Consider the following 72,089-nt stretch of genomic DNA (forward strand, 5'->3'; position numbering starts at 1 on the left):
CCCAACATGGCACACAAAAGCCTCAACCTTTCTAGGAACAAGGGCACCAGCTACTGTCAAGATGAGGCTTCACGAAGCTTTGTCAGACCTCACTGCTGACGGAAAATGCTGAAGGACAAACAAGTCACCACAGACCTGCGACCTCTGATGAAAGGGAGCCAGCTGCCCAAGTTTGAACACATTTTGCCAATTGTCTGTATGAAAGGATGAAAATGAAAGGCGCCACATTTTAAACATACCTGTAAGCCAAGTCAGAAAAGCTGCAAATCCAGGATTAAACTGAGCTGTGTGGAAATACAACACGCTGCTGGTTAGATTCCGGGACTGCTGCGGCAACAGCAAAATAACCAGACGTGAGAACATTACAATGTACAAGTTTATTTTTAATGAACTCTTCAGTGGTTGTAGTCACAGCACAGCTTGCATGTCATTAAGCCACACACCTATTTTACAAGATGACGGGGAAAGAGAAAGAAAAGAAAAAAAACAAAACAAAAAAATAAACCAGAGTAGATAGATCTGTGTGACTTTTCTTTCCTCTCTGACTAAAACATCCTTTAAAAGGCCACTGAAATGCATAAAAGGTTCAGGTGGAATATTGAACGGTGGCATTTACTTTCAACCTCCTCACATGGCGTCGACAGTGCATGTAGACATTTGGGTTAACTCTTTCAAGTGACTTGGCTTCAACACTTAAAAAAAACTGGAAAGAAACAGCACTCTTCTGAGACACTGAGTGTGACGACGGTGAAATGTAGTGATCGCTCCGGTCAGATTAAAGGGACTATAAAAGGAAGAATGATTAAAAACTCTTTTTGTTGGCTGGAATTTTGGATACTTTTAATAGTAACAGACGGGAAACCATAAATGCATGCCATGTGCTGGTCTCAACAAACAAATACATACAGGTATATACAGTATCACTCAGTACCTGCTAAAACAATGTGAGAGTATAAACTGACTACACTACAAACAGAAAAAAAAGGGGGGGAGAGGAGGAGGAAGCGGTGGAAGAGTGAAAAAAAAATCCTACTGGTGATGGGACTCATCATTAAAGCATTAAAAAAATGCATATTGCACATACAGTGAAAGCTTAAACTCCACCAGGTCCGCCTCAGGTCGCTAAAGCCAGAATTTACCTCTTGGAGGAACAAACGAAGGAGGGGCGAGAGTGTGTGTGCACGGTGGTGTCTGTGTGTGTGTGTGTGTGTGTGTGTGAGAGAGGAGGGTGTCTTGTACGACCAGCGGCAGTTGAGGGGCTTTTTTTTTTTTCACTTCCAGGTGGGATCAAGAAAAACCGCACAGCACACAACACTTACATGGAAGGTCGAATAAAAAGGGGGGGGGGGACAAAAAAAACTTGTGGCACAAATAAAATCAGGTGATAAATCTGTGAGAGCCGAGTGTGGGGTTTTTTTTTTATGTACATCTAAGGCTTATTGGTTATATAGTTTTCAGGCTTCCCCGCCCACAACACTTCTGTAAACTCAGTGGATCTACGAGGACAGCAGCTGCAGAATTTAGGAAGAGGTGGGACGCTGCTGCGGTGGCGGGAAACAAGGAGGCTTGTCTCTGATGTCTCTTGCAATTAATATCTAAATGTGCAATTCCATTAGTCACTGCCACAGGGCGCTAGAGGGAAGCAGACGGCGGCGGGGCACGGAGGAAGAGTGAGGAGGGGGTTGGCTGTTCTACTTGGAAAGCTTGCTAATGACTCGAATGAGAGCTCCATTCTCATCCTTTAGTCTCTGGTTGTCGGCTTTCAAGTCCGGGAGCATCTGGAAGAGACGAGACAGGAGACGGAAGCTTAGACGGGTCTGTGCGCCGGACCTGGCTGGCCGCGTCGGTTAACTGGCGAGAGGCGAATCACACTGCACCATTTTTCTCCTCCTTTTTAGATTGGAGAGGAAAAATAAGCGGGAACACCACAGACCAGTCGCGACAAAGCCATGCAGAACCTTCAGCACGGCTCAAGGTCAACAGCAGGTTTGGACAAACCTGCTGACAAGGGCCACCTCTCCATTATGACACCACATCATGCCATACAGTTTGACTAAATTAGGAAACTAGCTCAACATTTGAATAATGAAAAAGTCCAAGCCTTCTTTGTAAAAATATGAGCAATATCTGAGTCAAAGACTGAGGCATATAACACCACTCACTCACACCACTCTGACTAATGAAGGCCTAATATAATCTTATCGCCATGTGTGAAATCAAAATGTCATCAGTGGTGGATATCACTTTTTCTCTCGGCAGAAAATAAAAATGTTGTCATTGTGTCACATACAAACAATAAATGAGGAGCAACATGTAGCTTTAGAGAAATGTCAGCATCCGTCTGAAAGTAAACGCAATGAAACAGTTTTTCGTCTTATAGTAATGATTTATGACTGAAAGAGAATATACGAATGGTGATATAAAGCCTTTAACTGCCAGCTCAACTCACTAGTACATAAATAAAAAAAAGAGTATCATAAAGCATTAAGAAGCCAGTATCAACTCATGCCTCCGACAGCCACTGCATTTCAGGCTTGAGAAGAAGGCTGATGTGACAAAAATAGGCAAGAACACGCCCTAGTCTGCAGCCAGTTGGAATCAAAGACGACCAGACGACATCAAAGGTTTGGACAGACACAAGTGTCTCTTCCTGTTGGAGTGTAGATGACCCGCTTTGATTTAGATGTGGCTCGCGTCATGATTCTGGCCCGGGGGTAATAAGCGCTCATCCTCTCAGTCCCATAATGCATTGCCACAACTGAAGCTCATGTGAGAGTAAATGTTGACAACACTGATTTAGTAGCTAGCGTCAACATCTTTGACTGTAGTTTTTAGTTTCAGCGCCTCTGAGTTCGACAAAGCGACTGTGGGGTAAAAATAAAAAGCCACTTCATGCACAGAAGCCAAGACAAGCCAAACTGAGATCTGAAACACCAAAATGGGGACACTTTTCTTTTACAGCCGAATCGCATTGAGGAGCAGATGAATTATCTGCTGTGGTTTGACGTGGGAGGGTCTTTTAAACGGCTGGTAAAGGAAAGTGTCCTGTCGTAGAAAGAAAAGACACCCTCCCCAATCTGAAAACCAAAAAAGGTCTGGGGAGTCGGGTGAGGTTAGAAAGACTGCGGTGGTTGGTCGGCTGGACACCTGCCTGTCTACGTGAGCGGGTCAGAGCACGAATGGAGCATGAGAAGAATGGAATTTGGGGGAGGGGAAGTGAAGGTGGCGGACAGACGGACGTGGATCAGAGATCAACGGTGGGTAGCTGGCTGCAGGCGGACTGCGAGAGCTTCGCCACCACTCGGGCCAGGGCCCGGTTCTCAGCCTGCAGCCGCTCCTTCACCTGCCGCAGGGCCTGAACCTGCTTTACCTGGGGGAGGTTCTGCAAGGGGGAGGAGGGGTCGGACATGAACCAAAAGAAAAGAGGGAAAAAGAAGAGAGATATAGGAAGGTGGGACAGAGAAAAAAAAATGTTACAGACAGAGAGATTAATGGAACACGGGACAACAGATGAAGGAAGGAGAAAAGGGGGGAAACAGGAAGAAGACTGTTAGAAAATGAGGAGAGATTTTTGGAAGAGATTAGATCAGACTTTTGATGCAGCGTGATGCTTGTAGGTAGAATGGAAACATGACACTGATAAGATCGTAGGCACAAACACCACTTGTTATCTCAGTCAGAAGAGGAACGCTTGCTAGCCACTCTTTCAGGAAGTTCTCAGGAAACGAGAGAAGTTTAACAAGTCTGTCGACGCGGATTTTCAAGTGCTGACCTGAGAAGTAACACTGGCGCGCGTGGACTACTTTCGCATGTAATAAATTAAGTATCGCATTCTATACTGTATAAGAGCAAAGGCTTTTTCCGCCCCTAGAACGTAGTAACACTTGAACCAAATAGCATCACACACAATGAAGTCGCAGCCATCCATGAAACAGATCAACAGAGAAGGCAGATCGCAAGGAAAGACACAAGTCAGCTCTTTGCAGGTGACTCCAAATCAGACCTGAGCAAAGTCCAACCTCGTGATGCTCCTTTCCTGCATTTGTCAGCCCTAATATGGTCAGAGTGAAACTGAACGACTGGTCATGAAGAAATATAGCTTCAATGTAATGTTCAAATATTACACCATTCCTGATGTTAAGAATAGACTCCATCAATCAGACCCCATCAACACTGTATGTAAAATGATACATATTCAAGCATCCTTCTGTTATCTTATTTATGAACTCTTTCTATACCCCAAATGAATAGAATAACGAAAGAAAAGTGAAGTCATTTGGACGAAACGTCTGGAGGCAAAGTAAAGGTTAATTGCAAATATAATTTCAGCTTCAAGGTCTTTGCTGCTTTGCCAAAAGTATAACACTATCCAGACTAGGATTAAATTGTAACAACTTTAATTGTCCGGTTCATGAAGATAATTATCATCATTCACAGAAGGAAAGAAGAAATAACTTAATTACAGCAAGATTGAATCTGAAACTACACCTAAATTTGACAGATTTGGTTATTTACTGGAAACCGGTCTTGGCAGCAGTGAAGTTTCACAGCAAAAGTTTTCTCCTCCATGAATGACCTGTCTAAGTATAAGGCTTGATGTCACAGCTCTAAGACAGTTATAAAATAACACATGCACTGCTGTAAGAAGGAACCACAGTCTGAGAAGATTCATGATGATCCAGATTGATACAGCCGATGAACTGGCAAGGAAGTACGCAACCATCAAAGAAAAAATAAAATCTAAAACGTGATCTAAAAGGATGCTTTCAGTGAGGCGTGTGTCTGTGGGTAAATACCTTGAGTTCCTCCTCCATTTCAGAAATCTTCCTTTCTAGAGCCCTTCTTTCCTGCAGAACAAGGGAAAAACAGGTCAACTTTGGGTGCCACGATAAATTGGTATGTTTTCCCAAAATAGAGGACAGTAAGGATGTAAGAATGAAACACACACGCGCGCTCACAAGGACACACACACATATTTTCAGTGAGGTGTCCGCAAGCATCAGCCACTTCTGACCTACATATGCAGTGACGGATGTTTTCAATTTTTAAAGTTCTATTCAGTGAGTCTGCATCGAAACTGTAGTTTTAAACAATGACACACACTGAGGGAGCTTCCAAACAAACATGCACGCCGATAAACAGTTCACTTAAACACTAACAGCAGTGACCACTCTGAAGTTGGAACACAAGTGAAAGAGAAGGTGGCAGTGACTCGGTGGCAAGTTGTCTTCGACTGCAGCTACATGTGAAACGGCAGCCAGCAGCAGAGAGACACAAAATACAAACTCAAGGCGGGTTCATACCACCACCCAGATGATATTGGGGCCTGCTTGTTACCTTAAGACATAAACCCGTTGATGCTGTTACACTTCATCAGCTAAGATGAACAAGTACATTATTGAGGAGTAGGCTGTTATTGGGGGACAGGGGAGTGTACTCGAGTCATTACCCTTTTCTCCATCTCAAGCTGCGACCTGTCTGCATAGCGTTCCTGCCTCTGAAACGAAAGAAAGAGGCACGTATATTGAGCAAACCTTATTCTCTTCTGACAAGGAGCTTTATAAAGCCAGAGTACCTGGGTTGCCTTTTCTAGTTGTAGCTTCAAGTCGGCCAGCTCCAGGTCCGTGTCACGTAACTGAGCCTTCAACTTCTCGTTCTCCGCTAAGATCTGCTCATAGAGCTGCAGAGAAATCCAATCAGAAGATGGAGACATTAGCAGGAAGAAAAGGCACACACATACATATGGTACGGTGCTTGAGAAATAATCATTTATATCAAGAGTCAAACCAAAGGCCAAAAGCTTAAAGCACATATAGTTGAAATCAAAGCATCAACAACTGGAGCACCAACAAAGCATGATGATATCATGACCTAAGATGGTTAGTGTTCAAACTTTGCCCCTTGACAATAAAGTGAACATAACAAACATTAAGGATTGATCAGGAAAACAAAAAAATTCTGTAACATTGAATGGCAAATTAATGTTTGTTCGTCACAAAGAAAAGCAGACTTTCTCCTGTGTCATGAGTTTGTGGTGAAGGAGGACAATAGACATGTTTTTAAGCAAACACATACAAGCCTTCCTCGAAAATTTGCCTTCAGTTAGTAAAAGAAATACTAATAACAGATTCAGTTTAACAGTCTGCGATCAAAATTCTGGCATGTCACATGAATGAGATGGATTTACATGGAAACCGACTACTAAACTGACCTTCTTGTAGTCGGTGGTGTCATCTCGATCCAATCGGCTTGAGTAAGGCCTCCGACTCTCACCGTAACTCCTGGTATACAGAGAGTCATTGCGATCTAAGGATGACATGCTGCTCTCGTTCCTGGAACAGTGAACAACGTGTCTGTCAGGCATCTTGTTTCAGATGGAAGAACAAAGGTGGTGGTGGTGATACTCACCTTGATAATCTGTCACTCTGGAAGAGAGGAAGGAGTAGAAGAATCAGTAAACTCTCAACAAGCAAACTAAAATTTACACAGCAGCACATCAGTTATCCGGCAACACGCAACGCCTTGACAGTGGCCCTGATTATACAACCTGACTTCAGATTCCGATATCTGTAGGACCTTCCAGGCAATAAAAACATCAACACAGGACAGCAGCCATGACGATGCAAGATGCAGAGAGAATTATCTACTTATGTAATTACATTCAAGCTGAGTGTGAGAAGCACAGGGAACAGTCACTTTCAGCAGCATCAGAAAACCTGCAAGACATTTGACTTAAAATATTTGTAGGCAGGAGCCGTAGGCTATTCAAAAGAAACAAACTAAAATCTCCAAAATTAATTCGCTTTTACCTACAACTTAAACAGCTTCAATGTTACAGCAGTGAAATAGATAGAACAATGCAGTGTGATCTGTGTTTGCGACCTTTCCTTGGAGAGGCAACAGTGTAAAAGTCACCATGAAGGAAACTTCATATACTTAATGTTGGTGATGTAAACATCAGCTTGTATTTGATTGATTTTACTTACAGTATTATTAATGGAAACCTCAAGTCAACCTGACTCAACTGATGTAGTGAGAGCAAATTGTGCGACAGTTAGAATCCAGGGGAAACTGAGAAGAACATTATTTTCAAGTAAATCATCAATTTTGAGGCTAAATGTGAAAACTTTGGACAGGAAGAAAAGATCATTCTAACATTAGTGTCTGACCCTGGGGAGCTAAACTTCCTTTTCCTCTTCTTGGGACAATAAAAGCCACCCACATAGCAGCAGCCCGACAATCAGCGGATGTGCGGAGAAATTCAAAGGCTGGCGACAGTGTCAGGATAAATGGACACAGAAGCTGACAGCAAGGGAATATCAAAGGAAAGTTGCCGCTTGACCTTCTTTTATTAGACTGAGTAAAAAATTCAAAAGCAGAGGGAATCAGCTAGATGTCTAACTGGACACGATGGATTTGAATGGCTGCTACGACAGTCTGTTTCATGTAATCCTGACCAGAGCAGAAGATCATGTCGTACCTGGGGCTCTCCTTTGGTGCTCCCGTCCTCTGAGTCTGACTGTTGATCTGGGTCATTCTCATCACCCTGTTGAAAAAAAAAAAAAATCACAGTTCCTCGAGCTCTCAGAGTGATCAAAGAACGTTCATGAAACTTAAAAAAAATTCAATCAGCGTACGTCCTGAGTCCAGAATGAAACCCCAGTGGAGCGCCTCTTTTCGCGGGGCCGCCTGCGATCCCGGATGGAGCGGGGCTGGGACTTGTCATCTCCTTCCTTCTCTTCCTCCTTTTTGTCCGTTTCTACAGGTCAAACAATCTTATTATCTAACATGCACCACATACGATCTGGGTTTAATGAGGACTTCAATAATTGAACTTGATAAACTTAAAATTCCCTCCCTGGACAATAAGAATGACAAAAAAATGTTTTACCAGAGAGCAATGCCATACATCATCTAGAATTAAGTACTTTCAGATGAAGCAGAATGGGGTTCCAATATGGTCTCGTCCATGCTGGAAGCACTGTGTGGTGGCCTTCAGACTCTTGTAAACACAATGAGAGCCATAATCTTGAAGCCAGTAAACAAAAGAAAGCGCTAGTATCGTGATTTGCCTGCCATCACTGGAACTGGAAAATAAAATCCTTGCACTGACATTCACTGTGTGGCATAGCAATTAAGCGGTCCAAACAAAAGGGTAAACCAGAAAAATGAAAGGGTTCTGGTTGGGCAGGACAGTGTATTGAGTGCACATGGCACAATCGAGACAATAACTCCTCTTGGCGGGAGTTCAGAGAGAGAAAAAGCGGTGGCGGCTGAAACACTGACAGCTTTCTTCTCTCGCTGACTCCAGCTGGCGTGTATCTTCACAGTGAGTCCCAGTGACTTTAGCCTTTGTTAGGAGAAGAGCTACTTCAGTTTAAAAACAAACGATCCAATTTTCCCTTTGGCCACAGTGAGCCACCAGCAGATGCCACTAAATATAAAATTCTACATACGACTGACCTTTCTCTGTATCCCTGGAGGATCGGCTGTAGGACGAGGTGATGCCCGTCAGACTGTTGGGTCTGTTGAGGGAGCTGGAGGACAATGAGGCGCTGGAGTAGGATGGGGTGGTGGTGCTGACTGAGGAAATGCCTGACGTGGACGACGAAGTCCGATAGCGCTGCAAGGATTATTGTGTTGACAATTTCCATTTTAAAGCTTTTTCACAAACACAATGACCACAGCATTGACCGACATACTTCTTCAAAGCTTCGGTACTTTGGTCGATAATCGTCTTCCTTGGTTTCAGTCTCCTTCTTCTCCTCCTGCTTCTCCTTGTCCTGCTTTTCTTTTTCTTCCTTTTCCTCTTCACGGGTCTTTGGGGTGCGACTCCTTCCAATGGTCTTCTCAGCCTCTTGCAGGTCAGTCAGTGTGACACCCTGCACCAAGATTAAAACGATGAAGTTAACTTCGCTGGCACATTCAAAATAAACAGTCAGACGTTTTAGATGACCAAAACATTTAGAAGTAAATCCAGAAAAATATTTGATATTGATATTACAAATTAACCTGGATTTACGGTTGACAACTTCTGTTGATTTTCTTTACATTAACATTCATGTTTCTATAGAGCCCGCTGAAAAGTACTGGTTAAGACTGAAGATGTCATTTGACATCCAAAATCGCAGGCAAATGAAGTCAAATAACCATAAACTTCAGTTTCCCAGAATCTGATTTCTCTGAATGATGATGGCAGAGCCTCAAGTCACCAAATCCCACCAACTGTAAACACGAGCACTCCCACATACCCTTTCTATGTACTATATTATATGACATTTACCACAGGACATTGGTATACCAACAGGTACACATGACAAAATGATGGAAACTACTGTAAAAAGGGGCTGATAATGTTTTTTTTCTTCTTTTTTGGTTGCTTTGTTTTGTTTTATATGAACAGGATTGATTAATTAATAATGACTCTTTGCATTGAGCATTGAAGTGTACCTCTTTTTTCCCTTTTTTTCCAGATCAGACACAGCGCATAAACTTCTAAATCTACTCACCTGGGTGGACCTTCTGGACTGCCGGGCCTGTCTGGATCGAGCTTTCCTCTGGGACTCCGATTCTTCATCCCGGACTGGGGTCAAGTATGATCTGAAAAACAAAGGAAAAATAGTCAATAGCTGCAGAAATATAATGTCGGAAATCCTCTGAAAGCCACTAGTGTCATTTGCTTAGGATATACAAGGCAAACAAAAATATGCATTCAAGTTGGATAACAAATAATGATGGGTGTTGAGAAATTACAATCCAAGTTGTACATAAGACAGCAGAGGGATAATGATAAATCTGTGTCATAAAAAAACTGTACAAAGTGTAAAGAAAGCTGTATAATAATCGTGCCTCACAATAAAGGATGTCTGTGAATCTAGTTTTGGTGTGTTGCATTGATTTCATTATTTAATGAAGTGCCATATCGACAAAGTTCTGTTACTCTGGATGTTCATGGTTCAAGTTGGTGAACAAAAAAAGGAGACTGCGATGGCTTAAGTTGTAAAAAACAAAATTTGCCAATAAACCTGAACGCACTGATGCAACACTTTGACCAAGAAATGCATACGTATTAAATGCATTTTCTACAGAGATGCTATAATCACTTGAAGAACCGGCATGCTCTAAAACAACATTGACATTCTCTGGAGAAATTGGACCTGGTGGGTCAAAGACAAACATGCTCTCATGATGTTTGTTCATCCTTCAATATTTAGTCTCTGGTCTGTTTTGTTACTGACTCACTTCTGTAGTATCAAGTTCAGGGAGTAGACTTATAAAAATAAAACTGATTCTCGTGGCCACACAGAAGCATGAACTCATTTAGTGGAGTGAAGTGTCTTGGCCTTGAGGGAAAACGTGCAGCTTCTGTCCTAGTTCCATATAAGGAGGCAAAACGACGGCGTTGTCTGGCCTCCAAAGCCAACCCACTCAACTCCCACCATGACAGGTGGCTTATTTCTGCTCTGGAACAGGAAGACTAGCACTTGAACTGGTCAAGTCTTGGTCCCCTTTAACACGAGTGCAAACATACACTCACTAAGACACATACACAAACAGCCTGGTTTACAGAGCTGTTGATCCCAGACACACAGGAGGTAACAGAGTGTGATGGCATCTATGTACTGTTGATATTGAAGGAGGGCAAATTTCAAACCTGCGTCTTTCAGGTCCAGTGCCGCTGCCGGTAATAGTCGATAAGCCGGTTGAAGTAGTGGTAGATGTGGTGGTTGTTGTCGTGGAGCCAGTGTTGATTGTGGGTATAACTGCAGCAGACTCCCTCTCTTTTTCCTTTTCCCTCTCTGCACTCTCTTCTGACCAGTACCTGAGGACACAGAGAAATAAGAAGATATTCTTTAGTGATTCAGTAAGGAGGGACATCATCATTTAACAGTTTTGTGCATTAAATTGTGGTTTTGACAGCTGAATTTCTCATATGGTATAGCTAAACAGCCAAAGTAGTATTGCCTAAAGCAACGCACCTGCTGGTGAGACTGGTGGAGCCAGTGCGGGTGGAGGAGGAGCCCAGGCCACGGAGGCCAGTGGGCGAGGTAACTGATGAGGAGGTGGTAGTGGTTGTTGTAGAGGGGGAGGTGGTCGAGGAGCTTGAGTCTTCATGTCTTCTTCCAAAGGAGCCGCTGAAGAAAAATACGTTGGACGAGTGAACATACCGTCAAAAGCGGTGCAACATAGGGGGTGAGTACAGTGAGTCAAGTCGTGTGCAGTACATTCATTCATCTCATAACTTGAGGACACTTGCATGACTGATTTTTGCTTTAAAAAGTTCAATGCTATATCTACTGATTATTGCTCATCTATATAACACACAGTCAATATCATACTTGACATACTTGTCACTCATCATCGGCACAAACACTAACTTTGTCTGCCCTTCTGCAAATTCCTCCATCAATCAATATCTATCATCTACTCACACAGCAATTCATTCATGCGTTGCTAAATGAACCAGTTAACTCTGAACACCGCTCTTTTCAGTCCTGTTATGTTCATTAAATGCAGGTATGGAGACGTGACAGACAGTAGAAGACAGGTGGGTGTGTGGATCTTGTCGCCCCAGGTGAGGCTGGTGTACCTGCGGTAAATGCTGTAAGACTGGTAGTGGGAGGTGGGTGGCTGCCAGGGTTTAGTATTACAGGTATTAGGGTCCAAGCTGGAGGTGGACGAAGACTTGGCGGGCACGTCCCGCGTGCTGCCACTCCGTCCTAGCGCTAGCGTGTGGGACGTGCTGGCGTGACGGCAGGTGGGTGGGTGAAAGAGGCATGTTAGCAGTGGAGGTGCACACAGATACACGCACAAACGCATACATCATATGCAAACATTTAGTTGGACACAAAACTGGTGGTTTCCAGTCATACGGGAAGTGACATTTTGGAAAAATAAAAAGCAATTAATACATTTAGAAATGGCTGTATCAAATGTCGATTGCCCATACAACATAACTGCAGCCCTTGAGGATTATACTCTGTAAATAGCCTGTGAAAATGTCTGCACTGGAAACCTGTTAAGCATGCAACATTTGGCAGCAGAAGAGCGCAGCATCATGTTCACGATTCCCATGCTAAACTAGAGAATATTGATTGGAGGAACCACCACTGATGCCAACCTTCGCTGGTAGCTAGAGGTTCTATTGGTCGAGGTGCTTCCTTCACTGTTCTTCAGGTCATCGTCCCAGCGCCGCCGGGTGTATGAGCCACTTCGGATCAGAGCAGCAGAAGAGTCCCTGTGGAACACAAGCTGATCTTATACTAGTTCCTCACAAAAGAGACGGTGCAAATTCAGATGGATATAAGGATATTCACCGAACAGCAACAATAGTTGTGCGAGTCGTTTTATTGTTCAATGAATATATTGCTAAACAAATAACTTTACAACCGCCTCTTATTTTTTTTATAGTCACCTGTTTTCCTTCTCGTCGATATCTGATGTGCTGGCCAGTCTCCGGGGTATGGTGGGAGCCACGTAAGCCAGCCGTGTTCCTTTGTCCTTTTCCTGCACATGTGTTGAACATGCAAAATAAACAACCTGCAGAGTGGCCTGGGCACAGCAAAGAAATAAAATGACTGAAAAAACAAACCTTTTCTTTGTCTTTGTTGTCCAGCGAGGATGAGAGTCTGGGGCTTGACGCTGAGCGCATCACCCCCGCTGTGTCCTTTTCCCGCTGAGCTTCCTTGGTAGCTGTGATCTCAGCGAGCGCACCATAGCTTCCGGTTTTCCTTAAGCCCAGCCTCCATGACGAAGGAGACTCATCCTTCCTCTCATCCTCCACTTTAGTCGACACCTTAGTTGTAGGCTGCACAGTCTGAGGTAAGAAGAAATATGAGCTTTGTCAATTATTTCTTCTGAATTAAAGGTGGACAAAAGAGACTACATTTATTCACGAATACCACATTGATCCTGTTGAGTTCAACAAATGAGGTCAGGAACAAACATTTCATGGTACAACATGCCAGTTAGGAGGAAACCAAATCACATCCAGATTTTTGAACATGAAGAAGTAGTAGTAGTAGAAGTGTTGGACAGCTCGTTTAAAAGAAAACTAAAAACGAGTGAAGTGTCTATGGCCGGGATATTCGAAAAGATAAAATGTCTTGTCTCTCACAGGGGCTATAACCTGTGGCTGTGTTTGAAGATGAAACTATCTCTCGTAGCGTCAGCTTCACAGAGAGGGGTCACCAGAACGAGATGCTAAAGGGTGCAGCCTGTTTTCATCATGCGGCAAAGTTGGCATTAAAATAGCCCCAGCTATTTTATTGATGTATCTAAATACCTGTCATTCAAGACTGACTTGTAATATGAAGCCTCAGGGATCTCGATTTTCATCTTACCTTTTTGGTCTAATGTGCTGCCGTACTCCACATCTTAATAAATAAACTATAACAGATGTCATATATTTCAGTCTTACTCTAGTGATCGAGGGGCACTTTTCTACTGTATTGTGATTTTTATTTCATGCATATTTTCATTGAAAAGGCCCCTGGGGGTGCAAATATTTTGCCAGAAAGAATGAGGTGTCCCAGCTAACAGCTCATGACAGCAGTTACTTGTGAAACATGCAGAAGTGGATCAAAGCAGGAAAAGAGACAAAATTTGGGTCACATTTCTGTGAATTGTGGAAACATGGAAAGTCTGACAAAAAGATGACGAGCATTGGGAAACACAGAAGCACAAAGTGAGAGCACAAGTGGGACAGTTTTGATCATGGGGTCGATGAGTGAGTGTCAGTGGTCAACCAGAATCACCTGGATCAGTTAGGGAACTGTTACGTTTGTCAGCGCACAAGTGCATGTATGAGGACAGTACGACTCTGGTGCACACCAATGCCTCACCATAAGTTTTTTGGGCACAAGAGAAATGCCAGTTTTGCGCAAGCCTTGTCGCCACAATGCAGGACAGCCTGGCTCCACCACAGGCATGGGGGAGGTAATACAATCAAACTAAAGCCAACCAAGAGCCCAGATGAAAGAGTCACAGACAGAGAAGGGGGAGACAGAAAGACAGGAGAAGGTCGACATAGATTGAGAAAAAGCCAGAATGAGCATAAAGCAGCAGCAAATGAAATGCATTTTACAGCAAAGGACAGATTTAAGCAGCCTAGTCACACCACACAACGCTTGCTGCCAAACAAGGGGTGCTGAAATTATTGCTCTCAGTTGATGATGGTCAACAAAAGGTTTGGTAGTTGAACAACCGGGCATTGTTAATGTTTGGATGTTAGACAGAAGACATTGTGATGTGTGAGCAGTAGGCTTTAAAGCTGCAAAATGATTGCAGGAAAACCAAAAACAAAGAAATTACAAGCATAACTGGAAAATAATTATTTTACTAGCAAATACAAGTCACTTGGGCAATTTTTCAAAAAGGCATAAGCAACAAGCTCCCATTTTTTTCTGCTTGGCTCCATGTAGCCAGCAGAGGGCGGCAGCACGCAATGGAGAATTTGCCTTGACATCGCTCAGTCTATATTAAGTAAGGAGGACGGGATTAAATAATACGCAATGGTTTTATGTCACAAATCGGTTGCAGATTTAAATTTGTTCACAACTTTTATTAACTATGCATAGCAGACGGTCGGCATCAGTTGTTTACCTTCTTAGATGGTGAAGTGGGAGTCGTGATCTGGTTTGTAGGGCTGGATGGCGATGACACCGTGATTGTGTTAGCAGCAGGTGTCGTGCTGTTGCTCACTGCAGCTGTAGATTTGCTTTTATCTGTGGAGCGGGCGGAAACACAAGGCTATCATTTATTGCATCCACAATGTCGAGACTGAACGCTAGATATATGTTGAACAAAAAGGGGAACCACTGAGTAGTGAGCAAAAAACAAAAAGCATACCCGTTTCAGTCTCTGACTCTGAGTCTTCCTCCTCCTCTTCCTCACTGGAGCAGCTTGATTCATCCTTCTTGCCCTCCTCTTCTTCATCCACCTTCTCTGGTTCCAGGGTCTCGATGCGTGGAGCAGTCTTCTCAGGTTCCAGCAGTAGCGTTTCCTTGCTGTAGGATTCAAATTCAACAGAAACACTGATTAGTAGTAGCAAAGAGAAAGCGCAAACCACTGGAAGTGTCTACTATCAATATAAGGATCAAAATTTCAAGAGTTCATAATGCCTCAGAATATTGCCTCGTAATTAACCAGCAATTGTCATTAACGCTTTTACCTCTTGATGGGCTTTAGTGATTGGTTGTTGTCTCCTGTTGTTGTCGTTTCTATCAATGGAGATTTTTTGACATCTTTCTTCTCACTCAGTAGCTGAAAGAAAGTTAGACTCAGAAAAACCCAAAATGGACAGATCGACGTGAGCCACACCTGCAGTGACTTACCAAATTCTGTTTCTTCTGTAGTTCTTCTAAATATCCCAGAACGTCTTCATCCGCAACATCGAAAGCCGTCTGGCCCTGTGCAACATTACAACATCTCATAATAGTACAACAATACAAAGAAAGATGGAGGATAGGGAGAAAATACAAACCATTTTATTAATTAGGTCCATGTCACAAAAGTTCTCCACCAATATCCGACACGCCTCCTCTTTTCCCCAGTGTGAGGCTGCATGTAGAGGAGTCCAGCCATCATAGTCCTTAATATTTACATCATACCCTGCTTGGATTAAAAGCCTGTATCGTCGAGGTAGAAGCGAAGGTGGGAGAGAAGGAAGGGTCAAGGAGAGAGGTAAAAATAGTTACGTTAGAGTAAGCAAAAACTGGGTTTTGTCGGCTTTCATTCTGTAAACTAATCTTTTGAGAGACTGCCAAGCTTTCAGCAGTGCGTCAGCACCGTAAACCTGTGCCAGACCGATGCGATGACGTGAAAGTATTCAGCCGAGTCCAAATTGAAGTTGGGAAATGTTTTGAGAACATTTAAGATTCCAGCTAATAAAACTGCTGTGTTGGGAGATACAATTGGATCCCTGTCTTGTGTTGTGCAGTCACACAGAAGGTCTGACATCTGAGAACTATCTATGGCAGTGGAGAGCTCGTCTCCAACCCCTCGAGCAGATAGACCAGGAGCTTGTTTCACCCTGAACTGAAACTGTAATAACGTTGAGACATGATGAAGTGCAGGGGCCCAATATGTTTGTCATGAACAAAAAGAAATATCTGATGCTACGCAACATCCTGGTGAATACAAAACTGCCACTTACGAGACTGCAAGAGTGCATTTGGGGATCCTCTGTGTCACAGTGAGTTAGGACCACTTGGACATAATATTGAGTTTTAACCATATTTTTTTTTTACAATGTCTTTCACATGTTTTATAAACAAACATGGATTTGTGTTTAGAATAATGAGACAGAAGTTCAAAATGAGTAGGTGAGTGCACACAAAACAGAGTTGTAGAGTGCACTGCACTGTAGATTATTAGGTTGTCTAAAACGAAACAACCATTTATTGATCATTTTTCAAGTTAGATTTTAATGGTGGCCCATCACGAGATCAACTGGAAAACAACTGATCTGGCTGTTTAAGCTTATTACAAAGGAGAGCTGAATTGTGGCTGTCTTTGGAGTCCTATAGTTCTGAACTGTAGTTTTTCACTAAAACATGACCTGTATTTTCAAGAAATCTGCTCAAGTTGAAATTGGACAAATTCAAAAAAAGAAGAAAAAGCTGACCAATACTTACTTTAAAACCTCAACGTATCCCTTAGCAGCTGCCACATGCAGTGCGGTCCCACCAGATTTCGCATGCCGGGTGTCTTGAATCTGGCCACTGTTGACCCATTGCCGGGCATCCCGAAGCATGACCCTTTCTTCTTCTTTTCGAGCTGCCTCAATATCCACTCCTAAAAAAAGGCAGGAGCATTAAACGACCATTAAAAGTTGGGGGCTAACATACCAAGTGAAAATGAAAAAAAAAAAAAATTGAAGGTCATTGAACATGATATTTTAGATGTACCATCTGTTATGCAAGGTATTTGCATCAAAGTGACTTATTTTTACTGTTATTGATACTGTTTACAACAACATAAAAAATATGCTGCTGAACAAACGCTAAACCAAACAAAAATATTCATATGAAATATCTTTTGAACAAAAGCCAACCCAAACAGCAACCACCTGTTTTGAAATGCAGAGAAGCAACTACGACGTCTGTCAACACTAAAGGGTGTTGTCAATAACGGGTATAACTGCACTACTGAGTTTGCAACAGAATAATGTCCATTTGAAGATGAAACAGAGCTGGCTGCCGTTGGGTAACTGGGTCAGTGTGCGTGAGCAGTGCGCTGCATGTAGGGCAGTCATGAAGACAGACCCGCATTGTCTTGTTGACACCTGGATGGAACATGAGATGGTCTGAAACAAACTGTTGCTTGAGTCAACAAATTGTCAGCTCAGCGTTAACTGTGGCAAACCACATAGACAGTGATCGGAGAAGAGCCCTGGGGAGGGACCAAAGGTTCAGCTGATACCAAAGATCTGTTTCCACACCCAACCATCCATCATGAGTGAGCATCTCCTGACAGGAGCTCAAATAAATAAAGAACCAGGGCCAAGTGTGTCCGTTGGTTTTTTCATTATTGCCTTTCTTTTGAATGGATTGAACAGGAAACGATAAAGGAGAAAACCAATGCAAAGTAAAAAACTTACTTGACAAGCCTGCTTTGGAATTACGAGGGGAAAAAAGCTGGTTGATGGGAATTGCATCCTATATATTTGTTTTCAGACTATATAGAGAGGACCGACAAGAACATTTTTTTAAATGTGATTAAAGTAATATTAAGACATTAAAGGATTACACTACATAATGTAGAGTGCAACAGTTTCCAATGGGAAGGTTAGGATGATATTACATTAAAAAATAGTGACAGCGATATTGAGACAGTATGGAAAGTCAAGCATTTGGAGGTGCAGCTGAGCTCCAGCTGAAGAAATGGGAGCTGGCCAGGTAGAGCAAGTTCCCGTGATCTCTTGGGAAGTTGCCTACACAGTGTCTATAAAAAGCAGGCAGTCTAATGGCCTCTAAGTAGGACTACAGAAAGAACAGAGTGGGAGAGCTGGCAGCCATTCAAAGCAGAGTTTTTACAAGAGAACAGCACATCTTCTACCTGAACAGTGACATGATAAAGAGATGGTTCATCAGACCAAAAAAGGAAAAGGGGTTGTTTCATACCACACCTGCGGTATGGCGGGCAGAGGCAACAGAAAAACCAATACAAAGAAGAGCAGGACAGCTGTATATTATTTTTGTCTCAACAGCAGTTATTGAGCTCAGGGCGAGAACAAACCAATTGAAAAAGTGAAGCAGGGGTATGAGCAGGCAGCATGGGTATTTGATTAAGTCAGGACCACAGCTGACCCTCTCTGCTAACAAGGTTTAAGTTTGAGACTGGTGTCTCTTTGAAAGGACAAAATCACATAGATGACAGATGAGTTACACAAGGGCACGTTGCATAACACTGCTGTTACCTCCACCACAAAGATGGATCTTCCATACCTGCCCGCAGGTCAAGTTTTTTTTTATTATTATTATTTATTATTAAACCACCATCCTGTTATTAGTTACAAAAAAGGTTTCAGATAAATGGGTGACGTGAAATCTGTTTGGTTGCATTTGCCCTCTGCAAGTTTGGAGTACCTAAACTACACAGTGAAAAAATCAGATGTCTAAATTGTTTTTAATTTGGGAATTCCATGTTTATATACCATTTATTTTCAACTTCACTGGATTATTTTATACATATAGCGAAATTCACCATCTTCTTCACCACCAAATATATATGAGAAAAAAAATGAGACAAATGGTGTGGATTCACTCCGCACCCACCGCTCACACGTATATGGATTAAGATGCAGCTCTCCAGCCCAGGGTCATGAAACAGGACAGTGAGGGGCCCCTGACAGACACAGCGGGTGTGTCAGCATCACAAGAGTCTCTTCCATAAATAGAAACACCTGACTTTTCACTTTCAGATGATCACATGAATGCACACATCATAGCCGCAGACGCGTTGTGCATTACATAAGTTTTCTTTGCGTGTGCAAGCAAATGGAAAAAAGCAGGTGACAGTCGACTCATGTCCGATTTAACAACAAACTGGTAGATGTGTGACATACAAACAGGCCCCTAATCTCACACAGGCACATATAGCCACACTATTATAAGCCTCCATTGTGCAATTACACAATATTCCCACAAGATTACGTAAGGACTGGCTTAATTCTTTTTGGAAAGGAATTCAGACACACAGATCACAAGTCTCATACATAAACAGAATATCTCTAGTCGGCAGGATATAATAAGACCAATAAGTGACAGCAGACGGGAATGGAAAAATTGCATTTCAACAATAAGGTCGCTGTAATTAAATAATGGAGACACCAGACACAAATGACTGGGATCTTAAAGAGTCATTCTACCACAGGTTTGCTCTACCTTGTCTGTTGATCTCATTCTGTAGGAGTTCTTCCATAGCCTCCTCCTCAGCAATGTCTAGAGGAGTCTCACCTTCACTGTTCACCACACCAACATTTGCACCCTGGCTTATAAGATACCTGCAACGACAAACACAAAGAACTGTTATCTTTGAGCAGAACAAACTAAATGTACAATAGTTGAAACTTAAGAAAGTGATATGTCCTTGAGGCGCAGCTTTTATTGACTTTTCATCACACATCAGGCGGAAGACAAATAGTGATGAAAGGTATAAAACTTGTGTCTACTAACTGAACAAACCACACCCAAGGACTGAATATCAAAAAGCATAGGTGATCATTGTAAAAGTATAAAAGTGTAAGTATATATTATAAGTCAACTGTATTAAAAAGCGAAAGATGTCAAGATATCTGAACAAAACAGAGGATTAAATGGCGCAGGAGAGATTTCTGCATGCTCATCCAAGACTAGGACTGAAATGAATAATCAATAAGAATTAGATTTCCTCCAGTCGGATGGTTCTGTTACAGCTTCTTGTAGGCCACGTAAAAAAGATTGTTTAAGGAGGCAGTCATCTGTTTCTTTTTGTTATACAAGCTACTCCATCACCACAGTGAATAAGTGATAACGTCGATGATTCAGCAAATAAATGTGAGGGCTAATGAAGAACTTACAGCATTCTACTAGGCTTTGACACAAGTTTTTAGCTGCTGTGTTTGAGTGTTGATAGATAAATGCCTAAACCAATTTGACAAGCAGTTATGGGGATTATGTCAGGAAGATGTCTCGGACGCTCACACATGACCATCACCTTATTGGAGTGGGGGGCTTTGTGTACCTAAGTGATTCAGGGGGCTACGTTGTCAGGAGCTTAGTGTTCCTTGTAGGGTCATTCATTGCTAACAGGTCCCTGATGAGCGGTCAGGCTAAGCATGGAAAATCACCACACTGTGGGGTAAGGAGCCTGAGTTAGTGCGGGAGGTGGAGCGTAACCAGTCAGATCTGGTGGGGCTCACTTCCACACACAACTTGGGTTCTGGAACCCAGCTCTTTGGTAGGGGCTTGACTTTTTCTTTCTCTGGTGTTGCTCAAGGTGTGAGACGCCAGACCGACCAAAGACCAGGTGGAGGGATTATGGGCGGTTTCACACTGCGGGTACTGTCTCGGGTGGCCTGAGTCTGATTCGCCCCCTCCCGTGCCTCAGGCGATGTCTCCCCAGCTGGCGGCGCTCTGCGCACAAGAGCTGGTTTGTCACCCACAACGAAGCACGTCTCAAGGAAGTCGTCGTCTGCTGGGCGACAACCTATTTACCACCATCAGCTCATCATTGACCACCTTATTTCTATGTCAATTCTTAACACGACGAGTCGGCGTCACCCCAGATATTAACTGATGACGGACCTACGCAACGTCTGGAACAGAATGTGGGGTATCACAGCCAAAACTAAACACGAAAGAGTGTTTATTTTAAGTTTATTTTTCGAGGAAATAACAACCTGCGTAATACGGACCGATTGATCCACACTGCTCTCACAACAGGTTGAACAAAATCAGAGATTTCTAACAATCGAGAAGATTTTAATCATTGAAGGACAGATCCAAAATCTTCAGTAACTTGGGAAAAATCGGCGTCCTTACTCTTCGCTGTCCTCATGCTCCGCAGCTGCGAGATCACAGCAGTGAAAACTGTTACTGTAGAGCGCAGCATTATTCATTTCAGCAACCCTCTCAATAAGAGCAGATGTTCATCAGCCTAGCATAGGCGAAAAGACGTGACGCGCTGCTGAGGTTTCACACCACAGTGTTCTGGGAGTTTGAGAAGTTGTTTTTTGAACGATGTTGTGCGCCCAGACAGCGATCAGACCCTTTACTGCCAGGCATTTTTGCGTAGGGTCGTGCTGTACATGTTGTTTCCAATTTCAATGTTGTCGCCTGGAGTGTGAAACTGCCCTATATCTCTACACTGGCCGGGAGCGTCTTGGGATGCCCCAGTTGGAGTTGGTTGATGTTGACCGGAAGAAGGGATTTTGGCGTGGCCTTCTGAAGCTGCTGCCCCCGTGACCCGGCAACGGATAAGCAGAAGAGGATAGAGGGATGGATACATGGATTTCTTGGACAAGCAGCAGAAATCTGCTTTTCAACGATGTGGATTTATTTACAAGCTCTTGCAAGCAGTTAAAAAAATATGCCAACACTATAGTACAGTATTTGGTCACTATTCAGAGGCCAGGCATAATAAGTGACAATTAACTGGAAATTTGGGTGATAAATGTTTGCATGAATAAGCATAACTGACATGCAGCGCTGCCGCAGACCATGTTCACCAGCCATAATTAAAAACAAGTACACACAAGAGGTTTTGACATTTGACTTTTGGTTGAGGAAATACTTTGAGACGAGAGTAAATTAGTTTTTACACGTTACAACAAGAAGGTGGCAGTCGAGCATGAAAGCCATGACTAACAAAGATGCGCGCAGTGGCCCAAGACAACATCTGACCTCCCTAAAACAATAGCATGAGGGCCGTGTCCTGCATTTACAGCGATTTAAGTGCAATTTTAGTATCAGCTGCTATTGTACTTTACTTCAAGTTGATTGTATCCCGGGAAGTGAGAATCAAGTCTCACATCTTTATATGGAATTACTATTTTCTGCACATTATAGTTCTCCTCAAAACTCAGGTCGATCTACGACAGACAAACTGGCAATAATCCAGCACCAACTGGCTGAGGTTGACAATCAAGTTAAGGACAGAATGAAGGCACAACTGAAGATTTCATTACATTGCTTCAGAAAGTTTTGCAATATATTTATTCACAGAAGAGCTTGTTTAATGTCGTCTCTACTGTGGTGTGGGTTTAGAACCTCTTTAACCTTTCATCATCTTGACTTCATCTGCTCCCAATAAAAGCTGCGGAAAGAGTCAGGCCTTCCTCATTAGGGCCGAACGCCACTTGAAAGCAGTCAGTGATGACTTCCCTCAACATGGTACACTATAGTTACATTTCAGTTGCTTGCCTCTTCCTGATTGGAGCGTATGCTCTCCTTATTTTGGATCTTACCTACATGACTGTGGTCCTACTTGCTGTCATTAAAGGTAATATTCCAATTATTTTAAAAATTAACGCGCGCAAGACCTCATCCTCAGTCAAAGACTCGAGTAAGGGTTGATTTCTTGCCAGGTGGTGGTAGCAGTTGCAGAGACAGGGTTGCGGAGGGCTTCCAATCGGAAGAACAGTGAGCTAACACAGCTGCTTATGCTTGTTTAAATATTCCCTGATAACACTGCAGTGCTTGTTCCACTCTATAACAGTTGATGTACCATAAAGGGAACAAAAGCACAACTGAAACAGTCCACAAAATTTCATTGGATGCTATACACCTGGGTCAAATTTGATCAGTTGGAATGTCTGACTGAAGTGTGCAAATTGCTGCTTTGTCATTTTACATTTCAGTTCAGCACTCTAGTTCTTCATAAAAGGGATCATATAAAAAATCTATAGGCAAAAGCAAAAAACTCTCAAGAGATGGTTAAACACCAGCTCACATCTTACACAACATCAGTGACAAATCTCACAGGATCTAGTAAGCAAGACACACATCATTTCCTCTTTAGGTTTTTGGCCTTCAACTTGGTTGCCATTGAAATACCAGTGAGAGTCACAAACAAGTTGCAAACAACTCATTGGATTTTGGATCAGTAATCCCTGAATATATCAATTCACTTTTAACAAATGTATTCATAGAGGTAACACTTACTCAGCTATGTCCAGGTAGCCACAGGAGGCTGCGGCGTGGAGGGGTATCCAGCCCTCATTGTCAGGCTGGTTGATGCCGGCTCCATGCTCCACAAGGAAAGTTACCATGTCTACGTTATCATCTATGCATGCCTGCAAGACAAAAGAAAAAGAATAAGGCCAAGGACAGATGCAGCATCATCCGCCTATTAACACATCCTGAGTATGGACACAACAGGCAGTGTGATGGAGTGTGTTATTGCTGAAAATTGCTTACACAGAAAAAGTTTTGAACAGTCACAGAAACTTGCAGAAATTCCTAGGAAAGGTGCTGAGAAATCCATGTCCTGAGAAAATTTTGTTAGATTAAAAAAATTAAAAAACATTTTCACAGCCCTGTTACATACCATAGAGGTGACATTGATAATATGGAAATCATACATTTTCCGCTTTGGCGTGTTTATATTATCATTGCTTTGAAGCCATATGTTTTTGCCAATTACTCCAAGTAAGGCTTCATAGAAGAAACATTTCCTGTACTGTCTGTTTAAGTATCCTGTTCAACCCATCCCTCCAGTGATCTCCCAGCGTTGCTAAGTCAACAGCAGCACTGACAAGAGAAACACACATGTACGAACACCAAGTGGCCTCACGTTCAGGGCACATGTCTATCGGGCTGGAATCCGTGTCCAAATTTGGGCTGTTTACAATGCCTTAGATGGCCAGGGTAGCAGAGTGCCTGAAAAGGCCTCACCAGGCTTATCTGTCAATGTGTGTAGTGGATGCGAGCAAGAGTTTTTCAATGAGCAGATGGACTTCAGTAGCACAAATGAGTAAAAAGTTAGCGTATTCCATTACATAGCTTCCACACTAGCTGTAGAGAAATCCAACTCTTTGTATACATGGAAAGCAGTGAGTGACATATACACTATTAATACCACTACATTTATGTATAATATATGTCTTAAGTTGAGAACTCGTGCAAAGAAAAACAACTCTTGAGAAGGTTTCCAACTTGTCATAATAAAATCTAACAGCTAATGAACTACTTTCACATTTGAAAACTGTCCAGAGAGTCATTTGTGCCTCACTTATCTCCTCAAAAGTTCTCTCTGGTTCTGATTCCAGGAATGGAAACGACCCCCTTAAGAAGATTGACGCATGCCTTGTGCAGCAACGAGAGTCTTTTTAATTCATCGTTTTCAATTAATATTTCCTTTCTGCCTTGTGACCATTCATCGTGCTTCAGGAGTTGTAAACAACCTTATATCCAATCATTTGGTTTGGAGTTATATATATATATAAATGATTAATAATGCAGAAGGTGCTGCTCACATGGGGACTGGAGCAGAATTCAGAATGTGAAAAATAAACAATAAAAAAAACTTCAAATTTGGATAAATATTTCACACTATTTTCTCCATTCACCTTAAACACAAACTCTTAATGCAAAATTAAGGAAGAAAATCAGACAGACTCTCCATCACAATGTGAGATGGGGTTCTGGAGTGAGTACACTTTATGGCGTTGGATCTGTGTCCCCATCTTTAATGTTGCACCTTTTCTGAAAATGATGATGTCACTGCCACACTGTTTCTCTCTATAAGTCATGATTTCACGACAGTAACAGCAGACTACAGAGTAGTGCTCATTTGACAACATCCATTGAGTTTATAGGAAATATAAGCAAATTTTTTATCTACTCTTTCATTAAAGTGAGCAGCGATCGATTGTTGAAAGCCTCATTCAAGAGACGAAAAAGAATTTAAAAAAACTTTCAACCTTCAAGTATCGACGCATAAATAAAAATACAACTAAAAACATCATCAATATGAATACAACTCTTTATACATAGAACATGTTCAATATGATTTCCATCATTTGCAATGCAGATGTTAGACCGCGAAACAGTTAAGCAAGGCTTTGCAGCACGTGAACGAAGAGTGCAGCGTCTCCTCAAATTAGTCAAATATTAGTAAATATAAGTCAAATTAGTCAGATGTCTGTCCGACGTCACTCGCAAAATGGATTTAGAGAGGATGGCATTTTGCTAAACAAATGAAGCAAGGTCTTGTATCCATTCACTTTCTACATCTGTCTTAGATTCATTGAAAATCAAATGCGTTGGTGTGAAACCTTCAGAGTTGCACATTTGTTTTCAGGATAACGTTTTTACAGTTGTCAGGATTTCACCGTTTCCTGACTTCCGACAGTGGTTTTACAAGTAGTGCACAATCAACAATAACAGTGAAAAAACAGCCAATTAAGCTCGAGTACTGAATCAGAGGAATATTGGTCTCGACAGGTATCCAAATTCAAGTGTCGGGATCGGGTCGGAAGTCACAACCAAATAGAATCAGATGTCACAACAGAGGATGCAAGCTTAAAAACTGATGAAGTCCAATGAAATGATCAAAAACAGCAGACTCAGGAAAAAGAAGGGCATATCAAAGCCAATCAAAAGCATAGCGGAAAGACCCAAAATTCCTTTCAGAGACATGAGATTAAGTCCATTTAAAGACAGCACACACAGCCTCCTGTTCATGGTTAATTTTGAACATAAAAACAGTATAGCTAAAGTGATAACCGATTGAAATGAACTAGCCTTGTCTTGGTATGGTGTTTTAGACATTAGACATCAAGGCAAGGGCACCACTAAAAAGCGCTGGATACAAGAAACTTCACACCTTGACGCAGTGTTGCAGTCACTATGCCTGGTCAGTGAGTGGCAGTGTATTTTTTTGGAAATCACTAAAAAACAGCACACTGCACATGCGACAGCCAAGTCGCCAATATCATATCAAAACATTCGTAACAAAATAACAATGTTGGAAAGACAGGACAGGACACATCAGCTAATATGGGCTGACGAGGAAGTGGGACTTAAGCTGAAAGTGATTTTAACTAAGAAGAGTGTAGTAATAAAGACCTTAACTGTGTTATACAACGCAGAAACACAGCAGACTCAAACAGCACTCCGGTGCACAGGCTCACGAGAACTTGCTACATTGGTTAACAGCAAGTTTTTTTGTTTTTTTTAAAGTGTATAAAAAAAATAATTAAAATGCATTGCTCTCAGAGGATGGATGAAAATAAGCCCTTCCTAGCAGAGGTGCGATGCAGTGTTCACTCTGCAGAAGAAAAGTCGACTATCCTGAACTATTCATGTTGTCATTTTAAACCTGTTCAGCCAGTGTTTCAGCCAGAGGCTTTGCAAAGCATGAATGTACCAGACAGATGGCACCAAAAATAAAACGTGGCAAATAGGATAGAATGTACTTTTACAGTGGTAATGTGTGAAGGTGGATTACTGTTATCAGAGCCTTTCCACAATCCCAGTATCTACTGATAGTAAAGGTTATGGACAGATGCAGCCACTCTTGTTGCCCGGACAAATGCTTTTAAACGTTCCTGAAGTATCCCGACCGTGTGCCAGGAAGCACTGCAGCATTAGTCCTTGATGTCATTTCTAATAAAAGGTTCACTCTAATGGAACCAGAGCCTTCTGGGAAGTTGATATATGAGCAACAGAAAATCTGGCGGCGGATCCACGTTAACATCTGCAAGCCGGTTGTGGTGAGACTTAAGACATTTTATAAAGAGGCTATCAAGTATTGCAATATTGAATGGCATGATGTATGGTGTGAATAGTACCATATCGAACAAGCCACATAAAACTTGGAGCTCGAAAATGTATTGAGGTAGAATTAACACTTCATGTCACATTTAATGACACTGACAAGGAGGGACATCGCACCTGAGGGTATTGAATGTTCACTGACAGGGTAGAACTAGAGTCGTCAGGTTCCTGTTATGTCTAATTAAACGCTTGAATAATTTTGTTGTTGACATTTAAAAACACCTGACAAGAACACTACTAAAGCAATGATGTTAACTTTCAATCTGGCAATGTTCAAGTCAAGCTTACCAACATTCTTGATATGTTTAAAGACAAAGCTTATTTTTGACTGCGTAAATAAACCATATGTTTCAGATGAAATGACAGCACTCATACATGGTTTCATGACATAGTCTTGTATTGAAAGGTAGACAGATTTACTATATCAATCCCAAAGAGGGAAAAGTGATTCAGGAGTTCTATTAATAAGAAAAGCTATGAGGGTGGTCGCAGGTATGTATGGTCGTCACTGCTTTGAAGCAAATCGTTGTTTTACAGAGCTTTGCATCGTTCAGGCAGGAAATCAGCCGATTTCCCGGATCTGGGACAATGTCAAGAAAACATTGTGGCAATTATTCGCATTTTACTGTAAAAGAGCAAGTGGAACTTTACAAAGTGTGCATCTCAAGGTTGTGTGCGCGTCGTTGAGCGAGCAACGGGATGGTTGTGAGCCCAGAAAACATGTCTCGAGTGTACAACAACCAAAACACCGTACGCTCAAGTCAGTGGCAGAGATCTAGCTCGATACTCCAGCTGCTCCCAGAGAAATGATTCTAAAAATACTAGTCATGCTCCAATCCACATTTTTGGACTTCCAATAAAATCCCAATACCTGAATTTGGATATCTGCCAATATCGATATTCCTCCGATCCGATACCAGATCTCAATTAGCTGTTTGTTTTTTTTCACCATGATTGTGGATTGTGCAACTAGAGGTCAGCGTCAAGGAAGTCAGGAAAACATAAAATCTTGACAACAGTATAAACATTGTCCTGAGAACAAAACAAAAACTCGGAAGGTTTCACATGGGCATTTGACATTTATTAAATCAATGTGAAGACATAAAAACATGTCAAAACATGTGTAGGAAGTTAATGGATACAAGACGCTGCCTCATTTGATCAGCAAAACATCATATACTCGATCTTGGAGCATAAAGACATCTCTTTCCCAACTGACAATTGATATCGGATGTCTGAAGATCAACATCGGAGATATTTGACTATTTTAAGGACACACACTGTGTTTGACAAACGAAAACCTCCAATGCCTTGTTAGTTGACCAGCTGCAATGCCTCTCGCTCCACTATATGTGTACTTTGGGTTCCAACTGACACATAAATACCACACATCCCAGTATTGAAGTAAGTGAGTTTTTGCTCTGGGTGCATTCTGCTAAATGCTGAACTCTCCGACCACTGCTCTGCGAGCTCACTCCAAACAATAACAAAAATTAGAATCAAAACAGTTATGATACAACTAATGACACGTATCTGTACTGAAAGAGTTCTCAAATGTCAGTACCTGTCCTCAGTCGGCAAAAATAATATGACATCGCCACATACAAAATTAGTTACTTAAGCAACACAATTATGAGAGCCGCAAGTACTGAAACAGTTGCAGCACTGTGTTGACTCCTGATGATCCAATTTCTGTTAACAGCCTATGTATTCAGTGATGTTGTCACAAGTCCAAATCACAGCAGACTCCTAGAATGGTACCATCCATGTGGTCAGAGCTACTAAGTTCACAAAAAGCCCTTGCTACCAATTGTACAGAGCTGTATTTAGCAGCACTCAACATCAAGGGGGCACTTCAATCCCAACTCCCTTCTTTAACTTCCTCAAGTGGCACCCTCCCAAGGAGAACTTGAGCTGCCTTCCTATGTTTTACTGCTGCGACGGCGGACTGCCATGCTTACTACAGCAGTTCGAAGGAATAGCTGTTTGCTGTTTATCTGTGTACTGCGTTGCTATGATTTCCAAGCATGGAATTAAAGGCATAGAAAACAACACATTTTTAGCATGCATCCAACACACTTCGACATGATGTGGGAATGAAATGACATAATATTTTACTTACATCAAAGATGTCCGTTAAAGTCATTTGATATTTATCAGAGGCGTAAATGGCGCCTAAAATGTTAACTACCATCAGTTTTCTGGAGAACTGCATGGAGCAAAGCAAAGACTGACGTTTTAGATTTCCCATAAGAGGTTTCACCGCAACTACATCCACAGAAATTGACACCATACAAAGCCACCAGGTTATTCTTGAGCACACTTTAGACCTAATTTACAAGTAAAAATGTCAGTAGCAAATTTTTTGCACTTTTCTACGTGGGCCAACAATTATATTATATCTAACACTTGGAGCATTTTCAGTAATCCTCAATAATCCATTTTAAAAAGTACATAATAAATAACATAAAACACAAATGGTTTAAACAAAAAGGAATGCAACCAGTCAAAATACAATTCCCTGCTTGGAAATCAAGGCCAATTTTGCAAAATAGAGGCAACAACAGCTCTTTCAGACTATTAAAACCTGCTTCACCTGGGCTTCTTAGTACTACAACTTCTCTTTCAACCCTCTACACCAGGAATCAAGCCGGCCCGCTGTGGGCATACCAGCAGAGAAATTCCCAGATAAGTAATACTCCTATCCTGGGGGCTTCAGGCATCAGTGCTCTGGCCACTCCTAGCGGTCAACGTCATCAGCTCACAGGCGCGCAACCACTTCCACAAAAGGAATTCCTTCTTCTCGCCGCCTATCTGCATGTACGTAGTGAGTGTGTGATGGGTTTGCCTTTGCATGTGTGCAGATGACAGGACAGGTATTAAATTACACAACAATGTGATTACATTACATCCATTAGCACAGAGAAAGGCTGTTAATTTTCTCAGTATTGCCTATATAAATTAGTATGTTTAGATTTGAGACAATGAGCTTCCAGCTTCTGTGCTATTGGCAGAGTTCAGGAGGCCAGAGGGTACGGTAAGGGGGAGGGTTGGAGTGCTGCAGGGCGACCAGCTGGGTCTCTCCACTAGATGAGCTCTGTTGGGAGCTGTAACCAGACTACATAAGTGAGCACAGATACACACATACACACTGCCTTCTCTTAAGCTGCTCCTGCAACCAAGGACGACCATATAAGGCCCTGGGATTCCCATGGAAAAAGTGTACCAGGACTGAGGAAGAGGGGGTGTGGAAATGCCGGCAAGACTGGAATAGCTTCTCTTCATCTTCCTATAGCCAAAACACTTTAAAATTCAGCTTCCTCATGAGAGTTTCAGATATCTATATGCAAAGGGCACTGACAAAATTACATACAAGAGAAGCCTTATATAAAGTTCATCTGATGAGTAACTAAATCGCAGCTACTTCAATGACCACGATTACATGCAAAGACTAGCCCGATTAAAGCAATACCTCGATTACGCCATCGAGTATGATTGCAGTGCGATGTCCCGGTTTACGTGCCGTTGACAGACAACCAAAAACATTGAGTAATGTCATCTTCTTGATAAGGGGTGGCACCATCAGCCCTTAAGTCATTCTGGGTAAACCACCAATCAAGTTAGAACAAAGGGCTGACAGGTAGCAGGGGAGCATTTCAGCACAGTATATCGGAGTCTACGCAGCCATAATGTTGGCCGATCAACTTAACAGGCCCAGAATCAGCGCATCATTGCCATCATCATAGTCAATACAGTAGGAGCGGTTCCATCAACAGATTGCTTCTGGATTACAGTAAAGTCACAAGTTTCAGAAATCAATATTCAGAGGAGACCGTCTTGTTCGCATCGCAAGAATGATATATTATACAGAGATGTATAGCATGTGCAAATACTACCTCACTACACAGCTTATGTTGTCGGTGTCAAGTTGAATAATGCTTGATGCACTGATTATCAAAAGGGAAATCTGGCACAAAATCTGAACCACAATCCCATCAGGTTTTAAATTTTAATGCCACTGTTGAACATTCATGCAAAAGAGTCGTGCTTTAGATCATCGGCCTGTGTAGCAACCACGCTAAGTGATCGTGATGAATGTTGTGTCTTTAAACCAACAAATCACACCAACGATCAAAATGATCTGAGAGACGGTGGTTGAAGACAAATCTACACATCTACAGATCACAGACATCGAGAGTGGCAGCTCTGTTATGTATTCCCTGCAGACGTCGACAGAGTCCAGTAACACAAACACCTTCTCGATCGCAAATAATGTTATTAGACCTGCCGTCACTTATTCCTGAGACTTGCTGACACTTCAGTGTTTACTTCTTGTGGTGCAGCCAACTCTGATTGGACAATGTGGGTGTAGAAACAGATGTTTTTAAGATTTAACAAAGGAAATAAAACAAAAAGCTGGGTCCAACATGAATTGACGTAACACTGACAAAAAAAATATAAGAAGATCAACACAGCAAATCTCATTTGACACTTTGAACTCACAACTGCTCTCCAGGCAGCGTTTGAGGTCGATAAAGCCAATGCAATTGCTAGACCACTGCCATGGTCTGTGCAAAGCTACAGCAATGAAACTCATAGCGTTCATGGTTTTAGAAGACAAACCTTTTTTGGTTAATGCAGCGCTTGGGCACAGAAATAAAATGCAAAGCCAGACTCATCCCCAACCTGTGAGAAACATTTGCACCACATTTGAGTTATTTTATTTACAATTTCGCAAATGGAAAAGCAAAATATTGCTATATTTACAGATAATGTTACGTTCAAACATTGAAGATGAAGTGTAAATGGAAAACATTTTTTTTTAAATAAGTATGCATCAGGCTGGCTTCTCAAAAATTGGAGATCCGGCAGAAAACTGTGATGGGTGCATCAATTCTTTATATATAATGCAATAAACATGGACTGAAAAGATAAGCTTATTTCTCCACTCTGCAGCCCTCGGTATGGTGTTTCTTCACGCATACAGTGCCCAAATGCACCAGGTAGCCCGCAGAGACCAAGTGAGGAGTCCACAAGCCTGTGAAAAAAATATCTTCATATTACAACATCATGCACCAAAATGAACATTTTTGGCCAAAGCAAAATAACATTCAACGCCTGATACTAAGTCACTATTTTATATAATTCCAGTAGCCATTGCTTTTCAAAAAAGCACAACACATGTTTTCATTTATATTAGGCCTCCCAACAAATGTTGCAAAAAACTAAAGCACATTCAAGTAGATAAACCAGCACGGCATCTGGGCTCTCAGCAAGAGTCTGTTCCAAAGATGTGCTATGCGTTTGACAGTTAATTTTACTTCAGCGGATAAAGTTGACTTTCTTAATATGGCTAAAGAGTGGGCACACCCCAGTGACACACGCGACTGTCTTAAATCACTCTATGCTGTGCACATACAATGTTAGATGCTCCGTCTAGGAATGTATTTTAATTGTACAAATATCTCTTCTTTTTTGCCAGCTTGGTGAACATATCCCTGTATTGTTTAAGCAACCTTGACCAGTCTCTCTCACAACATTACCTTTAAAAAGCTAACACTAATCAGCAACTAAGTCCAGGCAGCAAAACAAACATTCACACATACTGCTGGTTTGCCAAGCCTGCGTGAAGGTAATTTAAAAACAAAAAAATCTGATCTCAGTAGCAAAGTATTAACTGAAGATTGGAAGTCAATGCAGTTGAGGTCACAATAAAATTCAGGACCAGCATGTGTAGGAATGACAGACACACATTAGTGTGTGTTCAGTGATAAAGGCTGGGGAGTGGAAGAAAGAGGCTTACTACTGGAGCCTCGCAGAGGAAATGAGAAAAATAAACAGGCACTTCCTGTTCCTCTTTGGCCAGAAATCTCCAACACCCTGATCCCCCATACCACTACCTCCTCAGTAATGGTAGGACAGATAGCATCTGCCACAAAATAAATGGCCAAATATGCAGGTAACTTCATAAAGATCATAGATTAATGTGAATTGTAAATATGCCAATTTATATATTGTGTCTGTAGATACATTGCATCATAGCGACACACATAACTCTCAATCAGTCCCATTTCCGAAACAGACTGGAGTCTGAATTAATTTGGAGAGAAAAAAAATGGAAAAAACGTTATTAGAGATTTAATACGCGCAAGTATGATGAATAAATTAATCAGTTAAATAAAACGCAGACACATATATAAAGCAAATGAAAGACACATATATAAAGCAAATGAAAGCCTCAGGGCTAGAGCATCTTAATTTTACCAGATCTATGTAAATTAATTCAACAACAAGTTCATATTCATTCATTATTCATGCAACACTCAATTAGCTTAATTTAAATGGATTCAGTGACCTGACATTTATGCTCTATAACACAAATTGAATTTCAGTCAGGCACACTGTCTTCAAGGACTTCATTTGACATCCTCATAGTATGAATTACAGTCAGATTCCACTGTGGCGGTTGTTTTTGACAGGGCAAAACGTTGTTTGTATTAACAGTGCACAACAAACAATACATATAAAAATATTCAGTTAGCCACCAGGCTTGCGGGAATTGCTGGAGCAAGGGGCAGGAATGCACCCAGGACAGGTCCCCAGTCCATCACAGAGCACACACACCATTCATAAACACATAGGGGGAATTTGAGAGTGCAAGTAACCTAGTGAGCATGTCTTTGGGCTGTAGGCGGAAACCGGAGTACCCGGAGAAAACCACTGCAGACACATGGAAACCCAGAAAGGTCCAGAGCTGGATTCAATCCCAGAACCTTCTTGCTGAGAGACACCGGTGCTACCCATCGCTTCACTGTGCCACCCCACATCAAACAATACAAACCACAAATGAATTGCAATATTATATTCTGATCAAAGGCCACTGGCCAAGACTTCGAATTCCAGTTCAGTTAAGCACTCAAGAGATACAAGAAAAAGTAATATTGACCTCCTGTAAACATTCATTTATAGTATTTCCACTTGCTCAACAATCAACATCACAACCATTTTTTTTCTAAGTGCAATAGTGTTCTACATTGCATGTATTTGTAATTTGTAATTTGTCTGTATGCATTGTTTTCAATTCCTACTTCTATTTTTGCTAGGTTTTAAAATACGCCCTTCCAATGATGGGTGTATGATATGCACAGTAGAGTTAGAGGTTTGAAGTCTGCCGGCAAACCCTGGAATAAAAACAGAAAATTCCTGTGTGTTGTGAGTCAGTATTAACCCAAAATGTATTTTAGCTTCTCAAAGTATGGGTGATATTTATTTGGATAAAACTGTAGAAATGATCACCAACTGTGCTTTGGACAAACCAACACGACAAGGCAATCACTAACTGTTATTTAATTTGCAGGTATATATTCGGTGATCATCTGCATGAGTCAACTGTACTGGCTCTGTAAGATCAAGAGGAATTAACGTCCATTTTCAGGTGATCGAGTTAAAAAAGTTAAAAACACTCAGCATGAGGCATGTGACTGCCGCCAAGCCAACAACGGGATGGCTTCAAGAAGAACCCGGCTTAAGTAGAAGACAGACACTACGTGCCATGGGGTGGGGAAAAAAGAGCTGAGGTCATCCCACAAACATTTCGCAGCAGTTCAGTACTATGTGTGGCTCACAAAGGTGGGGGCAGAGCAAATGTATGGGGCTTCTTTTTAGTAAACCATCTAACATAACAATAACCAGGTAAAAGACGCATCAGAATAAATCAGTATCAATTTAAGCAATAAAACCACTGACACAAAAAAAAACATTTTTAAATATTGATATTCTACAACTCAATGCTGTACACACTATGTTTGCCATATACATGATAGTAGATAGAGTATAGATAGATAGATAGAGTTAATGGAAAAGCAAATGCAAGTCATTGCGCGGTCAACGGTGTACCCAAAGTTTTGATGTTAGCATGACACAAACAGCAGGTTTGCTCTGCTGTGGAATTCTTAATACGACCCCAGGTGAACCAGTTCCAACCTGCAGCGACACTCATCTCAAATACCTTCAACAAATCCAGGTTGTTCCAGTTGCCTTTAGCATGTTTCAAACCGTGCCTTTCCAGTTGTGATTAAGAGAAATAAATGATAATAAAAATAAATCAAAATGTAAAAGTTCAGAAGGTGAGCACAAGTTATTCCAATATCACCCAAGCAACCCTGACAAACCATTCAGCTCCTGTAATCAGGTTCCTGTTACTTGTCGCTGACAAATTTTAATGAACAAGAACTATAATGCAAATAAATACTGCTTTAACACCTTTCTTAAACGAATCAGATTATATTTACCTAATAACAAAGGCGAAGTCATAATTTAGTAATTAAAATAAATAGAAAAAAAGCATTGCTTATAAACATTTCTGACCAAGTGCACAAAAAAAAGAAAAAAATCCCATGACATGTCCTCATCAGTCAAGGACCTGGCATGTTGCAAAACACTGACGCTGAAACACTAGTGGGACTTCCTGAAGTTGATTATGGGTTTGGCGGTGAGGATGAATGAAACTGAGCAGGGCCAGCTTGACGGGGATAGACCTGCCAATTACACACAGGTAAAACGCACATGTTTCAGAGCTTCAGATCTAAAATTATCATTCAATGACTCAGTCCTAACTGGAACATGGCATAGCATGTGTTCATCAAGACTCAATTGCCAACTACAAGACAGGAAACGGCCGTCATATTGCCGCTTACAGTCACGATGCGGTGTAACAAACTGAAATGTGAAATTAGTTCGAGTTGTGTCAGATACAAAAAAATGACATGCAAAGCTGCAATTGTTCTTGTTGTGAAAGATTACCAGCAACAAAAGATCCAAGCAAAACAAAGAACAATAAAATCTAGATTGTCTTAATTCCAATCCATGAATTATTAAGTGGCATGTATTCTGCAAGATGTTAGCCATGCATGACTGGTCATTGCAACTGTAAGGTTTATAAATGACTATGTAATAAACAGACAATACAAGAATCAAAGATGGAGTGACTCTCTAGATGTTGAAGTCAATATTCCTCAGTCATTAAAATTCACTCTTATAGTAGATCAGCCATAGACTAGACAAAGAAACACACAGCTTCTAAGCATGGTGGTGCATCCACTCACACAAGAAGAAGTCTCTGATCCTGTTCCGACAAGAGGTCTATGGAAAGGCTTTGCGTAACGCACAGCACTTCTGAACCAAACTAGATAGAAGATACAGTACATGTCCAACAAAATGCAGTACTACTAGCTGATCCATGTACTTACATACATGGTTAGTCTTTATCTGTACGGCAGATAAACACGCAAGAATGTTATATGCAAGGAAGACCGCCGCGGAGCTCTCCCTTACTGGGATCCAGAGTTGCTGTGGGTGAGGATTCTGGAACCAAGGGTAATGGAAGAACACTGAGTTTCAGAGAGATGTGTTCCACAACTGATGCACTATTTGATGAAGAACTAATACTTGCAATTGAACACTATTATAAAAAACAAGTATCTCTGTGAACAGTTCCTAACAGCTGAACAAAACAAGACAAAGCAACTGGAGGAACTATGTAATGAAATGTGAGTCACATTTGTTTTGCCTGTCTGCGTGAAGGGGCCTCTCCACATTAAATTGAGGGATTTCTCCCTCAAGCACAGACCCAGTAAAACTTGAGGTGAGAGACGCTAATGTGAAGCCTTCATCAAAATGATAGGGACACGTCGACAGCATTTCAATCGTTGAGGTCTGCGGCCAACAAGCACAGCTGAGAATCTCAGTGTGGAGGGCTTTAGTGAGATGCGCCACAATTATGTAATGTGCTAATATGAATGATGCTGGTTGAGATGGAGAGAAATGTAGCCAGCTTGTTGTCCTCCACCAAATGCTTCAATTGTTCCATGGCAACACTCGTGAAGCTGATTCTCATTTTGAACTGCAGTGTGCTGCCAAAGACTTTCTCTGTCGAGTCTGTTATGCAACTCCCACTCTGAACATGCAAATCCACTAAAACAAGTGACTAGCAACTTTGCCGGAGCGTTGTCATGGAGATTCTTCATGACAATGTTAATAGACCTTTAAGAGGTAGTGAGGGAATGTAGTGTCATCAGAGCCAAGACATTGTAACGCTCAGGTCAAAAATGTGAAGCCCCCTGTCACCTTGGTCCTTGAGAATCAGTGAAGGCCTTCAACACTTCAGAGAGAGTTCAGACTGTAGGTCCATGGGTATAATTATTGAGCGATGCAGTAAACCATTGCAACCTGTAATTGACTTGATGGAGCTCAGTGGGCAACAGTCAGCTGGGCTTTGGCATGGTGTGGGGACCAGCAGGCCACAGAGAACGACTGGAAGGGAGGGGTGTAGGTGACAGCTGAGGAATGTCGGCCCTACTCTCTGCTTGCCATGGTTTCCAACGACTGTCATGCGTGGAATGCACAGGGTAGGGAGACTTGAAATGCTACCCTTCGGGACGAGTTTAGCCAAAAGCATCTAAAATCCTCTTTTATTCAGCATGGAGCCACTTACACTCCAAATTAATACAATGAGACCAGTCATGTATGCATATCTGTAAATATCAGAAGCTCTCAACATAAAGGATTACATTACCAAATGCTCAGAAATTTCACATAAGGGGGATAGGGCAGTGAGTACAAATTCAGAACATGTCTTCAAAAGTAATCCAATATATCATCAGTCATCACAGAAGGCCTATGATTCATACGCTCACCACATTCATATAGAAAAAGTGAGCCAATGCAGTCCAAGGGAACAAGAGTCACACACAAGCATCACTGACTAAAAGACAGGTAGGTGGACTTGTGCAAGCACTATTCATTAGGGCTGCAACAACTAGCCAACACAGTGGACTAAGATCAATAATAAAAAATAATAATAATAATAATAAAAAAATAAAATAAAATAAAATCTGCAACAAATTAATGAGTCAGCGAGTCAAATCAAAGGACACACATCTTTCACGCGACACTTGGAGTAATTACAAGTTATTTCTAAAGTTTCAAAACAACATTTAACACTATACAAGTGTTTACAACTATTTACAATCTTATTTACTATTCAATTTACAGGACTATGATACGTGGCCGTTTTCGTCAACCTGTACATGTCGTATGTCGATGCAGTCGTCTAATAGTTAAGGTAGTCTAAGACTAATCGACTATGAAAATAAAAAAAATCCTTAGTTGCAGCCGTAGTATTTATAACTATGTCATAGGTCAGCAGCGCTGCTGAAGAAGACACATTAACCAGCACAGTCATTTGACACTATTCATTCATTAAAACTACAAGAGGAACACATGCAAAATAAAAAAGACGGCTTCCATATAAAACTTTAAATCAGCTTTCAGTGCAATGACTGTGCATTATTGACAAAACTAACCAGGTAAGTGCCAGCATAACACTCAAGGAACACATAATCCATTTATATCTGAGTATATTATTTTGATTCACTATTTTCTGTTCTAATAATCACTAGCATGGGACACCGAGTGAAAGTGCGACTCGAACACCGACCTGGACGACGACAGAACAAAATGTAGTCGTAGCATAAGAACCGTACACAAAGCTTTTGTGGCTAAATATAGTCAGAAGCCGTATAAACTCGGCATAAAGCAGTGGCCGACGGTGAAAGCGAGCTGCCATTTGCACTAAGTTGGGGACGTGCAGAGCCTCGAAGACTAGCTCTTAGCCTGTCTGTGATCACATATGTCCATGTCGATTTACACATTATCACGTCTCCCTTGTTATTGTTCTGAGAACGACGAGGTTTTGACCAATTGATACATATGACGGTCATTCAACCAGCTCGTGGAAAGTCGATTTACCCTTAGCTGAGCTCCGAGTAGCTTAGCATGCTAAGGCTAACCTTCACGTCACTCTGTGAACGACATGTAAATTGACCGTTTTGTTGAAACGGGTCGTAATATTGCAAGTAAATCTAAAACAAAAAAAGCTAATTTTGAGACTAACGGTGTTGTTGTACGTAACATTCGAACTTAACTACGGTTAGCTCGAGCGATTAGCTTCTGAGCTGTTGGTGGTTTCATTACCAAAACAAAGTAGCATTCAAATGACAACAATTCAGTTGCAATACGGCGATGACTGGAATTCATGACTAAAATTCGGGATGCGACACGACCGAACAACAACCGGCGGCTATGATTCATTGCAGTGACACACCGCTTTAGCATTACAGCAAATAGACTGCACCCACTGGTGAGGAAATTGCATTGGAAGTCAAGGAACGTTTAACATCGGATGAAAACATTGGCCTGCGAAAGAATACAATGCAGACGTATATGTAAACGGCATTGTCAGGGCAAGGGCGGGGAGCTTGTAAGGAAATGAATCTACCTTTGCAGGTCATGCTCTCTTTATTCCTGGTGCAAAGTCATAAGTGCCACGGTGAACATCACTAAGGCACCAACCCAATATAAGAGCAGCTATCAGAGAATCTGTCACCAGATTTAGACCGCTGATTACTATGCGATGATAAGTCGCAATATTTTTTTTGTTTTATAGCAATGAATTGATATGCTGCGCTAACAGGATCGTAAGAGAGCAATGTTTGTATTAAATAACACCAACAAAACGCGTTGAAGACAAACTTGGTTCTATGTTGTTATCCAATGGAAAATGTCAAACTGCAGCATTGCAGCAACTAGACTGCACCCACAGAGAGAGAACAGACGAATTTATTGAGCAGAACAACCACATTGCGCAAATGTAATATGCTAGATTTACTTCTTGTTTGGGACCCAAGTTCTAAAAGTTGTCAACCAAGCCCTTGGATTTAAACCTCGGCGCCCAGCGACATCGAATCGTGTGGAAGTTTGGAAGAACGCTAGGCAAGTAAACAACAACTTCCACTAACTTGACAGGTGTTACAAGAGCAACTGGCAACACTCGCGTATCTGGGGTCTGCAGAAGCTCAACCGTGCTAGGTGACGGACACATCGATCAGGAACGGAGTGAAACAAACCTGGTGGAGGGCGGTGAGACCGTCAACATTGGCGTAGTTGATGTCAGCGCCGCGGCCAAGCATTCGGAGCACCTCCTCAGTATCGCCGCTGGAACAGGCGGCCAGAAACACTGCGCCATCATCGAACTTCACCTTCGTCTTCTTCTTCTTCAGAATAGGCGGCTCCATGTCCGTCTCCGAGCCGAGCCATCGCTTTAATTGCTCGTTCCTCTTCTGCTTGGCGTCCGCCATCTTCATCCCCCTCCTGTTCTCGGGCGTCTTATCTCTCTCCGAGGGAGGATATACTTTATAGAGCCACTATCCCCGCAGCAGCGCACTGGGGCGTGGGAAGGGAGGGCTGGCGAGGAGGAGGGGAGCGCGGTGCGAGAGAAAATGGCATCTCGCGAGAGTTCGCAAACACCGAGATTCTTTGTCTGAAACGAGGGCTCCCGATTTTTTGTTAAAAACTATATTTACATCTTATCATCAAATAATGAGTAATTAGAGAGTTAACACAGAACCAACACCAACCCTGGATACATATATATATATATATATATATATATATATATATATATATATATATATATATATATATATATATATATATATATATATATATATATATAAATTCAAGATTATAAACATGTTTTCATCCCTCTAACTCAAGATTGATCTTACAGATCATTTAGAACCTAGTGTTTGTTATTATTCATAATCCAGATAACCAAAACAATGGTTTTGAATTGCATCAGATTAGAAGAAACTCTGCTACAACGGCAATGACAATGGCAACAATGGGATAAACACAAACAACCTTTCTTCTGAACACAATCAAAGAATGGCTGAGAAATATTTTTGATAAGATAAAACCACACATCTCAAAATCACAGATCTCTCACTGTGCTAAAACTGCTTTTAAATGTACTTCTCCCAATGAGCTGGATTGCTGACGCTCATCTCGCGAGACTCACACACCGAAGCATAACGTCATCTGCAGGAGATTATGAGGGGAGAGTGAGTTCAGTAATCCCTCATAGAGTGTGTACACCAAATAAGACTAGAGCCTGTGGATATATTACATAACATGGAACTGAATGGCAAGTATTGGAGGCCAGCACAGTTGCATATGTGACCGGGTATTTGCACTATTTCATCTGGATGTTCTCAAAGCTACTGTCAATTTGCTAGTTTAGTCACCTTGATTCGCAAGACGCTGCATCTGAAATCCAGCAAAAGTTAAATCAATTCATTATAGTTTGTCATTATCGTTGATGTGCATGTGGTTATTCTTACCATCCTAAACTTCTATCAGACACAGACAGTGATTCCCTCTTTAATCTGAATCTTGCAATATTAATGTCAGTTTTCTTGTATTCCAATACCCTGAGGCTACCCAGGTATACATCAATGTAATCCTCGGACCGACAGCACTGTCATGACATGATGAGCAAAGCTAGATATAAATTTAAATAACCAAGGAAATATTCAACTCCACAGGGAAGAAGCCTTAGGAGCATTTATTTATGAATAGTAACATCATCCTGCTACTGAATTTAATAAATTCTCTTAACCACACCCCTACATTTCTATTTGATCGTCCATTTAGCCTGCAGGGCTACGGCATGACAGGGCTCATTCTCCTGTGCCTGCTTTTATTAGATTTTATATCTTACGGCACATTTGGATGATTCAAACCTTCTATCATAACAGACCTGGGTGTGTGTGTGTGTGTGTGTGTGTGTGTGTGTATGTGTGTGTGTGTGTCTGTGTGTTTGTGCTGCCAATTGAGTTCCAATAAGTCCTCAAGTATAGATAAACGTTCCGTCAGTGTTTGTGGGCTTTAATGTAGCATTACTACTTGATCATTCTATGAACACTGACCACAGAAAATACTTCATTAACCTGGACTTTAAGAGATAATTTCTAATCGCAAAAGTAATTTGCTGTTCCATTCATATTAAGAAGGCAGTAAACTAAATTGCCTAACTTACTAAACACTGAAATATGTTTCTGAGAAGAAAATTAAAAGAGTAAAAGCCATTCCAGCTTCCAGCTGCTGAAACCAGGATTCAATTAGACGGCCTTTATTAGTCCCACAGTAACTGGATTGTGGGGGCATTCTGGTCTGCCGCCATTTTGGGGCTGCAGTTGGGAGATCCCTGACACCCCTGTGGACGACTCTCCATCTGGCTCTACCGATCCTGTAGAAACAGCAACCTGACTGCATCATCATGATTTGCCTTGAATGGTTTCCCATAAAATTGTGAGACTTTGTGATCAGCTGGATGTTTGTCACAATGGTGCAGCAAAATATGATGCAATGCAGCAGACACGCACCATCAACAACTATGGGGTTTTGAAGTATATCAGCGACTACTTTGCATGGTAAGCCAGGGGGAGGCTCTGGGACTCAACTTGAACATTACGTCTCTCTGTGAACCTCTTAACTTGGGCTATGGCCATCAGTCCCCAAGAGTTGATCAACATAGTACATTTACATATTACAAATATTGAATAAAATCAATATCAAATGTATTTCTCAAAAAAAAATGTTGAAATGCATGAATGCAAAAATGAAATTGGTACAACCCTTTATGCTTGCCCCTTTTTGACATTTTACACTACAAAACAACAGCACAGTCTATTGAACTTCAAGGCTTCCTGATAGCATGGCAGTAAAATAAACTTACATTTTCTTCTGAATTTGCCTTAAATTCCACACTGGGCTGTGATGACAGAAATGAACTCTTCCATGTATGGCTTTTGTACCATGCTCAGCTTCCATCTGATGGAAACAATGTCTCACTGAAGGAAAATAAAAGTCGTCTCGCCACAAAGTACCTGCAGCGATTTGATGGTAACACCTGAGGTGCCAGGAATGTCTTGTGGACTTAAGTTCCAGGGTGGTCCAGCTCATCTCTGCATTAAGGCTTGGTAGGCGAGCGTGAAGCTCTTTTTATCTCTCCAAACCGCTTAATAGCCCTTAATACAATGTTGTCTAATGGATGTTTCAGATTTAAACCTGTACAATTGTCAAAGTAGTGCATGGTTTATTCCTCATGTACTCTACAGTGGTGTAACCCCGATGAATTGCATTTTGTGTAATTTGATGTTATGGTTTATTTATTTTTTTGTTCAACTTTGAACACAATTTTTACTGTTTGCTGACTTTGACACCAACACTGTTGAGAACTGACATTCAGAAACTGTCAAGAATTTAGTTTTGTTAGTTTTTGCCACAACCTTTCAAAGACCAAAGCTCAAGATTTTTCATGATAGCATTTGAGATTCAAATTTAAGGGTGTCCCAAAACGTTTTTCTGCCGCTGTTGATAGTTTTAGACAGTAGACAGTTTTAGTGGAACATCCAGTCAGAATGTTTGGCTTTTCTTCACGCTACAGTCAATTTTTTATCACTATGATGTTCCTGTTCATCCCATTCTTGTTTTCACAACTACTTTTTCATCTTAGTAGAATCTGTTTGGTGTAGTTGAGTACAATCTTGACACAAAGCCAGAAATACAGTTTATTCGTTTTCCCAAACATTTACACAACTGTTATCATGCAACGTCACTGTTATCCCTCGGCATGACTGTCAGTGTGTACCGTCTAGGTTAGTTATCAAGTGTCCACAACGGAGCAGAACAAGAGGAAATAGACATACAGCAGGTTTATAAAGGAGAAATGTCATGGGAAATGACTCCAGCTCGACTGAGGCACTGCAATGATAGTACATCAACAGTGTCAGTGTCAGGAAATTGCTGGCAAGAGGCTTCGTGTGCAAACTTATCAGCACAGTTTGGAGGAAACTGGCGTGCTTGCGTCTGTTTTGCAGGCAGAAAAACATGAGAGTGCGTAACTAACGTTGTGACGCATGACTTTATTTTGTCGCTACAGTGAGTTCATATCTGAAGTGCAAGATGTGTTTCATCAAGCAAAGATGGATAGAGGCAGTTTCAGGAAAGGAAAAAAAAAGTTCAGAAGTAAATAGCAGCTACTTACCGTTGAATAAATAGCATATTTGTGTTGGTTTGTAACATCACACAAAACCAGAGTGTACTTGTGTACTTCCAAAGCACCACCATTCAACTGTGGTTTTACTAATAATGATCCATCTTATGCATCCAGATTTCCAGTGTTTACTTTACTGTTCTGACCTCTTAAACAGCACATCGCATTTTCCACAATTTTCACAATAATTATATTATGAATAACAATAATTTTCCATCAAAGAAATAATTTCTTGGAATTATTAGTATGCCAGGAGCTAAATAAATTAAAGTGTTGTACCTGAGAAAGTTAATGTCATTGCTCTCTGAGGTTTAGTGTCTCACACCTAATCATGTCTCAAAATAGTTGATCATCTTGTTCATGTATTTGAAACAAAATTCTCTCTGACAATGGCAGACTCAAATGAAGTGTGACTCATTTGACTGAACTGTCGCAATTGAAAGCGTAACACTCTGTAAAAGATAGTAATGAATGAGGTGCATTTCAATCACACTGCTAACAAACAAAGGCATGAGCCAAAAGTGAACAGGATTTGAACATTTGCACAGGAGCCGCTGACTTTTTCAACACCACCAATCACTGAAAGATGAGCCAGTGTGTGTCATGAGACTTCGAAGACCGATCTGTCATTCATTAGTCTGTCATTTCAGATGACTGTTTGCCGTCAATCCAGTTCCCAGAGGGGACTGTAGCCCTCAAGTCACAAGGCAAGTCATCATTGATATAAAGTGACACCTGCCGCAGTCTCAGCCATTGAGACAAACCATTGTAATGTAGCTGGAGGTGAGCCCAGAGATAAAGCCTGTGTTAACTCCTGGAGGTTTGAAACTAAATGAGGAGCACAGCTGTGCGCAAAAATTGGAAGGAGAACTACATGAACCAGTTGGAAACACATTCACTCTCAGTGGAATTTAGTTGACTGAATTTTTGTGGAAATGAAACGTCATATGTCCTGTCTTTAAATATGAGTGACCAGGACTAAAAGCAGTGTGGCTCTCACAATCTGGTCTGAGAGCAGCCATGTTCCAGTGTCACCCCAGTGGTAGTGACATACTCATCTCCTTCCTCACCATTGCTAGCTGTCACACTGTGAAATTATCCAGTTTTGTGATGACCGACAGGTGGCTTTTAATTCCCTCAGGACCCTTTCAGTTTGACGCCATTGATTAGAAGAGGTATCATCTTAACGCACGTGGTCGACCCACAGTTAGCTTCCATTAAGATGCCAAATATTTTTCCTCGAAAGAGTAGCGGATGACACCGTTGGATGAACTACTTTCAGTTGCATGTCAACAATGTCCACTGCTCCGATTGTCCAACAGGTTTCACCCGTGAAGGCATGTAGGTCTAGAATGGAATGAGATAGCTGACTCTGTCCAAGGCCACTCATGAGTCAGGCTCTAGAGCAGCGGTGGGCAGACATTTTCACCTCGCAAGCTGCTTATAAATACCCAAGTCACAAAGATCTACCTCAATGAAAAACGTGTACTTATATGTAAATATATTGAGTATAATATATTGTTCTTGTGAGTTATTCTTTCTCTCACCAGCAAGTTCAGAAAACAAGGCAACAATTTGGTGGCAAACGCACAAAATTACTGGAAATAACAGGCAAAATGTCATTGAACCTAAGCTACTTTTGGTTTAATAGTAAAACTGATATGACTTTACATGACTGTCCAAACAGATTGTTGCATGGTCGCAGTTGCTCCTGCATGAATCCATGTTACACATCTGTTCATACTTTTCACTGATCTATAAGATGCAGTCTACACTGTAGAAAGGTCAGTAATTTATGCATACTGGCTTGAAAATGCGTGAGGATACGTGTAATCGCTTCTGACAACTTTTGAAAACAGGGTTCGTCCGCATCGTGACTGATGAAATTGCAGGCGTTTTGTTGAGATTAAAGCACTTAAATGCAGTGTTTTCCCACTCTGCTGAGACCGGAGCTTCCCCCGCTGGAGTGCTGGAGTTATACTCATGGGCAAAAGCAGCACATTTGAGCGCTTTAATGTACTATGTGACAAAGTGACAATTTAATTATCCTCAGACTTTTCCACTCAGCAAATGACAGAGGTCATACAACCTCTGACGCCCTGACTTCAGTTTTCCTGTAATCCTAATAACGTCTGTGTTAAATGTCACAAGGAGCAGGGTGCCGAGAAATTATACCAGATATAAAAAGCAATTCAAGCAAGAAAGCCAGGACAGAAGGAAAAAAAAAAGGAATAAGCTTTTAAGTTTGTGCATGAGGACTGAGAATCTGTCTTTCTTTGTAAGGGTAAGACGTGGTGAGCAGAGCAACTGCGATTGTGGATTGTGAACCAGATGAGCAGGACGAAAATTGCAATTTCAGAGTTTCGCCCAATTATTTTGTGTTCAACCAATACGCCATGTTATCAAGAAATGGTAATGGGAAACAAAAGATGAAATAAACAGTGATGAATAAGTCAAAATGAATATATTTGTTTCAACGCTAATAATGTGGAAGGCTTATAGAACATCGATTGACATTGCTTGAGCAGGTAGCAGGTACATAATAGAAGTGCAACCATTCTTTACGTCCAAAATGAGCAGCGGATTATGGGCAGGACTGAGACAAGATTATGTGAAAATGTATGTGACCATGGTGACTGAATCTCGTCATGAAAAATGAAACCAACGGAAGAGAAAGAGATTAAAAGACTGGTGTGAGTTGCGGATATTGATGGTGAAGTAAGATGAAGTAAGCTGTGTCCTCTCTCCAGTGTTTGATAACATGAGCTGCGACTGGTATGTCTCAAAACTGGTGAACTCCACATAGACGACAGCTGAGCTTTAGCGCTGGACAGAAATAGTTTTTGTTGATTTCACTTCAGAGAGGCAGAGGCACTTCACTTGCTCTTGTCCTGGAACATTACGCTGGTATGATAACAATGGTTATGTGACTGTACCAAGTCAAGTCATGTTGATCATCTCAGAAGTTCGACAAATGAACATGTGCTCGAACTGAGATGCTTTATTCTAAAATGTCTGCTACATTAAGGCTGAATGGATAGCGACAGTCTAAAAACAATCTGCTGGATTGACCTTGTTTCCTATGAAAAAGGAGCTAATAATAGGCCAGATCAGTATCTGGGGTGAAGCCTTTAATGTCTTGGTGAATCATTTCAGTTCAGCAAGCCATAAAATAAGACACTTTCTCCCCCATTGGCATTATGATCATGTTTCAGCTTGAAGTTGTTTTGTGTCTTTACAACTTGTGCAACTACTGTTACTGCTTATAAACATCTGTTTAAATCTCTTTAACTCTACCTGAGGGCTTCTTCCACATGATCCGCTACAGTAAAGTTCTCTTCTTGGGAGCCTTTGAAGCCCCTGGCCCTCATTACTTCCACTCACCTTGATGAAAAGAAACATCAGTGGAAAAAGAGAGCCACTCTCAATCTTTAAAGCCCTTGGACAATCTGCCTTAACTAGACATTGTGAAGTGAAGGCAACAGACAGACCGTCGGGGGCATTCTGGGGGGTCAGAGTTCACAGAGCCGCTCATTTGTCATGGGCAATACTCAAAGGTACTTCAGTTCACATGCAGTCGGGTTCATGTTTCAATTAACAGGTGTCATATATCTGGTTTCCCAACTGACCCCGTCGTCCACCGCGTGGGTAATCCCAAAATTTATACTGCCAGACACAAAGCCCATGTCACGGCTGCAGTGATTTAACAAATCACTATCTCATTTTGTGGTCATAAACCTGTGTGGAGAATTCCATCCTAAGTCAGAAAAGACCTGTATGAAGGGAGCCAGAAGCTCTGAAACCTTCACTCAAGTATCTGATTTTCAGTTTTGAGATTTGAACACTTGAATGTGTGTCCGGGATGGGTAAAAATGCATGTTTTATCCACCAATCAACTCAGTTTTACAAGGTGGAACTTGAGAGGAGAGACAGAAAAGAAATGTGGGAGACACCACCCTATTGAGGTTTGTGCAGAGATGTAGAGTCATAGGGGCCCTGCGATCAGGTTTGACCTTACAAATCTAGTAGAGATGTGGGCAGCAAGTGATTTGATGTTAGCAGGCCAGAGAGAGAGACAAATAAAATGAGATAGTGGTACAGGACAAAGTGGAAACAAGAGATTGTCATAAAGATTACATAATAATAATTAGTAGGTTAAATACAGTATTTTCTCTGCTTTCAAATGTTTTCGTAGCGAGGCTATTGGGCATCAGAAAATGGCAGAACACATCTGTTGAAACTTGATGTTTGGAGCGTAACAAAGATGCCGATGTTACATTTAGAAGTTTCGTCGAAGTAATAGATTTATATAAAAAGTCACTGGTCCATGTAAATGCAATATTAATTACATCTATATTGTATTTAATGTTGCAATAATATCCTTTTAGTTGGTCAAACACTTTCATAACATCTGAGCAGTATGAATGGAAATGACAAGTGTCCCCTTGCACTTAGATGTGAACGTTTTATCGACATCAATCGGTCTTCGAAGGACGGCAGTGGGTGCATGTTTTCTTCCGACCAAGGTGTCTGAAGTGTCAGACTGGTGCTGCTTGTTTCAGATGCCACCTGATTGGTTTAACTGTGTGCTTGTTTGGTTGGAACAAAAATCCGAAGCCACTGCGCCCCTTTGAGGACCAGTTTGATCTACATTTTTATCTCTGTATTATACCCCAGAAACAAAACTCAGATGTGTTCTGACTGTAAGTTGAAAAAAAAAGAGAACATTTGAAAGGAAGGACATTAAGTAGGTTTGACAATGAATAAACACCCTGCTTCCATTTCATGCCGGAAAGTAGATTAACTGACAAGTAGAATGATCCCTTCATTTTGCAAAATCAACTTTAAAAATCCCAAATTTCTTATACAGTTATACAGCACTCCTCCATCCACATGACGCCCTGAAGCTGAAGAATAAAAATACACAAGTGTTACTGATGCTTTTCAGTTCTCCCACTCGCAGTAAAACCACCCACAGATGCTCAAAAGCAGCGCTAACCTTTGTGAAAGTGACAACAACATGTGGGTTGATAACAGGATAATTACATAATATCTGCCTCACTGACTTAGAATACTGGGTATCCACTTGTCTGCAGTATCCACCTGGGTGCATGTTAAGTAATGGTGGGAGAAGAGCAAGCACTTCATGAGCCACATGAAACTTTGAAACTGAGGTTGTGCCCTACTTAAATCCTTATGAACTAGGTCATTGTCACAATAATCCAAATGTGACGGCTGTTAGAAGAATGTAAGCATATGAAGTCAGCTGACGGCCCAACACTGGCATCGGTGACTGTCGCGCTGAATATGTGCAACATGATCGGCGGGCCTCACTGCAGAGGCGTGGTGCGGCTGTGGCTGATGACTTGACGACTGAAGCTGTACATCGCATGTGGTACCTGTCAACGGCTGCAGTTTGCTCTTACTTGCAGTGCTGCAAAGAAATGATGCTAATGATAGGAAGGCTGATGGAAGGTGTTAAGTGGTTTGCAGTCTTCCATAACATGAAAAACACATCAATAGGTCTGGACTTGTTGCATAAAGTCTTTAGGGCATTAGAAAATATGAATTGACTGGAACTAAAAGTTGAAGGTGAATGGATTTGAAAGAAAATCTGCCGTGCATTGTTCTAGAGATGCTGTCCACGGGTGACTATGTAGAAGTGGATTAGGTGGGAATCAGTGGATGCTGTCTCCACAGTCCCAGGGAGGATCACTAAAATAGTATAAAGTTAAATAACCACTTTGATTTCCTTTGTGATGCTGGATTGTGTAATCTTTGCTTGAAAGCTGAGGCTTGAGAAAAGATTTGACGTGGAACGTGGGAAGAAAGTGTCGAGTAATCAGGTTCATTTTGAATGCCTGCGTGACATCACCAGACAACGCCGAGCTGTTAAACAACAATGGAAGCAAAGACGTCGAATCACTGGTGCATACAGTATATGTCCATGAAGTATGTGGGCTCGGCTGTTTTGTTTGCCGATCAAATCCTGATATTGCTCTGAGCACAGTTTCATGAAAAAATTACCTGGAAAGAGGTGTGTTATTACAGTTTGGTCGATGTCTCCAATAAATGAGATATCTATAGTATATTTCTGTTATGTAAGGGAAAATATGTTCTGATATGATCAAGACTTCACATAAAAAAATGAAAATTATTATCACATCTCAAAGGAGACTGAAAACATTTGACTCTAACATGGTAACACAATAAAGAAGCATTGCAGATGTGTTCATTTCAGTGTACTTTGGGATGTTTGTAGTATACAACTGGACATTATAAAGAAGATGTGCTGGTGTACAAGTGCGCTGTAAATATGAAGTGTCTCTACTGCTTCTCTAAATGAGCCGCTTTATTAGTAAAGTGTGACTTACAACAGCTAACTTCTGCATCTTCTGTTGTTATCATGATGTAGCACTTCCTGGCCATTTCTGCTTTTTGTGACCTGCACTTCTGCAAACTTGGCTGGCACTTTACTCAAAATCTTGCGGCAGCAAGTTAAGCAAGATCTTGTTTTCATACTTCCAGGAAACTTTCGTAAGAAGCCTTACTAAGCAGCTGATGGATGGAGAGGCCTTATTTCAGCTCGGTGAAGTCACCAGTGTCGTGTGTTTCTCCGATGCGCATGACGGGTTTTGGACCCAAGCCTGGCTCGGTTCTTGCTGCTGATGTAGAAGAAAGTAAAAACATAAGGGGGGGGGAGGAAAGCGTCCACGACATCATCTCTCCACGCCTTTTAAGGAGCTCTCCAGTGGAGGGCTCAGTTGTGCTGGCCCACTTTCCCAGTGGTGCTTCCCAGAGTTGACTCTTCTTCCCCAGAGATTTGTAGGCTGCACAACGTTTGTATTATGAAAAGTAAATGTGATGGAAGATTTCTTACTTTTTGGACACCAAATTAAACCTTCAATCATATTTGATCTGCCACCAATTTATTCAATTGCCTCAGAACACCTCTGAGATATCATTTGATATGAATGACTGAAACAAATACTGTAAACAGATAATGCCACAACCACTGGCCAACATGCGTTATACAGTATTGTGGGAACCACCTTTGTGCCGAGAACTCTCAGGGTTGGCTAATCCCTGTGCGCCATGTGTTGGACCAAGCGCTTGTCTGGCAGATCTTGTCTTTGGTGCCTGTGGCTGGAGTTTATGGCTGGATCTCTGCCAGTGATGTTGGTCATTTTCTGTGTGTGCACTGTTTGGTCCCCCTGTGTTTGTAAGGCTTTCCAGGCACTACATGCTCGTCTCAACATGGCCAACATCTGAGTCCAGCTTTGGTCCTATGGTATGCTCATATCCCCAACATGTACCTCTGCTTTCCGTCTCATCGTTGGTCTCCACACCAGGGCTGTCAATCGAGCAACATGAATGCCACGCCTTCACAGGAAATGAAGGTGGAAACTGAATTGGTTTCTTGGAGGCTGAGTATATGAGAATAAATAAATAAATAAAGTCAGTGTTTTGTGCCAAAATACTATACATATATTAACCTCCTCCATTCATTTCTTACTGCAAAAGAAATGGTCGTCAAAACTCAACTACGATAATTGGAACAAACCAGCAGTTTGTTCTGTGATCAGTTTGGTCTCTGACTTGGTCTCACTCCCCTTATTGGTCTTGGTCTCGACTCGAGTTTGGTGGTCTCAACTACAATAATAATGGCATGTCTCACAGACCCCTTCACTCTTATTGATACAGCTATTTGAGCTCACTCCTGTCAGTCACCACCACCACACTCTCTTCTTCATCTCCCTCACCAGATGATTGACACTAAATATTTTATCTCAATTATTCTAACTGCCGTTGAATACCACGCATTGTTCAAATCCCCAAAGAAGATTAGGCTAAAATAAAGATTTGCAAGTTGCTTTGTAAAATTAAAGGGAAACTGGGCAACTCAAGACATTATTTGCACACATTTTCTTGCATGTAAGAGGGGGGACATCTCCGCCTGTGATTGCATCATGACATTTCCAGATGTGCTGGAGCACTGTGTTCCGCAGGCCATCAGATACAGTGGGGAGAGGAACAGAAGTTGGCGAATAAAGACAAGCTTTGAAGTCACTGTGACCTTCACTGGCTTCATTCTCACCCCACTAGCTCATACATGAACCCTGACCACGATCGACCCACAGAAAGGCCAAGACGCTGGAAAATAAGTGGGAGGGAGGAGCATGTTGGAACCAGAAGAGGGTGATGCAGCAGATTGTGTGGGCGAGCGGAGTGAGTTAGAGAGAGATTGATGGAGAGGAAGGTGCTGTGTGTTTGTGTGTGTGTCCCCATGTGTCTGTGAGTGAAACAGAGTGTGGACTTATGGTGAGTGAAGGGCTGTTATGTTGGCAAGATGGGATCCTCTCGGCTGGAACAGCTGAGCCACTTTGGGTTTCTGCATTGTCATCACACATTCACTTGAAAAAATAAGCATGAAAATGAAAAATAAAGAGAATTTAAATGAAGATATTTACTATACAATGCATTTTTTAAGATGAAGTTGTTAGTAATTAAATGAAAATAAAAGTCCCATTACGTACAAATTTGTTCTACATTGTAACCACTGGTTGAATGATGCCCAGGTCCTTTTGTTATCTGGCTATTATGCTGAGGACAGTGGTCGGTACAGTACTAACATGTGCGCCACAGTATGTGCAACTGGTTGTGATGCCTACTGTATGTTGGGTGCTCTTCATTGCTGAAACTGCGAGCAAAGGGCAAATATCTTGCCAAAAAAACTGGGGTTCTAGCTCAGACTGCGTCATAATGTGGCTGGCTGGTCATCACAAGGTATTAGTCACTCAACAACAATTTTGTTTCTGACTGTCAGGTCAAATATATTTCTTATATTTTTTTAAGAGGAAAATACAATCTAACTCATAAGTGCTGTCTGCAAAGCACTGCATTCTGCCGGGACACATCTGACCCCCACTCAGGCAGACTGGACTGCAGCAGACAGAGCTCCAGACAGCTGCGAGACTCACCACTATGTGCTAAATGTAGGCTAAAATAGACAAATTAATGGAAGGGGCCCATGCCCAAACCAGGGTTCAACATGTCGGTCAATATTTACAGCTGCCATGGTAAAAGAAAGGCTGGAAAAAATGGTTAATGTTTTTAAAAAAGCATCATTTCAATTGTTCAGCGGGTGTTAAAATGTTTATTGTATAGTGTATAAACATAAACAAGATCTGTCGAGCCTTTTAGTAAGTGCTCTGCATGACCTGGAATAAATAAATAAAACAGTGAATACTCAGGGTTTATTTATCATTGTGTTGGCACCTGAGTGTCTTTTAAAATTGTCCAAGTTTGGCGTCAGCGCAGGAGAGCACAAGTGACAACAAGCATGAGTCATAAAATGCAGAATAATGTCTCTGAGTTTATTATTGAGGCAGACAAAGTTATTTATGGACGCGGACTGAAGGATATGAGCTGTAAGGCCTGCAGCTTTAAATCATCCTGCTCTCCACTTGAGATTAGTGGATTTCATATCGTCTTTTCAGGCAAGCCACTCTTCTGCTTCATAAGAGTTTTCCTGGTCGCCATGGTGATCTCACTTGTATATACCTCACAGACCCTCAGTGCGCCCCTCACCGACTCTCCGCCCATTGGCTTTAGCAGATCTTCTTCTTCTGCTCAATTACCGACAACACTTTTTCACCCAGGGCCAGGCCTATTATGGTCAAATGGGATGCTGTGCTAGGCCTGGATCAGCATCTCCTCCCCAGTAAATCTGCGAGCGTTGTCTCATGCTCACGGTGCTGTGACAAGACGAGGTCATGGGGTCGCACCTTCAGGTGATGTGTTTCCACAAGCCTGGGGGGAGGAAATGCACATATATGGCGCTGTCTTTATTTGTTAGTGTCTCTCTAGCTGGACAAGAAGCTGGACTCTGCAGTACACACATTTGATGGTATCTACTCCACGTAAACATGCAAGTTCAGATTTGATAGTGGGACCTCAAAATAGTTGTATGGCTGCCATCCTCTGACAGCAAGTTGCAGTCTGGACTTTGTACAGATAGGGAAAAATCTGATTTTGGGGTCCCACCATGTTTCCACAGTGACTGAAATTTGAGGGTCAGTTTGACAAACAACTGGGTTCCATCCCCTGTATGTATTTTTCAGCAGCGTATTTAACTCTCCACAGTTGCCATACAGAGTATTGGCTGTTCAGGAGCAAATTCATGTTTCAACCAGAGTGGCCATTGATCGTAACTTGTTTCCACCTTTTACAAAGTAAAATGGTCAAAAACTATTTATACTTATATAATTAATGCACACTCACACCCTCCAGTGTAACAGACAAATTATCGTTTCGAAAATACATTAGGGCTGAACTTTGTTTCACAACTTGCATTCCTGGAAAGTGGAGAGATGTTAGTGGAGCGAAGCGGAAGCTTTTAGGCTCTTTGCCTTAAAGGATGTCTCACACAGTTTGAATCTCATGTGGATGCACTTGTAATTTCAGAAAGTGCATCAGTCAGTGCTATACAGTTATATGTATGTTGGATTCCTGATGAAAAGTGTCCTGCTGTTCAGATAAGAAGAACTGCTAAGACTATTCACAAAACATATTCAAATCTCCTCTAACACACTGTGAATACATTACATTTCTACTGTCAGTTCCTTCTGATCTTAAGTCTCTTCTCTGGAGTGATCTTGCAGTTTCAGTATCAGATCCATTTTCTTGAAGAACATCATTTTGTGCAGGTTTTCCATCTCCTTTGTAGTGTGTCTCAGTGTGGTTCTAGCCTATGGTTAGTGGAAGCCCCCTCTTCTTCTCTGCTCCTCCTCATCAGGAGATAGTTTAACAGTCTTTGTAGCTGATCAGGTAGCAGTCCATTTCTGGCTCTAAACATGACTAACTGTGTTTGTCTCTCCACTAACTCAGGTAACTTCACTGATCTTGCTTCAGCACACAGTTCATTGGGATGTGCTCTGTAATCGACCTTGTACATTATTCGAATGGAATTGTTCTGTAGCAGAAACTGTGATCTTGTATTACTTGGGCAGCTGTTCCTCTACGCCTTGACTCTGTAGAGTAGGTATGGCAATATCAGTGTACAATACAGTGTTCTCAACACTCTCTCATTCAAGTAGTATTTGCATTTGTTCATTATATACAGCTGTCTGGATATTTTCATTCTGCTGTTTCCATGTGAGCTGCTGGTCTAGGCTGAGACCCAGAAATTCCTCCTCTGAAAATCCATACAATCACTTTCGATCGATTGTCAAGGACAAATTGCTGTGCACACTTCGATTTGAAAAGACCATGAATTTGTTTTTTTATACATTGAGGGAGAGTCTATTTAGATCAAGGCAATGTTTTAATTTTCTCCATTTCCATTTCAGTGTTCTCCATGAATGCTTTAGCTTCCACTCCACTCCAAATTTGTGTCGTCTGCAAACAACATGATTCATTGTTCTGACACCTCACAGTAGTGTAATACAGTATGTACTAATTAGGGCCCAAAACTGAGCCTTGAGGCACTCCACATTCTATCACTCTCTTACATGATTTATTATTTTCTACCTCCATGCACCATTGCCTCGCATAGCGTTTCAGCCCGCCTTTCGCTGTGGCTCTGTTCCCATAACCTTCCAGCTTTGCGACCAGTATGCCACGGTCAATGGTGTCGAATGCTTTTTTTGAGAGCCAGAAATATACCTATAACATACTTTTCATCATTTAAGTTACCTCATCAACTCTGCGGCGGTCAATCTCTTGCTTCTGTGCAATCTGTCTCTCATTCAGGAGATTTTTTTTTCTAAGAATGTACCTCACCACAGTGTTTTTCTACTTTGGAGAATTGAGGTCATAGTGATATCAGTCTTGAAATGACTCAAGTATTACTTGTCCCCTTCTTTGTGTTGGTGGATGACCTTGGCGTTTGGAGAGAGAGGTTACAGATGTATGTCAACGGCTCACGGATGCAGTCTACGATCTGTTTTCCCGCATTCATATTGATGCTGTCGCTGTCCACAGATGTCTTGTTAACAAAACTTGATACCATATCCATAATGTCTTCCTTGACTGCCCTACACATGAACATGGACCTGAGGCCCACTCTAGTTTCCACTTGCCCTTTATTTATGTCTGCACTTGCTTAGCAAGTCCAATGTTCACAATTAGATATCTTCTCTTTATTGTTTGGCTCTATACTTAATGCTTCTTTGTCCTTTGCATTATACTTGTTCTTGTATTTTTTTTTAGATTTCTTCTCTCTGTTTTGTTTTTTTTTATCAGGTTGTTGTTGTATAAAGTATTTTTCTTCTGGCATGCATTCTGTTGACCTCCAGTGATCCTTGGCTTCTTGTGATATTTGTTATTGTACAAGACTAGTGGGCAATGTTTCTTATACAGTCTATGATATTTGTCAATAAATGTATGATGAGCATCATCATTGTGTTAATTGATTTACAGTCGTCCTGCTGTATAGCTTTTCTAAAGTTGCCTATTTATTCTGTCTCCGGCTCTCATTCTTCTCTCTCTTGAGTTCAAGAACTTGGAGAATTTATGGATGGCTTCCAATATTCTGCTAATTTTGAGTTTGATCAAATGACGCTGATTTGGTACTTTACAGATGAAAAGGTTTGAAATCATAAATGAAATTTGGAGCAGCTGCCATGCCAACACACGATGGGATGTTTGAGCAGGCTTCCCCAATAAAAGCAAGACATAACCAGAAACGCAAGACAAAAAGTATTTTGTGGCTGACACCTATAAAACCAACCATGTAAAGACTCCGCACGTTGTGGAGGGAATGTTAAGAGGCAGGAATTTGGTTGTAAGACACAAACCAAAGTGGATTTGTCACACAAATAATATATAATATAATGTGATAAAATGTCTGATATAACAAAGAGTGAAAGGTGAGAGATTAAATTTAGAGTTACTTTAACGTTTGATGGCAAAAGCATCCAGGTGACTGTTAACTCTTAGCCCAGACTGTAAACACTCCATCCAGTAAATGTCAAGCAGAGTTGGTACTGCTCCCTGCACACATGACTCATGCTTCTGTATACAGATTCTCATGCTGCTATGTCGCTCCACTTCTACTCTGAACCAGTCATTGCATTGCTTATTGACTCCTTTCAGAGAAAGATCTTAGGTTCACACCTCTGTCTGCTTTTTTTGTGCACATTTTTGCCCCATGCAGTGGTTTTAAAAATACAGTTGGCCCACTTCCTTTTTCACCATGTTTGTTAATTTCTTCAGGTCTCAATGTTTCAAGCACTTGAGACCAAAATTGCATACTTACTTCTTACTTCTTTAAAGCAGTGTAAGAAGATTAGAAGAATAATAGATGTGGAAACTGGAAACCAACAGGATTGTTGACTTTAGATTTGAATGTTTATTTTAGTCAAAGCATGGTGGTAATTTTGTCATGTGAAAAAAAGCAAAATAATATTCAACCACTAGAGGTCACTGTTGTAACGTTGTTGTGACACTAGCTTAAATTTTTTTTTTTTTTTAATTGATTTTTTTAAACAAAGGGTTATATATTGCTACAATAAATACGTAAAACATCAATAAACTATATCAATAATGTTGCTTAAAATATACAAACAATTCGAACACAAAACAACACATAAATCTTAGACTAGATTAGATATCAAGATGAGGCATGCAATGAAAACTGAGTGAAAAAGTTTAAAAATAATCTACCGTATAGTATATAAAAAGGAAATTGGGTTTTAATGAATCTTTATACGAATAAGATGAATTTAAGTTGCTCTGTCAACAGATGTCCATACAACCTCTCATCTATATCAAGCTTGTGTAATTAAACGACTAAAACTTAATGAAAAATAATATATTTAAATACAAATATCATACAACTGATATATGTATTAATTCAGGTAAATTTAACTCAAAGAAAATACTTTACTGTATAGCAATAATCGGAACTTACCTGCTAAAACATGGATACAAAAAATGAACATGTACAATTTGAATCTATTGATATGTCACAATGACAATATTAATATTTTACTTTTTACTCTATGTCTGCAAAATGGAGGGCGACCAGGACCAAGTGTCGCAAAGTTTACCGTCAAAGTGACGCCAATTGTCGTGCAGCAGCCCCTGATTTTCGCCTTGTGAAACCCGTTCGGTCTCTCCGTACGGCACCTCGGCTGAAGACGGTATGTTTCTCAGACCCATCTGCTAAATCCTTCTCAATACGTTAATAAATGCTGTGGGAAGTCTAATTATTCGCCCTGTGTGTTTCAGAAACATGCCAGCTAAAGGTCCCCTGCAATCGGTCCAGGTCTTTGGACGTAAAGTGAGTGAAACCGTTGATTGTGCCACACGTGCGGCGGCTAGCATACATGGCGAGCTCATGCGAGCTAATCGTGCTAATGCTAACCAGCGCTATTCATTACTTTCTGTGCGATATAATTCTGGGTTACGCGTTTCAAATGACACACGACTATATTTTCAGACACTCGGCGGGTTGATTTGAAAGCTATCTGATTTTCTGTGGCGTAGTTTGTGTGTTGTCACCGGTTTGGTGTCTCGTATGTTGGAAGTCGGAGCTTCGCCGTCACTCTTGAGTAGAGGGAAAATATAGAGGATACCCTGAGGTCTTGTTCGCTGCCGAATACCAGTAAAGTGAATAACTTGAATGTTTTCCCTTGGCTCTTACAGAAAACTGCCACTGCAGTTGCCCACTGCAAGAGGGGTAATGGGCTCATCAAGGTGAACGGCAGACCCCTGGAGATGGTGGAGCCTGCCACTCTCCAGTACAAGGTGGGCTCGATTTGTGATGGAAAAAAAATGTATGTGATGACAAATGTGGCTCATGGCTCTGGACCATGAGTATGGAAGTCTCTTTCCTCTGTCTACCACATGGTCCTTATTCTTGAAATAATTGTCACGCTTGCCTCCAGTAAAGTCAAATTTTCACAATGTTTAAAGGGTAATGTTTAGGTGGTGTTCCGACCAGATATGAAAAAAATAATTGTAGTATCCCATAATACTGCCACAGTACCATCACTGAACATTGATAAATGTGTAACTCAATATGGCTGTACATTCTAAACTGAAAACCTTGTCTACATTTTAGTTGCTTGTTGACATAAGTCGACAAGGCTGTAACTCTCTGTAACACAGATTTTAACACTTGTCAGTGGCAAACTGTTCATGTATTAGTAATATACTACTGAGCTAATGTGCTGTCATGTGAAACTAGGGAAATTGCTTCTGAAGCAAAGCTTCTGCTGAAAGTCAAGAATATGAACAGATTTAAATATTTTTCTCAATGGTTAAAGACTTGGGTCTCCTTTTTTTTTTCATAGAAAGACCTTGTTAATTGCACTGATGAGAACCTGTCAGGTCTAAACTCTGATACACCATCCCACCTGTCCTGGATATTTTAGTTGTCTTTGCTCTGCAGAGTGTGCTTCATGTCATTACCGATCAATAAAATGATCTTTTACACGTGTTGTAATGTTAACAACACTGCTATTGAGTTTGTCTTGTGCTGTTTTTAGCAGTAACTAAATTAGACCTTCTACTTTGAAACAGTTTTCAGTCTAAACTTCCTTCTATGACCGCAGTATAGATTTCTGGATCCAATGGTTGTGTGTTGCTCTGTTGGCTAAAAGTGACCTCTAAATGGTTGTGATCTTCCCTTTAGCTTCTGGAGCCAGTGCTGCTTCTGGGCAAGGAGCGCTTCGCTGCTGTTGACATCAGGGTCAGAGTGAAGGGTGGTGGACATGTGGCACAGGTCTATGGTACGTAGCCGCAGCAGCATGCCCAAACGGTGAGCAGAAATGTGTTACTTCCAACTAAAATACTGGTGTTCTTCCAGCCATCCGTCAGGCCATCTCCAAGGCTCTGGTTGCCTACTATCAGAAATGTAAGTGACTATGTTGCATCTCAAATCAAGATGAGGTGTTTTTCTTTAACTTTGGTGTCTGGTGTAAAGAGTGAACTCACTTGTGGTGGCTCTCCTCTCTCTCTCTCTCAGATGTGGATGAGGCCTCAAAGAAGGAGATCAAGGACATCCTGATCCAGTACGACAGGACCCTGCTGGTTGCTGATCCCCGTCGTTGTGAGTCCAAGAAGTTCGGTGGACCTGGAGCTCGTGCCCGCTACCAGAAGTCCTACCGTTAATCGCCCTGTACATTTTCATAATAAAGTGGACGCTCACAGAAAACTCCTGTCTTGTTGTCACTGGTCAGGCAAGGGCTGAAGTCATAACGTGCCAGCTAAGGGTCCAGGGTTGCACCAGACATGTTTTGGTCTGATGTAGGGTCATATATATATATATATATATATACACATACATAAGGGTGTATATATATATATGGGTGCCTGCTTTGATGCAGTCAGCCAACATCTTGAACTTTAGAAGGGTGATGGGTCAGGCACTTTGCTGCTTTAAAAGGGTGCATCTGCAATATTGTGACTTGTGAAGATTGAAGTCAAGCTCCTTCATCACTGCTGTATGAATATTAAATTAATATATAATTTTCACCCAGGTTGAATGGATGGCAAAGCTGTGCCTAAACGAGGTCACATACAGCTGCGACTGTCAATGCAATGTACTTTTGCCCATTCGCTGCTATTCAGTGTCGCCAGCAGAGAGCGCCAGAGTGAAGAAAAACAAGGCGTCTGACCCTTGCAAATCCAAGGTGAAACTTAATTTTATTAAAAATATATCAGTGCTGATACAGAAGCAACATTGATATCGAATGCCACTGTGGAATGGAATTCCCTATTATGCTAACATCCTACTTGTTTAATTGTAATATATAATATTCATATAATTAATCACATTCTATTTCTCATGGACCGTCTATTGGTCCAATGCTGTTTTTAAGCAACAATGCCATTTGCCCTTAACAACATCCTTGTATTATATTTATTGTCATAACATTGATCTACTTGCCTATTGCAGTATGTTACAAAAAATAAATAATTAAAAATAATGATCCAGCTCCTCATGACCGACATCATCACCTGTCGGTAGATCGCTAACATGGGATCTGAGTCGCCCCACCAGCACCAGATTGACTCCCTATTTGCATCTCCCTGTGCAGCCGCCACCGATTCTCATGCAGGTCGGTGTGAGGATCCTGAGGCCCAGATGTTGTTGGCCTCTCTGTGGGCAGCCAGCGTTCTCGCTCGGCCGGCTCCCCAGGGGATCAGGCCTGTTTATAGCCCACCAATAATCAAAGCAGCAGGGGAGCCCACTCCCCACAGCTACTGTTATTTACTACTGTTTACTTTCTGTTTGTGCCTGTGGACTCACCTCTGCAGGCTCACGATGCAGCCGGCAGAGATCCTGTGTTTGCTCCAGGCATGAGCAAAAACTCCAGCTGTAAGGTGACGTGAGGTGCTCATGCTTTTTAAAGGCACGTCTGAACAAAAAAAGCAAGCTGCAGTCTTGTCCAGTCACGTTGAGCTACAGGTCACAAGTCCTCTGCAGTCTACATGAAGAAGGACAGACAATTACGCAGACACTCACGGAAACACACTATTTAGAGTCATCATGTTGTTGGACCGTGAGAGGAAACCGTAGTGCACAGAGGAAAAACAGACCCATCAAACCAGACACTTGTTGAAAGCATATATTTGAATTCCATAGTCACTTTCATGAACAGGATTTATTTGATGATAAAAATAAAAAGTGAGCTGCTTCCCTCTTGAAGGGAATGTAGGTTTTATTATTTTATGGCTCGCACACACTCACCTAGCACCGGCCTTTCCTCTTTTAGCACCTCACCTTCTCTCCAAATCACACAAACAATGAGGTGCGACCCCAGGATGCATTTTGTCACCACTTACACTTCACCTCTCACCCCTTTGGTTGCCAACACCTCCGTGAAGCTGCAATCCACACATGAAAACTTAAAAGCAAACTCCTTATTTCTACCTGACAAAAGAGATCCTGTGAATCAAAATATTCATATTTTGATCGTCTTCGTTGGACCTTTTGAGTCATCGGGAAAAGTGGGGATGAGGTGATGGAGGAAGCGAGAAGTGAGAGAGAGAAGTGAAATTCAGGCTTTTGATCCGATAATGTGTCCTTCAGGACATGACCAATAGAAGAACCGAGAAGATGTGGAGGAGGATCAGATGGCTTCATTCCTTGGTTCTAAATAAATAAGAGAGAGAAAAGTGAGATCACAGGTGTCATGATAGAAATGAATGGTGAGCAGAGGAGAGTGTGACTTTGTCTTAATAAAGTTAAGATCTCATTGGCCAGCAATACTAGAATTCCTCTGTTTATCGCTTTCACTTACAATTTGAATCTTTTTTTTCCCTTTTATTTGAGATGCAAGGACTTAATTTGTAAACATTTTCTCAATTTTAGCATTTAATTTTGCATTATTCCCCAACTTTCATGTCTAATTACAATGGTAAGTTTAAAATGAACAGAACATTCTTCTTCTTAACATGTTTCAATTTGCACAAACAATATTGCAAATGAATATGAAGTAAATCTGGTCCTCATTTCCGACTCTTTCATGTGCATGAGTTTAGAATTTCTGATTTCCTCCTCTTCACAGTTGTGACAGTGGATCACAGCCGTGGCCTGCTCTGCCTTTGTTTAGAGCTCTGGGCCTCAATACATAGAATATTGTCCACAGAGATGACGTGGGCACTAAGTCATCTCCTCATAGACATCATCTTTTGTTATCATGAATGTGTGAAAACTGCGACCACCCCTGAAATGAGCACCTATTCAGTTCAAGCAACCCACCCACCGTCTGCCTATGTAACACTGAGGCTGAACTCGGACAGCATGCTCACATTAGTGCAGAAACCAACCCACACAGCCGAGTTTATCCTCCAAGTTTGCTCCATCCAGTCGTCCTCATCAATGGAAAACTGAAGTTTCTTTGCTGGCGAGTGGTGTCGGACGATGCAGCAGTGTCTGCATGCAGGAGAGGCAGCTTTGATTGAAGTCAACACAGAAAGTGGCTTGAGAATAATGAGGGTCCCTCTTGACTTCTGTGTCTCGCTTCTGTAATTACTGCGTTTTCTTGGAGGTTGTGTTCCGGGCACGAGGCTCTTCACTTTAAACAGCTCTCTTGCAAACACAAGGCGGTCGTCTGACTCATCGAGTCGTTCATTTTCGATCACTCATTTCTTGTAGCAGTGCTGGGAACAGCGCAGGCCTTCAGTGTAACCGCCGTGCATTCAAGACTAAACATGAAGGACCATCTAGATTTTTTTCTGCTTGGTGAGAGCCTCTGTAGAAATCGATGAAACCTTGAGTTATTCACTCACAGCAGCAACTGTGTCCTTGGCGATATCACAGCGTTCTTCCTGCCGAACACCAAGATATTCCCAGAAACCTATAAGAATGAGGAGCACGTACAGTCCGTTTGCTCCTATTGCTCAGAGGAAGTGGCTCCTGTGTGTCTTTTGGGAAGAAATCCTCACCCAGTCTCTAGCTAAAGGGCCAACACCTCACCTCTGGTCACTCAGATGCCTCTTTCCCAGTCCTGACCAGCAGTCCAGAGCAGAGGGTGTGTCACTGAAGTGGCACTAGGTTTGCCTTCTGGCTCAGCTCACTTTTTTGACATGTCCTGTTCATTCTGAAATTTTTATATATCAAACTTCACTTTTTTTTTAACAGAGCCGATAACCATTTTAAATAAATAAAGCAGCTTCTTTCACTTGATGGGCTGTCCCATTTTCAGTGCCCACTCTGCCCAGCTGGGGGCGGTATGCACAGAACTGTTCAACCTCAGCATTACGTTTTGTATGGCAACTTATGTAGTTCAGGAGAGAGAAGTCTGAGCCTTTTTGCTCGGGTTGCTGCCCCCACAAACCGAATTTAGAGTGGAGGGTTTAAAAAAAAGTAGTGTACAAGAAAAAATTCAAGAGAGCAAAGATAATGACCGTTGTTGCCTTTTAAATTATATATATTTTTGTATTACTTACTGGCTTCAGTAAAAAACAATGATAATGTCCAGCAATGTTTAAAGCTCTTACAACAATTATAATAGCTCAAGGTTTGATTCAGGCTTGGTGTCTTGATTAAATGTGTTCTATTTGTGAAAACTCGACAAAAGTGAGATTTCAATGTCTTTTTTTTAACCCATGTGATTTATTCTTGTTAGGCTTTTTGTGTTTCTGGAGTTTGGATTTGATGTAGCAGGAAAAAAAAAATCCTTTACAGTTTTCGACACCTAGACGTTTGAAATAAACATTTCAGTGTTGCTGGCCCTCAGCTGCTGACAGCTCTTGTATCGGGGCTCTTCTGTTTACTCCACAATCCCACGCTCCTCCAAGTTTCCCCGCCTTCCCACTCAGAGTCCCTTGGTTAGTGCCGAGAGAACACGGGGCTGATGATAGATTCATCTCATCTGTTTCACTCTGTTTTGGGTTTGAAAGCAGCCAGAATGAGGCACTGTGATTCTGACCCACAGTGTTAGTCACACTCCAGTGTTGACTCTTCTCAGTGCGGCTCACCTAGACTTGAACTGAAGTCAATGAGTCCCAGTGTGCCCACAAAACATTCCCTCTCTTTATGTCTTCTCTATTTTCCAGTCTACACCTTGGTGCACTGTGGTCAGCGCTCACGGGGTGACCCGGGTCATCCAGGGGTTCCCCCCGGAGAGCCGGCCTGAAACGCCTGAGCCAAATTGTGAGGTCATAGGCTACCTCACTCAGCCCTCAACCTTTAGCCTCCGGCAGCGCTCCGATTCCCAGCAACAACCTGCAGAGGACCTGCGGTGATGACCCCCGCCCCAATTCTGCCCAGGATCTATTTAGTGAAAACACACAGTTCAGACCTTCAGAGTCACCTCGATTACCCGAGTTCACCAGGATCTGAGGGGGTCCAGACAGGTTATCTTTCATTCCTGACACCGCTGTTGTTGTTTCTTTTAACATCTGGATAAAAGGAATATTCATACACCATCACAAGCGCTCGCCGCCGGATCAATATTCCAACCAACTTTCACAAAGTTACAAAATGATAAGCAAAAAATCCCGGGAGAACAGCACCTATGACTTTAGCTTCTCCTCCATTGTAGCCACAATTGACAGTGGAGCCTGTTGAACCATGGACGTTATCTGTGTTTGTATCAACCTGCTATCGCGAGGAGACAGACATTTTGTGGGCGATTGCAAGTGAATAATGGCAATAACATTGGCACATATTTCATGGGTATAAATAATGCTTTGAGAAGTTACCGCACTTTAGATTTGCAATGCAAAGTCATCCCACTTCCTTCTGCGGTGTGATACACAAGTCAACATAATGGAGAGGACGCAGCTGTAAGCACGTGCACGAACACAGCCATAACTCATGTGGACACATTTTTACTCATGAAATTCTAATCGTGCGTCTGATGAAGCATTTCAGCCAAAGACAATTTTCTTTAGTTGCGCTGAAGAAGAATGGGTCCAGCGCGAACGTCATCTGGAATCATTCATCTGGTCTGGCAACAACTTGTAATTGCATTGTTTACCCTCCAACAGGATAAAATATGTACTTCTCTCTGGCCAAAAGAAAATGTTTGTGCACAGCTGCGAGCTGAAATATCTTCCCTGAATTCATCCCAAATATCGGAGCTGAGCTTCATTTGGCAAGTTCTCCCTCCAAAACAGATCTGACGCAACTAAAATGCGAGAGTGAAGGTGCAAAACAGAAACAATGATTAGTCACAACCTGCATTATCAGTCTCCACACTTTCAAAGTAAAATCGAGCAAAAAAAACATACTTGTCAAGCACACTTGAGTACAAGTACAGCAAGTGCGCTACCAATCATATACTTCTAGTTTACTCTAAGTATACAAATTTCATACTTCTTTGTACTAAATTTTAACGTTTTAAGTTAGAAAAAGTACACTTTCAAGTAGACACCAAGACATATACTGGTTAGATTACTAGAAGTATTCTAGTCTTATACTTCTTCGGAATAAATTGGAACATTTTTAGCTAACTCTACTTTCAAGTATTCTGTTAGTGTACAAGTGGATGCTACAAGAGTACTGAGCATATACTAGGCATCCACATTACAAATAATCAAGATATATTTTATGGTCGCACTACCAACAAAATCTCTGTCTACACAATCCCTTGGTCCAAAGTCAACATCCATCCACACACAAACTCAACTTTTCTAGGCAGATTTGTCCACATGACCAAAAACACTGCAGTTCAAATGCCATGCCAGAACAGCATGCAGTGGTGCCATAAAGGGATGGGAAACCTATGGCGCCCAGAAGAAATTCCAGAATTTTACATCTACATTTTACATCAATGGTTTGATCTGATAATGTGTCCTCCAGGAGATGACTGATAGAAGAACTGAGAAGAGGTGGAGGAGGCTCAGATGGCTTCATTCCTTGGCCAAATTCAGAATAAACAAGAGATAAAAGTGTGATGACAAGTGTCATGATAAAAATAAATGGTGAGCAGAGGAGAGTGTGACTTTGTCACATTATTCTATTTATCTATTTCAACTATTTATTCTTTTTTTCTTGGTTTGGGCGAGAATAACTCGGAGTTTCCTCTACTCCGAGAGGTTGTAGTAATATTAAGACTGTTAACTGCCGTTATTTTTAAATAACATGAAATTATCACAACAAACTGCAAAATTTAACTGGAATTTATTGAGGTTTGATACAGGGGGCGGCCGATGGTCACATGCTGCCATGAGGCCCAGAAGTCCGAGCAGCACCCCCGCCTGAATGTGACCTACTGTTTTTGCTAAAAGCAAAGAAGGAGTCACAAGAAGAGCAACATATGATTCTGAGACAGTATTGCCCACAAGGTCAGCATCTGTCATTGGTCAGAATGGCAACCCGGGTGAAAGGTTGGCGAGCCAGAGCTTCTCACAAAGTGGTGGTTCGGTCGGACAGGTGAAGAGGTGAAATCAGCGTGCACAGCGATGGTGTGAGATCTCGTGCCAGAACCAAGTTAAATATCAAAACTACTCGAAGACCTGAGTTTTGCAATAATGTGGAGTTATCGTGGGATGAAAGGAAGTCAAGACTCAGCTTGAATACTATGCCGATTCATGCAGACAGGGTAGTCCCCGGGGTTTGTTCCACACCATCTCAAGGCCGTTTACGATCGTCTTTCAATGGCAGGGAATCTGGGCAAAGTGTCAAAGACGTAGTGTGAATCTGTCATATTAAATCTTTTTTTGATGAATTCCAGTTTCATCACCTGTCTGCGGTGAAGTGGCTGCGGAGGTGAGGGTCAGGTGAGATTTATTGAGGACGCGCTCATCACTTCAAGGTCTGGTTTGGCAAATCTCCCGAAAACCTGTTGCACTCCTTCGAGCGGACAGACGAAGTGCTGGACGATGCTCCCACCCTGTCAGGAAGTATTGTGAAGAATGTTACTGAGACAACAGAGTGTGAATTGATGACCCCCTGGCTGCTGCCAAAAAGGACCTTACGTGTGTGTGTGTGTATTTGGATCTGTCACGCCCCCTATATGTGGAAGATGGGGGAACATGGCTAATTAAACGCTGCAGAAGTTGTTGAAAGGGACTAGACACTGCCAGCATGAGAGGACTTGACACCCATGTGTTCTTGTTTCAGCAGATCGGGGCCGGCGTGACGGAAGCAGGAGGCCCCGGCTGCAGCGGCCCCGTCACGAGGGCGAGGCGTAGCGGGTGAAAGGCGTCAGGGTTGAGCGGTAATGGAGCAGGGTGGTGTTAATATTAACTGCAATTCCAGACCTTGTCTTTAAACAGCTCCATGGCTGGCAGCAGAGATCTCCAAAGCCCAACACCCTACCCGACGGCTCCACACACATTCCGAGAGAACGTGATGGGAGCGTGACAATCGGGAAACAACGCTTGTTAGTTACACAAAATGCATTAGGGACTGGACTGGCGAAGGAGAGGAAGTGGTGGGATTACGCTAGGCTCGGAGCAGGAGAACACAAGGTTATGTTCCCCCTCACTGTAGTAAACTGTCCAGATTTACAAGCTCTCCGGGGAAATGGATACCCCATCCTCGTCCTGTCAAGGCTCAGCAGCGGCTGATTTGAAAATAATCCTAAATCAGTCCGAGAGGACGGAAGGAGCCCTGAGGCTCCATCGAGCAAAGAACGCTCTTAAACTGTATTTGATTGTTGTTGCCTGTAGAACCGGCATCTGTAGCCGTGGTGACGTCTTGTTAGGATCTTTTCTTCTTTTCATTCAATTCTCTCTGGCGCTTGAACGCTTCATGTCATATACAGTGCATGTTTGTGTCCCACTGAACAAATGAACATGTTCCGACAGCATCAGATTCGTATTGTGGCTGAATGAGGAAGCAGTTTGGGCCCTTGGACAGAACAAAGGGTTTACATTTCAGCAGCAGTTTTTCAGATTTACAGTCTGTAGTCAGAACCAGTCTCAGCTCTGTGAAGGGGATCCGAAAATACATTTGGGTCTTAGCCAGAAATTAGAGGCACGACAACAATTTGCATTGTCTGTTACAAGTTCCAAGCAGTTAGCACTGTTGACCACATGAGAGTCAAGGTGGGTCTCTGTCCACACCATTTAATACCAAACCTTCACGGCGGCCACATAGGACCGTACGTGACCGTGAGCGTTGGGACTGAGAGTGATGCTCATGATCACATGGCGGACTGCATATACCAAATGACATCGATTCATATTCGAAACGTGGGACCTTAATGAGCACCGCTCCATGGAGTAATCCTTTTCTCACTTTGGTTCTCTTGTTCTATTGTTGGCGCTGGAGAATAACTCTTGTGCTGCCTTTTACTAAGCCTGGAAATTCTGCAGTACATATTGTCACACATTATCAAAAAAGATGGACCTTAAATTTAATGTAATTTCTGATATTATTTTTTGCTTCTTTGTGAGTTTTCATCTTTACGTCTGCTTGAAAACACACGTTGATAGACTTTAGCTTATTAATGCTGACTGCTAGTCTCCCGTGCACAGGCTGTTTTTCACCCTAACAAGGACACTTGGAGAAGTTATACTGTCTAATACTGTAATATTTAGCACAAAATAAGCAAAAAAAAAAAATCATCTGACTGTTCCTTTACCAGTCTATTACTCCACGTCACCAGTGCCTCTTTGTTATGTAACATACAATTGAATATTCTTTTTTTTTTTTTGGTCACACTGCAAAAAAAGGCCATCTAAAAACAAGATTAAAAAAAACTCATTCTGACAAGAAAAGACAAAGCTATGCTTGATGTAACATATCATAACTGCAGAAATAAAAAAAAATCACACTTAAAAATAGAAAATTTATCTTACATTTGTAATTCTAAGATTTAGCTTTAGTCTTGTTTAGAACCACATAAGTTGCAGTACAGTGATGTTGAGTCTCATTGTGCATGACGTGAGTGAAGAAATGGAAAGTTGACAGAATTTTACCTCTTCAGCTGATGAAGTTAATAAACTTTTATCTCAACATAAAGATTTGCATTCTCTAGCTTTTTATTTTCCATAATGTATGTTTCTGAAACATGTTTTTTTCTTTACATCAGAACATCTCAGTCCATTTAGAAGCTGCCGACCTGTGAAGTGCTATAGGTTACTGTTTTCTTTTCATTCTTTTACGCCAGTCGCATTTAATCACATTCCGTCGAATAAAAGAAGTTGACAAAAATGTTTCAGCATATAAGCTCATCCTGTTATCTGTGAGTTATAAGAAGATGTGTTCGACCCTCACATCTTGTTCTCACATCTTGACCAGACTTTACTCTCTGCAGCAGTAAATAAAACCCTTGACTATCTCTCTGCTACTGCTTCTGCTGATCTATGATTCTCAGGGAGTCGGCATCACCTCAAACCGGATGCTGTCCGGCTCCTTGCCAGCTCCTCCTGTGATCGTTCCCGGCCTCAGAAGACTCCTTCAACAGAAACAGGAAGCAGTTCGTAGCGCAGGTCGTGACCCCTCTCACTCAGGCTGTGAGTTGCACTGAGCCCACCGCGTTGAGACACAGGAAAGTTCCGGTTCTGTTGACAAGGTGTGGAAGGATATTCAGAGATTGTAGGGGAGCGAGGGAAACCTCTGGACGCACATCTGTATGTGTGTGTGTGAGTCAGAGGGAAGTGCACATCTGTGGAGTAGCAGCCGTGAAACATTATTACACACGAGTACTGCAAACGCAGGTGGCCGTGAGGTGGGGAGACATACGTGGAGCACACAGGTCCATCTGCTCCTCAAAAACCATCCAGACACCAGAGAGAGAAACGACACAGTCATCCGTAAAGCAGCTTGTTTATGTGTGACTGCTCTGTTTTTACTTGGATATTTAAAACTGCCTCGGTTTCATCACAAGTAAAGGAACAGGAATAGGGGCTGCACTGTGCAGTGCAGGGACTTTGTGTCTACCATTGTCCTACAGTTTCTGTGGGACAGCCCCCATATCTCCCACTGCCCTAAAATGTCTGAATTATTTTTGAATGTGAACAAATAAACTCCACTCAGAATGGACCCAGGTCAACTTCAATACTTGCCTCAAGCCGCTGTTGCACCTGTGACCTTCTTGCTGTGAGGCTCCATCACTGGCGATCTGTAGGTTCTCCCCCACCTCATAGCTGTTCAGCAGCCCTGAGGTATTGTGAGTAGAACAAAAGCGCACATACGTCTCTTCCTCCAACTTAAGTATAATTACCATTATTAAGGGTCTTTTTTGTTTTTAAGGGAGCGTTTTAAACCTGAAGACCACCAACGGCCCTGTAAATAATCAAGTTGTATCACTGTTGAAACATAATAAACTGGTGACATCTTGATGATGAATAGATTTACAGGAAAGTGAGCAATAGCCTTTTGACTTTAAGCCGAGAATGCGGTGCCAAACATTAAAGCTTTTTGGGCCAATTCACAGAGCTGATGTCATGGGAGCATGTTCCGTTTGGACCACATCTGACATTTCACTCCATCCCAGTGATGTTGTCACGTCCGTGTTAAACTGTGTGCAAACAGAATCCACTTATTATTTTCCCCTGCGATGACAGAAACAGTCATTTAAAGTGGCTCAATCGCTCTTCTCTCCTGTAACCTGAATGCACTTTTAATAGCTCTGACCTCTGGCAGCAGACAGGCATCAGTGCCCTGAGAGAGATGAAAGGAAATCCTCCTTTAAACAGCCCTAAGTAGTTCCCATTGCTGGAAGACTAGCTAATAATCTAATCTTGCTTGAACAATAAAGCATGTCCTCCTGGCTATTGCTGTGCCATATCGAGACTCCATAACCACGGAAGTGTGCATGGACAGCTCGACTCTGCACAGAAGGGACTCAGGTTCCTCCTGGTGAGTTTCGCAACTGAAGCGATATCTTCATAACCTCCAGGTGGACTGGAGTGTTGGCCTCAAACCAAAGAATCTAGAACAATACAGAGCGCTCAACATCACCGCTCTGCTGTGTAATCCGATCCCAGGGCCGTCTCCGTGATGAGACCCGTCCTCTGCGACTGGTAAATTTATGCCGGGCCAGCTTCGGTATTCCTCCATCTTCCAGCTGTTTTCATCCCAGAGAGAAATCTCTATAAATCAATTGGAGTTAATCTGCTGAGAAGATTGTGTGCTTGCCTCGACTCGGGCCACTCGATCTCCATTGGTTACAGAGCATTCATCAGGAGCTCAATGAAGGCTCAAGAGGGCAGTGACAACATGGAGCCCACAACCACGACCCATCGTTGACCTTTGCTGGCTCATCTCTATAGATGTCTCTGTATAATTGGCAGCGTTGTATCAATCAAAGTGAAAGACTTCCACAGCAATGATCAGTGTTCTACAGGTGATACCTCTGGATTGGAACCGTCCTCTGGTCCAGACTGTGGAATAATTCTTCCTCCGTCGCTGTCTCAAGGGCAGCAGCTTCTTGCCTCGGAGGAAAGTCGATCCGATTGCCCCGTCATTCATCATGTAACTTTAACTCTGGGGGCACAACGGACCGAAGTGAAGAAGCTTTCGCGGTGACAGAAAACTGAGCAGCTCAAGCGCAAATCATCCTCGTTGCCGCAGGATTCGGGTTCATAGAGGGCAGCGCTCGATCTGGCATAAGGCTCTCAGATATATTATCATCGAGGTATAGGATTTAGCTCACATGTGCAATGTATTACGCATCGATATCATGTGTGACCTTTTAAATGTTTTCTTTATTGGCCATTGACCTTGAGCCCAATAGTTTAATGTGACACCTCAACCAAAATATATATCAGATTATCGACACTCTCACTGGAGTCTCTTCTTTTCTTTCCTTTTGGCTCTGATGACGCCATGCAGCTAAAAGCATGCGCAGCGTACGCAACAGAGGAAGAACAACAAAGACATGGCCGGCAAAATGACGGCTGCATTCTGAGCTACAGCTTGAGTTAAGCATTTCCGACAAGATGAGCAACGGCAGCAAAACAAGGGCTGCTCTGCATCGTTGTTGTGAAGTCATGACTTCAATAAT

General features: G+C 41.8%; 2 protein-coding genes across 6 annotated transcripts; one reads left to right on the forward strand and one right to left on the reverse strand.

Moving 5' to 3' along the window:
- Positions 1-362: 362 nt before the first annotated feature.
- Positions 363-40,069, reverse strand: ppp1r12a (protein phosphatase 1, regulatory subunit 12A). Of its 5 annotated transcripts, none has more exons than XM_053863107.1 (27): positions 39,731-40,069; positions 23,148-23,278; positions 19,389-19,507; positions 16,638-16,797; positions 15,485-15,629; positions 15,336-15,410; positions 15,173-15,264; positions 14,851-15,008; positions 14,605-14,726; positions 12,593-12,817; positions 12,416-12,507; positions 12,122-12,238; positions 11,591-11,743; positions 10,980-11,135; positions 10,655-10,822; positions 9,510-9,600; positions 8,703-8,882; positions 8,464-8,623; positions 7,638-7,759; positions 7,481-7,546; positions 6,409-6,425; positions 6,212-6,332; positions 5,576-5,680; positions 5,450-5,497; positions 5,304-5,337; positions 4,797-4,847; positions 363-1,778 (listed from the first exon to the last, which is right to left on the reverse strand). In XM_053863107.1, exons 1-26 carry the CDS (start codon positions 39,965-39,967, stop codon positions 4,816-4,818), a joined length of 3,126 nt encoding a protein of 1,041 aa, XP_053719082.1. In that variant the 5' UTR covers positions 39,968-40,069; the 3' UTR covers positions 363-1,778; positions 4,797-4,815. The 5 variants fall into 5 exon arrangements, with proteins under 5 accessions (XP_053719082.1, XP_053719081.1, XP_053719080.1 ...); XM_053863108.1 differs by lacking the exon at positions 363-1,778 and adding an exon at positions 3,255-3,382; XM_053863106.1 differs by lacking the exon at positions 5,304-5,337.
- Positions 40,070-57,752: 17,683 nt separating this feature from the next.
- On the forward strand, positions 57,753-59,887 carry rps16 (ribosomal protein S16). The gene is made up of 6 exons (XM_053863134.1): positions 57,753-57,869; positions 57,958-58,009; positions 58,375-58,476; positions 59,366-59,462; positions 59,540-59,587; positions 59,699-59,887. The coding sequence occupies exons 2-6, from the start codon at positions 57,962-57,964 to the stop codon at positions 59,842-59,844; spliced, it is 441 nt and encodes a 146-aa protein (XP_053719109.1). The 5' UTR covers positions 57,753-57,869; positions 57,958-57,961; the 3' UTR covers positions 59,845-59,887.
- Positions 59,888-72,089: the final 12,202 nt, after the last annotated feature.

Source organism: Synchiropus splendidus, chromosome 4 (assembly GCF_027744825.2).
Source record: "Synchiropus splendidus isolate RoL2022-P1 chromosome 4, RoL_Sspl_1.0, whole genome shotgun sequence".
Lineage (NCBI taxonomy): Eukaryota > Metazoa > Chordata > Actinopteri > Syngnathiformes > Callionymidae > Synchiropus > Synchiropus splendidus.

Excerpts from the sequence above, each read along its gene's own strand:
- ppp1r12a (XM_053863105.1), bottom strand. The coding sequence starts at position 39,967 with ATGAAGATGGCGGACGCCAAGCAGAAGAGGAACGAGCAATTAAAGCGA. Across the intron at positions 19,508-23,147 it reads GGCTACCTGGACATAGCTGA|GTATCTTATAAGCCAGGGTG; the intron begins GTAAGTGTTACC and ends TTGTCGTTGCAG. Across the intron at positions 3,383-4,796 it reads AAATGGAGGAGGAACTCAAG|AACCTCCCCCAGGTAAAGCA; the intron begins GTATTTACCCAC and ends TCCCCCTTGCAG.
- rps16 (XM_053863134.1), top strand. The coding sequence starts at position 57,962 with ATGCCAGCTAAAGGTCCCCTGCAATCGGTCCAGGTCTTTGGACGTAAA. Across the intron at positions 58,010-58,374 it reads TCCAGGTCTTTGGACGTAAA|AAAACTGCCACTGCAGTTGC; the intron begins GTGAGTGAAACC and ends TGGCTCTTACAG. Across the intron at positions 59,588-59,698 it reads GGTTGCCTACTATCAGAAAT|ATGTGGATGAGGCCTCAAAG; the intron begins GTAAGTGACTAT and ends TCTCTCTCTCAG.